This window comes from Ictalurus punctatus, chromosome 4 (genome assembly GCF_001660625.3).
Source record: "Ictalurus punctatus breed USDA103 chromosome 4, Coco_2.0, whole genome shotgun sequence".
NCBI classification, from domain to species: Eukaryota; Metazoa; Chordata; class Actinopteri; order Siluriformes; family Ictaluridae; genus Ictalurus; species Ictalurus punctatus.
In genome coordinates, this window is record NC_071284.1 from 22,926,204 (window position 1) to 22,998,292 (window position 72,089).

The following is a 72,089-nucleotide window of genomic DNA, read 5'->3' on the forward strand; positions in this document are numbered from 1 at the left end:
GTAAAGCTCAAGCTGTCCTCAAAAATTACCCCAAGGTTCCTGGCTGTCCTTGTTGGCTTGAGTGTGGTTGAGCTGAGCTGTACAGTGAGGTTGTGGTTGACCAAGAGGCAGGCTGGGATGAAGAGAAGCTCAGATTTTGCCAAGTTGAGCTTAAGGTGGTGTTCCCTCATCCAGTCCAAGATGTCAAACAGGCAAGCAGAGATTTGCGCAGAGACAGATGGAGCTTCAGGCTCGAAGGACAAATAGAGCTGGGTGTCATCAGCATAGCAATGATATGAGAAGCCATGAGACTCAATCACCAGCCCCAGAGATGTAGTGTAGATAGAAAGTAGCAGTGGACCCAGAACTGACCCCTCAGGAACGCCAGTTGTGAGTTGCAGAGATTCAGAAATACCTCACCTCCACAATACCTTGAAGGATCTGTCTGAGAGATAGGATTCAATCCAGCGCAGAGCCGTTCCGGTGACGCCTAGGCTGGAGAGAGAGTTGACAGGAGGATCTGATGATTCACAGTGTCGAAAGCAGCAGAGAGGTCGAGTAGGATTAGGACAGATAATCTTGAGGTTGCTTTTGATAATTGTTAGGCTTCAGTGACGGAAACCAGAGCAGTCTCCTTGGAGTGACTGCTTTTGAAGCCTGATTGCTTGGTGTCCAGGAGGTTGTTCTGTGTGAGAAAAATGGAGAGTTGATTAAAAACAGCTCTTTCAAGGATTTTGGAGAGAAAAGGGAGGAGGGAAACATATCTGTAGTTGTCAACTGCAGCAGGGTTAAGTGACGTTTTTTTAAGCAGTGGGGTAACCCAGGCCTGCTTAAATGTGGTAGGGTATGTGCCAGTAGAGAGGGATGTGTTAAAGATGTGTGTGAGTGCAGGTAATAGTGTAGACAGGTTGTAGGACGGCTAGAGAGGAGGAGTTTTTAGACATCAGTCTCTGAGAGAGGAGAGAAGTTGAGAGTTACATGGAGGAGGAGCCGGTCTATGCATGTCTGGGGTTGCAAACTGGTTCCTGATTGATGTAACCTTGTTGGAAAAGAAAGCATCAAAGTCATCTGCAGTGAGAGAGGTAGGGGAAAGGGAGTGAGACAGAGAAGAGAAGAAAAGATTTTGAAGAGAGTATGGGTGTTGGGAGAGCTGCCAATATTCTCTTGGTAGTATGTGGCTGTAGCAGTGGAGATGCTATTGGAAAAAGAGGAGAGAAGTGTTTGGTAATTGGTTAGGTCAGTCGGATTGTTATATTCCGCCATTTCCTTTCAGCTGCCCTTAGTTTGGCCCGGTTGTTACGCAGAGCTTCTGAGAGCCAAGGGCTAGAGGGTGATGTGCGAGCGAGTCTGGAGGTTAGGGGGCAGATGCTGTCAAGAGAAGATGTTAGAGTGGAACATAGCATGTCAGTTGCAGTGTTTAAGTCTAGTGAAGAGAGGTGGCTATCAGAGGGAAGTGAGGTTGTGACAATGGAGGCGAAGTGTGAGGGGGAAAGGGAGCGAAGATTGCGATGAAAGGAGATACAAGGTGGAGACAGTGAGGGGCATGAGGGGAGAGAAATAGAAAACTGGATAAAGGTCAGAGGTGTAGAGAGGAGTAATAAGATGTTGTGTGATGCAGTTACGTGTGAGGATGAGGTTGAGCTTTTTGCCGGCTTTGTGAGTTGCTGCTGTGGCGAATTGTTTGAGGTCAAACGTGGGGAGGAGTGCAAGAAAGTCAGCTGCATGTGGCTTTTCTAGATGAATGTTGAAGTCACCAAGGACCACAAGAGGAGTTCCGTCATCTGGGATGGTGGACAGTAGCATGTCAAACTCTTCGTTGAATTTCCCTAGTTGACCTGGCGGACAATAAAGAACAAGAAAGTGCATTTTGGCAGGGTTTGGAAGTTCCTGATCAACTAAAACAGGTGTGTTAGATTTTGGCTGGAGATGAAACCTGAAGGAAGATCTTCAAAAAGAGGGTTGGTGACCACCGATATAGAGTTTCCTGCTGATTCAGCCCATGAGCTCATTAACATACAGGTGAGGTCATAAATGCACATACCCCTTGAAAATCTGGAAAATGTTAATAAATTTAAAAAAAAAAAAAAAAAAAGATCATAAAAATTGCATTTTTAAAAAATGTATTTAGTACTGTCCTGAATAAGCAACTTCACATAACAGATGTTTACATATAATTCACAAGACGCAATAATAACTGACTTTAGACAAATGGACCAGTTCAAAAGTTTACATATGCTTGATTCTTGGATGATCCACAACTGTTTTCATGTTCAAAAAAGAGGAGAGAAGTGTTTGGTAATTGGTTAGGTCAGTCGGATTGTTATATTCCGCCATTTCCTTTCAGCTGCCCTTAGTTTGGCCCGGTTGTTACGCAGAGCTTCTGAGAGCCAAGGGCTAGAGGGTGATGTGCGAGCGAGTCTGGAGGTTAGGGGTCAGATGCTGTCAAGAGAAGATGTTAGAGTGGAACATAGCATGTCAGTTGCAGTGTTTAAGTCTAGTGAAGAGAGGTGGCTATCAGAGGGAAGTGAGGTTGTGGCAATGGAGGCGAAGTGTGAGGGGGAAAGGAAGCGAAGATTGCGATGAAAGGAGATACAAGGTGGAGACAGTGAGGGGCATGAGGGGAGAGAAATAGAAAACTGGATAAAGGTCAGAGGTGTAGAGAGGAGTAATAAGATGTTGTGTGATGCAGTTACGTGTGAGGATGAGGTTGAGCTTTTTGCCGGCTTTGTGAGTTGCTGCTGTGGCGAATTGTTTGAGGTCAAACGTGGGGAGGAGTGCAAGAAAGTCAGCTGCATGTGGCTTTTCTAGATGAATGTTGAAGTCACCAAGGACCACAAGAGGAGTTCCGTCATCCGGGATGGTGGACAGTAGCATGTCAAACTCTTCGTTGAATTTCCCTAGTTGACCTGGCGGACAATAAAGAACAAGAAAGTGCATTTTGGCAGGGTCAGTATATGTAACAGCATGAAATTCAAGGAAGTGTGGGAGCAAGGAGGAGAAAGATACACAAATTTCCATGTTTTGGAGAGAATCAAACCTGTACCACCCCCTCGTCTCTTGGGACGTGAGGTATGGGAGAAGTTGGAGTTGGAGTCAAGGGAAGCGGGTGTGGCAGTGTTCTCAGTATGGATCCAGGTCTCACTCAGAGCCAGACCACTGAGGTTGCAGTGGGTTGCAAAGGCAGGAATGAAATCTGCCGTGTTGATGGCAGATTGGCAGTTCCAGAGTCTGATTGAGAACGAGAGAGAATCTACAGAGGCCACATTCAGAGAGCGTAGGTTGTCCAGGTTGAATACTTTTCTGGTAGTGTGCGGTGGTCTGCGCCTGTGGTAAATAACAGGGATAAACTGATGACACATGTTAGTGTGTAAACAGGTAAACAGCGAGCGGAAGAGAGGAGAAAAAGTATACTTAGTAGCGTGAGTGTTGTCTTGTCGCCTTCCTTGCTCGGTGGACTCGGGCAGATAGACTCACAGGTCTTTACACGACAAGAGCTGACGCTTCTGCCTCAGTGTTTCCTACTTCTTAAGTACTGTGTTGGGGTGCTTCACAGCTGGGAACGCCTGTTTAATTAGCAAAACAAAGTGTAATCGTGTGAACGAGCGACTCCTGACTGAAACTGAATATGAATATCGGAATTAGCTTTAATTTAGCAATGTGTAAACAGCTCGTAGCAACAAGGAAGCGCAGTTACAGCTTCTATCTGACAACCGATGCTAAAATCACTTTTGCTGTAGTTACAACTGACAGGCACACTCATATAGTCCTCAACAAGTGCTGGGCACGCCTCTTTAATTAGTAAAACAAAGTGGGTGTGAATCACATCCCCTTTCCTAAGGCAGTCTCCTGTAAGAAGCCCATACCCTTTGAGAATCACACCCCCTTTTAGACGCCCATTTCCTTTGAGATTCTCATCACTTTTAAGAAGAACATCTACTATAAGAAGGCCAACCCCTGTGAGGAGGCTATCTCCTATAAGACCAACCCCTGTGAGGAGGCTATCTTCTATAAGACCAACCCCTTTGAGGAGGCTATCTCCTCTTATAAGAAGACCATCCACTGCGACGAGCCCACCTCCTTCTGTTACTCCTGTGTCTGGCCTTGCATCAGTATCAATATAACTGACTGTGTGGTTGGTCAGCCTTATGTTGTAGGCCACGTGTTGATTCCTTCCAAAAGCGGAGGAGGATGGATGAAGAGGACAGCGAAGAGCCACTCCTAGTAGAAGGCAGCGTGCGAATCCTGTTGAGTAGGAGGAATTTATCAGGAGGCCAGTCCGAACCCATCCTAGTCTAATTCCAATATATATGAAAGAGCTATAATCTTCAAAACCTCGTATTCATCACCTCACACTCACCATTTTTATTATTATTATTTGTGATGGGTATTTAACCCCTAGACTCCAGCATTAATCTTTTTTTTAATAATGTATAATTAATAATGGATACTAATTACATTTATGTGGCTCTAATTAGTGCAGATGTATGGTATATTCATGTAAATATGTATATATTAAGTGTTTAAGATTAAGGTATAACAGACAAATTGAATACATGCCCCCCTGGCCCCCCCATTGGTCTATAGTGTATTAATCCACTTATACCACAGCAATTTGCCAAACTGAACAATGTTTAATTTATCCATGAACAAAACCTAACACAGTTTAATGGTTTATAGTTCTGAAAGTGTATCTGAGTCTTCCATAAATGTTAATCAGATTTCAATCATATTCGAACAGTCAGTGTAGTAGGAACTGTACTAATATCTGTATATAATACCCTAACCTAATAAATGTATGTTAATATAGGTTTATAATAGCTGTATTGCATTTTTTTTGTTTGTTTTTTGCTTATAAATAATCAGTAAAGTATCGTTTTTTTGTTCAACACATGTTTCAAGTGTCTTTTCTTACAACACACTTTAAGCAGTTCTCATTGGTTTCATATATACTTACAATGTAGAAATTCTCCTTCAGTTGAAAGCTTGGTGTTCAGAAGTAATTACACTGTTCTCCTCACACAAACAAATACACTAACACTAACAGTCTGAACCTGTTAAATCTGTATAATTAATAATCTGGTGATATTGTAATGCAAAATAAACTGGTAATAGATGAAACTCAAGGTGCAATTTTGCTGTTAAAATTTTAAAATTAATTCTCACAAATGATTGCAGCAGGTACAGGTGAAACTTACAAACTGAGTTTTTTTTTTCTAAGCATTAATGAAATAAATAAAAAAATACATGCAAACTCGAATTTTATTTGTTCTGTGTAGTTGTCATAGCAAATACTGCTCTGAATATAACCAGATAGAGAGAAAAATTTAGAGTAACAATTAATGACAAGTTCAATATTCAATCAATATTAATAGTCATGAAAACATTGTTCCACTTGATTTATGCTACAAAAGTGTTGATTATGTTGATTCATTGCTTGTATCACACAAAAACAGAGGACGCTTTCATTGTTAAGTGATCTAGCACAGGTAAATTTCAAATATTACACAGATTTGTCATCAATATTGTATAAGGGAGTTATAGACCCCAGTTATGTACTGGGTCAATTTGACCATGTGAAGACCCCCAGTAGGAGCAAAAAATGAGGGCCACACGAGGGCATCAACATTGAATCAAAGAAAACATGTTTAACCATCTGAGGGATCTCTATAGAATTATCAAATGCACAATGATAATACATCCATGATAATGGTATAAAGACATTAAGGCCATGTTAAAGCCATACTTAAAATATACATTTTAAGTTAATAATTTACTTTCATTCTTTAATTTGGGTATCATGGTTGCTGTACACACTATAATTGTGTCTTAGCACATAAAAAATGTATAATAACATGAACAAGTGCATAACAAGGTGAAATACAATAACATTACATTTACAGTTTTAAATATAGATATAGGACAAGTTTCATTTTCACCTGGTTTTCATTTAGTATCTTCATCTCCCGAGTGTCACCAGCAGAGTTTATTTAAAGCACATGTGTAAGGAAGCAGTAAGGAGACACTGACCTAATAAACACACACACACTCTCATCTGAAGCTTGCAGGTTATGAGACTAGAGTTCTATCTTTGTTGTCTTTTAGCTCTACAACAGACCTCAGATTAAGGTATTTATATTTATGTCTACAGACAACTGACCAAAAAAAAAAAAGTGGGCATGAAAGTGGCTGTCTGTGATACCACACACTCTTCAGTCTGCTTCACCAATATATGGTATTTTGCATACATATATACACATATATATACACACATATATATATATATATATATATATATATATATATATATATATATATATATATATATATATATATATATAATTTATATATATTATATATACATACATATATATACATATATATATATATATATATATATATATATATATATATATATATATATATATATATATATTATTTATATATATTATATATATATTATATATATATATATATATATATATATATATATATATATATATATATATATATATATATATATAAATAAAAGAATGAAAAACTCTAAAGGCTAGTCATTTGAACCTTTAATAAGAATGTCTCGTCACTATAATGTGTTAATCGTCTTGTCTTACCTCTTTTGCTACCTCAGTCATGTGATAACTTTCTTAATGCACACAAACTGTTGTATGAGTTGTACAAGTTTTTACCTTTTAAAAAAGGTTTGTCTCTCTACTATTATATACACTGGGGGTTTATTTGTGTTGTTGTTTTTAAACCTCATTTGCTGTCTCCATTATGTTGTACCTGACTTGAGGCACACAAGCTCCTGTACAAGTTCAGGATTCTACCTCAGTGGTAAAGACTACAGCAAAACCAGCAGCACAACTAAAGGTTAGTCTCGCTGTTCAAGCACAAGGACATCTAAAGGCTAGTCACTACAAACTTTAATTAAAATGTCATGTTGTTCCACTCGGCTAAAGAGTTTTGTCTTGTATTACCTCTCTTGCTACCTCAATCACGGTGTACCTGTCATGAGGCACAGAAGCGCCTGTAGAAGTTCAGGTCTCTACTTTGTTTGTAAACTCTAAGGTAAAACCAGCTGAAAAACTAAAGGTTAGTCACTTTGGTAAATTACAAAGAAAACGAAAGGCCATGCACTTTATTTTTTTATAAAAGTCATGCCACTCCACTGTACTAAAAACCTGTGTCTATCCTTATCTCTTCTGCTATCTCCATTATGAGGTACCTGACTGGAGACAAACAAGCTCCTGTACAAGTTCAGGACTCAGTGATGAAGACTAGGGCAAAACCACCGGCATTAACTCTGTTAAAGTAAATCTAAAGAGCAGGCATTTATTGAACTTTTTTATTATTATTTTTTTAATGTAATGTTGTTCCCCTACATTAAACAGTTTGCTCTTGTTCTACCTCTCTTGCTACCTTAATCATGGTGAACCTGACTTGAGACACAGAAGCTCCTGTACAAGTTCAGGACAAGTAAAAACTATGGCAAAACTAAAGGTTAGACACTTTGGTAAATTACAAGAAAAATCTTTGAAAGAAAAGACAATGCACTAGAATTTTACATTATGCTGCTCCACTATGTTAAAATCTTGTGTCTTTTTATTCCTCCCTTGCCACCTCAGTCATGGGGTACCTGCCGAGGCAAATGAGTTCAAGTTCAGGTCACCAGTCAGGACTCTACCTCTGAGTGTCACGATCTCCCCTTCTGGCAGTGCACTCGGAGAGACAGAGGGTGCGCGCATGCACGAGCTTCGTGCACAAGTGCTCAACGAGTGCATGCTCTTCGGATGTTGATAACAGTGACATTGTTTACTGTGGACATGTGCGTTTGTTTTGTTTCTCTTCTGTCTCCTCCCTGTTTTGTCATTGGTTGTTGTTCGATGGTGTGGCTTTATTGTTGTCAGCTGCCAGCACTTAACGCTGATTATGTTTGGGATATATACCGCTCGCTTCCCATTACACCTCGCGGAGTATTATAGTTAAAATAGTTAGATAGTTAATGTCATGTACCTTGATAGATTTAGTTAGTTTAAACTTTAGAATAGTTCATTTAGTCCACACTGGTTTTTCCACTCCCAGTTCATAGTACTAGTTCATGTTTCTTGTTTTGTGTTTTGACCCTGTTTTCTGTGACCGCGACTTTGATTCCTGCTTTGCCCCATTTATGCCAGTTTGCCGATTGCCTGACCCTTTGCCTGTCTTGACTATGTTTTTTGGATTACGATTTGGATTTGTCTGCCTGCCCTTAAATAAATACGTCTTTACCTGCACCTGCTTCTGTATTCTACTCCCTTACATCTCGCGACGTGACAGAATACTCCGCCCAAACATGGAAGCAGCGGGAGAATGAGGAGAGCATCACTATCAGAGCATCGTTATCATCAGTAAATATACGGATGACTGGCCACGATTCTTATCAGTATAGTTTCCCCAGAGGACTGCTGCCGAACTCCCACCTGAGACGTATGGGTTAGAGAGCTACCCGATGATGTTCCTGTGCCACTGCCAAGTTTACTTCTGTAGCCTGGCATATCCCAAGCCTGACAAGAAACAGTGGCTTGGGTTCTTAGTGTCCCGGTTTTGCAGCCGGGCCCATGACTGGGCGGAGCAGCTGGTATGTACAGGGTCCACCGCTCTCAATGATGTCACTCAGTTTGTGGAACTTTTTCTGGAGGAGTTCACGCAGTCATGGCAGCTACACGGCCTGGATTTACTGGGATGGAGTGTCAATGGGATGCCCCAGGCTGACCTGCCATTCAAACATCTATTATGAGGGGATTGACAGGGCAGCCTCCACAGCTCCGCTTCAGGTTCCGGCCAATGTGGGGGAGGTTCCTCCGAGATGCATGACTGAGGGCTGTGGGAAAGAGTCTCAGCTACAATGTCCCACATGTAAGAAGCTAGGTCTCCAGGAAGCATTTTTCTGCTCTAAAGAATGCTTCAAAAGCAGCTGGTGTAAGCACAAGCATCTACACAAGAAAGCCCCTGAGGAACTACAGCCTGAGGTCAAGCGGCGACCTCAGAGCTCCAGCTTGAGACCCACGACAGGGTCTCAGCATCTGAGCTCCAGCCAGAGGTCAACGTGGCGACCTCACAACCAGAGCTCAAACCTGAGACCCATGAGGTGGTCTCACCCGCCGAGCTCCAGCCAGAGGTCAACGTGGCGACCTCAGCACTCCAGCTTGAGAACCTCAAGGAGGTCTTGCATGCTGAGCTCCAGCCAGAGGTCAATGTGACGATCTCAGAGCTCCAGCTTGAGACCCACGAGGAGGTCTCAGCACCTGAACTCCAACCAGAGGTAAACGTGGCAACCTCAGCCCCAGAGTTTCAGCCGGAGACCCATGTGGGGGTCTCAGTGCCAGAACTTCAATATAAGGCCACGTTCCTGCTAGAGGTCAACGAGGTGACACTCCAAGTCCTGTTCCTGTCCCAGGTCGAAGAGACGACCAACCCAAGCTCTGCTCATGCCAAGTTCCTGTCCCAGGTTGAAGAGACGGCCAACCCAAGTTCTGCTCTCGCCAAGTTCCTGACCCAGGTCAAAGAGACGACCAATCCAAGCTCTGCTCCTGCCAAGTTCCTGTCCCAGGCTGAGGCCGAAGTCATTAACTACGGAGTTCTGCTCACGTCCGCTGACACGGACGACCAAGTTCCGCTCATGACCAAGTCTGCTGACAAGGATATCCAAGTTCTGCTCATGACCGAGTCTGTTGACACAGACAACCAAGTTCTGCTCACGACCGAGTCTGCTGACACAGACAACCAAGTTCTGCTCAAGCTCGAGTCGGCTAACACGGACGACCAAGTTCTGCTCACGCCCGAGTCAGCTGACACGGACGACCGAGTTCTAATCGAGCTCAAGTCCACTGAGGACATCACTCTGCTCACCTGTCACACTGAGGATGTCACTCTGCGTTCCAGCTTCACGGAGGACGTTGCTTTGCGTTCCAGCTTCACAGAGGACGTTGCTCTGTGTTCCAGCTTCGTGGAGGACATCGCCCCACTTTTCTGTTCCGATGAGGATGTTGCCCCACTTTTCTGTTCTGATGAGGACGTCGCTTTGCTTTTCTGTTCTGCTGAGGACGTCGCTCTGCTTTTGTGTTACGCTGAGAACGCCGCACAATCTCCTGGTTCAGCTGGGGACATTTTGCCCAGGGGGCCAGGACCGCCAATGGAGAGGAGTGTTTTGTGGCGCTCCGAGAGGGGCGCCCTTGGGGGGGGGGGTTATGTCATGATCTCCCTTTCTGGCAGCGCACTCGGAGAGACAGAGGGCGTGCGCATGCATGAGCTACATGCACAAGTGCTCAGCAAGCACATGCTGTTCGGATGTTGATAACTGTGACATTGTTTACTGTGGACACGTGTGTTTGTTCTGTTTCTCTTCTGTCTCCTCCCTGTTTTGTCATTGGTTGCTGTTCGAGGGTGTGGCTTCATTGTTGTCAGCTGCCAGCACTTAATGCCGATTATGTTCGGGATATATACCGCTCGCTTCCCATTACACCTCGCGGCGTATTATAGTTAAAATAGTTAGATAGTTAATGTTATGTACCTTGATAGATTTAGTTAATTTAAACTTTAGATTACTTCATTTAGTCCACGCTGGTTTTTCCACTCCCAGTTCATAGTACTAGTTCACGTTTCTTGTTTTGTGTTTTGACCCTGTTTTCTGCAACCGCGACTTTGATTCCTGCTTTGCCCCATTTATGGAGACATTTTACCACTTTTAACACAAGAAAATACACTGTCATAGTCCAGGATTTGGTTCAAGCATACAATCACAATTACCATTACAGCATCAAAATGAAACCTGCCGAGCTCAATGAAGCCACTTCCTTCACACTATTTAAAACCCTCTACAGACTGTTCTCACCTAAGTTAAAGAAACTAAAATCCAAGTTTAAAGTCGGTGATATCGATAGAGTTTCCCGTTTAAAAAGACAATTCGGAAAAGCATATGAGCAAAACTTTACGGATGAATATTTTACGATTTCTGAACAGATACCCAGAGATCCCCTGGTATATAAATTACAAGACTATGATGGTGAAAAAATTGAGGGAACATTTTATGAACCTGAGTTATAAAACCTGTGTAAGAAAAAAAAAAACATCTTTGTTTAATTTTGAACAGTACATCTATTCTTTATAGATTTTATTTTAATAATATATTTTTAAAGAAATGTTTTCCTTGTTCAGAGTTCAGAATAGTGCTAGTGCTTTTCTTCCAGGAACTCTCTGGTTTCAAAAGTTTGAGAAAATGAGATATTACATTGCCTCTGGAGAGTCACCTAACATTGTAGAGAAGTGGCAAATCACTGGGAAGGTTTTCTTGCGCGCGCACCCATCACTGTTCCTCTGGCCCTATTCAATTCAATTCAATTTTATTTGTATAGCGCTTTTTACAACAGACATTGTCTCAAAGCAGCTTTACAGAAATATCAACATGGTATACAGATATTAAAGGTGCGAATTTATCCCAACTGAGCAAGCCACTGAGTGGCGACGGTGGCAAGGAAAAACTCCCTAAGATGTTTTAAGAGGAAGAAACCTTGAGAGGAACCCGACTCAGAAGGGAACCCATCCTCATCTGGGTAACAACAGTTAGTGTGAAAAAGTTCATTATGGATTTATATGAAGTCTGTATGGCGTTAGGAGCAGCCGTAGTCCCAGCAGTCTGGAATTAAAGAAGATTTTAGCTCCATCCAGAGGCAGAAAGGATCTGGATCTCTAGTATCTCCATAAATTCGTGTCGGGCTCGGTGAAAGGAGAGAGGGAGAAAAAAGATAATTATGACTGCGAAGTAGTAGAACAGAATCTAGTCAGGGTAGGCTTGAGTAAAGAAATACGTTTTAAGCTTAGACTTAAACACTGAGACTGTGTCTGAGTCCCGAACACTAATAGGAAGACTGTTCCATAACTGTGGGGCTCTATAAGAGAAAGCTCTTCCCCCTGCTGTAGCCTTCACTATTCGAGGTACCGTCAAATAGCCTGCATCTTTTGACCTAAGTAGGCGTGGCGGATCATATAAAACCAAAAGGTCGCTTAGATATTGTGGCGCGAGACCATTTAGTGCTTTATAGGTTAATAAAAGTATTTTATAATTAATGCGAGATTTTACTGGGAGCCAATGCAGTATTGATAATATCGGTGTGATATGGTCATATCTTCTAGTTCTAGTTAGGACTCTAGCAGCTGCATTCTGGACTAACTGGAGCTTATTTATATTCCTACTGGAACATCCAGACAGTATGGCATTACAGTAATCTAATCTAGAGGTGACGAATGCATGAACTAGTATTTCCGCATCATGTAGTGACAATATGTTTCTTATTTTAGAAATATTTCTGAGATGAAAGAAGGCTATCCTAGTAATATTATCTACATGAGCATCAAATGATAGGCTGGAGTCAATAATCACTCCAAGGTCTTTAACTGCTGTACATGATGAAAGAGAAAGACCATCCAGAGTAACAATGTGATCAGAAAGATTACTTCTAACTACACGTGGGCCTAATAAAAGTATTTCTGTTTTATCAGAATTAAGTAGAAGGAAGTTAATTAACATCCAATGTCTAATGTCCTTTACACAATCCTCAACTTTACTAAGCTTCTGTCTGTCCTCTGGCTTCGCTGAAACATACAACTGTGTATCATCAGCATAACAGTGGAAGCTAATTCCATGTTTACGAATAATTTGACCTAGGGGTAGCATATATAAAGTAAAGAGCAGTGGGCCTAAAACAGAACCCTGTGGAACTCCAAAAGTAACCTCAGTACGCATGGAGAAATCACCATTTACATCTATGAACTGATAACGATCGGTCAGATAAGACCTGAGCCAGGAGAGGACTGTTCCCTTAATACCAACAACATTTTCTAATCTATCAAGTAGAATAGTGTGATCTATAGCATCAAAAGCTGCACTAAGGTCGAGTAACAGAAGCAGCGAGACACAACCCTGATCGTAAGTCAGTAGAAGGTCATTTACTACTTTAACTAACGCTGTCTCTGTGCTATGATGAGGTCTAAATCCTGACTGATACATTTCATGAATGTTATTCCTATCTAAGTACGAGCATAACTGCTTTGCTACAACCTTTTCTAAAATCTTAAGAGATGAAGGGGAGATTTGATATTGGTCTATAGTTGGACAATTGAGACGGGTCAAGATCAGGTTTTTTAATCAAGGGTTTAATAACTGCTAATTTAAGTGATTTAGGTACATAGCCAGTGCTTAGGGAAGAATTGATTATATTTAGAAGTGGTTCAATTACTCCTGGACAAATCTGTTTAAACAAACATGTAGGCACGGGATCTAGTATGCAAGTTGATGAATTGGCTGAAGAGATTAATGTAGCTAGTTCGGTCTCTCTAAGCGGAGCAAAACACTCTAAACATTGATCTGATATTGCTACATTGTCATGTAATGGGTTTGTTACAGTACTGTCCGGTTTTAATTTAATGGCCTGTATTTCACGTCTAATATTTTCAACCTTATCAATGAAAAATTTCATGAAATCTTCACTGCTATGTAATGATTGAGTGTTTCTCTCTGTAGCGGTTTTATTCCTAGTTAATTTTGCTAGTGTGTTGAAAAGGAATCTAGAATTGTTTTTGTTGTCTCCTATTAAGGTGGAGAAATAGATTTTTCTAGCATCGCCAAGAGATTTCCTATATTTCAGTAGGCTCTCCTTCCATGCTGTTTGAAATATCACCAGTTTGGTTTGACGCCATTTACGTTCTAATTGTCGAGTTGTCTGTTTTAAGGTTCGCGTTTGATCGTTATACCAGGGTGCTAATTTTTTTTTCTCTAATTATTTTCCTTTTGAGTGGAGCCACTCTATCTAGAGTGTAGCGGAGTGTTGACTCCAAGCTTTCAGTCGCCTGATCGAGTTCTGTGTGATCTGATGGTGATCCAAATCTAATTGATGTTTCTGCGAGATTATTTATGAAGCTCGGTGCAGTAGCTGATGTGTAGGTACGTTTTATGCGGTAGCGAGGCGAGGTGGAAATATTATGATCAATACGTATTATGAACGAGATAAGATAATGGTCTGGGACAACTTCAGACTGCGGAAAAATTATAATATTTTCTATACTTTGTCCGTATGTTAGTATGAGGTCAAGAGTGTGACCACCATTATGAGTAGGCCCGATTACGTTCTGATTAATCCCTACTGAATCTAAGATGGACACAACCGCTAATCTTAGAGGGTCTTCCAGGTTATCAAAATGAATATTAAAGTCTCCGACGATTAATGCTTTATCTACAGTTACAACCAGGTTTGAGACAAAATCTGCAAATTCACTAAGAAATTCAGTATATGGCCCTGGGGGTCTGTAAATAATAATTAGAGGAATTGACTTATTTTTTGTGGCTACATAACTTATACTGGTATAAAGAATTTCAAAAGAATTAAATTTATGCTTAGGTTTTTGTGTGACGACTAGATTTTTACTATGGATGAGTCCAACACCTCCTCCTCTACCAGTTGAACGAGGCTGATGTACATAACTGTATCCAGGAGGACTGGCTGCATTTAATGCTATGTACTCGTTTGGTTTAATCCAAGTTTCTGTTAAACACATTAAATTACATTCCTGATCAGTAATGATGTCGTTAACAATAAGAGCCTTAGACGATCTAATGTTTAATAGTCCTAGCCTCAGATCAAAAGTTCTGGCTGTGCATTCAATATGATTTAATTTTATGTTAATTAGGTTACGAAGATAGACTTTCCGAGATTTTCTATATATTTGTATATCTCGGGGAACAGACACAGTCTCTATAGTATGTATTACCTTTGCCGGATTTTTAATTGAACATTGATTATACTGAATGTTGTTATTATTGGAAGATGTACTTACGGTAGGCAGTCACTTGGAGTGTAGCGCCTTGGAAATGTTGTCTGAAAGCAGTTCCGCTCCAAGGCTGCTGGGGTGCAGGCCATCAGGACGAAACAACCTAGGACGCTCCCAGAACAGATTCCAGTTATTGACAAACACCAGATTCTGCTCATTACACCAAGAGACTAACCAATCATTTAATGCTAGATGTCTACTGAACTTTTCTGCTCCATGTCTGTATGTGGGAAGAGGTCCAGAGACGATGATCTTCGCGGTGGGTGATCTGCCTCGTACCGTCTCGATCAGGCTGGAGAAGTCCCTCTTCAGAACCTCCGTCTGCCGCAGCCTGGTGTCGTTCGTCCCCGCGTGCAGCACAACCGTTCCAATGCGCTCATCCTTCTTCAGGATCCCGGATACCTGCGCAGCGACATCAAGGACACAAGCACCAGAAAAACAGTGTGTGCGCACCTTACCTTTAGATGAGGCTACACGGACGTTCCGCACAATGGAGTCCCCGACGATCACAGCGTTGGGTCTGGTCTGGTGGAGAGGGGCGAAGCGGTTCCTGGTTGGAATCTCGAACACCGGAGGTGGAGAGGGTCCAGCCCGCGCCTTTTGCCGCTGGTTCACCCAAGGCCCGAGGTGTGTTGGCGCCAGCGTGACGGAGACCACGGCTGGGAAAGTCCTAGGTGCACGGTCCCTGCACAGAGAAACACACGGCGTAGAGGGGCTGGGAGTGGAAATACCACGCTGTGTGCATACCTTGGATATGTGGGCAGAGGCACAAGATGTTTCCAGCGCAGTTTGTCGCTCCAGCAGCTGGGCCTGCTTGTCGAGTAGGCTGCCGATTTGCTTCTCCACATCCTCCAGTTCCAGCCGCACCATGTGAAGCTCGAGCGAGTCCTCATCTGCACTCAAAACCGGAGAGACAGCAGACATATTTGTTTTTTTTTAAACAGAACAGCGGTAAGTGAGAAATGTGAAACGTAAACAAGGCTAGCGGTAGGTGATACTAGCGGGCTACGGGCTACAAGCTAGTCGCGGATGTTTGTAAAAAAGAAAAAAAAAAACAGATCAAATTTAGCGACAGCGCAACGTTACGATTGTTTTATCTAAAGTAGTGTCAGTTATATTTGTATAACGTAAGGTAAATAATTTTAAAGTATAGACATTAGAAGAAATTAATGTAATAGCGTTAGGTCGAAGGGTGCTGCTTCCTCAGTGACACTTCAGGTTGCCCTATCCCTCCCATTTGATGAGGTATTCGAGCCTACCCCTCCTGCGCTGCGAGTTTAGGATGTTCTTTATGAGGTAGGCAGGTTGACCGTCGATCTCCAGTGGGACAGGAAGGGTGTTGAGGGGCACATCTATGGCTAGAAGTCCAGGGATAACAGGCTTGAGTCGTGAAACGTGGAACGATGGTGCTATGCGGCTGTGACGAGGTAACTCCAATTTGTAGGTCACTTTGTTAATTTGCTGGAGGCTGGTAGCAGACTTCATCACTGAGTCCTGAACTTGTACAGGAGCTTGTGTGCCTCTGTCACGTAATGAGGGTTAGGACAGATGCAAGTGTAGGTATGGCAGTTTAATAAAACAACAAGTCCAAAGGATAAGGCAGAAATCAATAATCATGAACAGACAGAGGTCAGGCAAACCTTACAGACAAGGCAGGGCAAAGAGACGAGGTCGTAAACGTAAGCAAAGTCAAAAACCAGAATAAACAATCAAGGTATCAAGGCTTGGTAACGACAGAGACAAAATGTAACTGTGCGTATACTTCACAATGGCTGTGTGTGTGAGAGTCTCTTAAGTAGTGTGACTGATATTGTAATTGTGTCTGATTAGTTCTCAAGAGAAGATGACGTGACAGTGTGTAGCTTTGGGAATTGTCATTGCCCATGTTTGTAGTTCGTAGTGCATTCTGGGAAATGGAGTCGCTGGTTTGCCATGACATGACAGCCTCAAGACAGGGACACCGTAATTGAGGTAGCAAGAGAAATAAGAAACGATGAAACTATTTAGTTGAGTGGAACAACATGACAATTTTATTAAATGTTCAAGTGACTAGCCTTTAGATTTACTGTAACAGCGAGACTAACACTTATTTTTGCCGCTGGTTTTGCTGTAGTCTTTAGCACTGAGGTAGACTCCTGAACTTTTACAGGAGCTTGTGTGCCTCAAGACAGGTACAACTTAATGGAGACAGCAAAACAACAACAACAACAACAACAAAACAAATAAACCCCCAGTGTATATAATAGTACAGACAAAACTTTTGTAAAAGGTAAAAAGTTGTAAAACTCATACAGCAGTTTGTGTGCATTAAGAAATTTATCACATGACTGAGGTACCAAAAGAGGTAAGACAAGACAATTTAACACAGTGTAATGACAAGACACAGATGCTGTGATACAGCCGTGATATACAGTATATGTTATGTCAAAGCATTGTGGTGTCTCTGGATTTCAAACAGTGCAGTGTCATGGACAGTTTAGACATGATCTTATTATCCACATGCTAATCAGATAATCAAGCTAATCTGTAAAATAATATAAGAAATGCCCTTAAACACAGGCGGGGAAAAAGAGATAAGAATATAGATGATGGAGGACAGTCTTGCATCTGTTTTCATATAATAAAACTCAGGTGCTATTTTTATAGTCAGAAACGACTGTAGCTGTGCTGACTGTAACTATGTTGATTGTGCCTGTGCTGACTGTAACTGTGCTGATTGTGCTGTCTGTGCCTGTGCTGACTGTATCTGCGCTGATTGTGCTGACTGTAACTGTGCTGACTGTAACTGTGCTGATTGTGCTGTCTGTGCCTGTGCTGACTGTATCTGCGCTGATTGTGCTGACTGTGCTGACTGTATCTGCGCTGATTGTGCTGACTGTAACTGTGCTGATTGTGCCTGTGCTGACTGTAGCTGTGCTGACTGTAACTGTGCTGATTGTGCTTACTGCAGCCGTGCTGACTGTAGCTGTGCTGACTGTAGCTGTGCTGATTGTGCTGACTGTAACTGTTCTGACTGTGCTAACTGTGCCTGTGCTGATCTGAAAGCCACCGACACAGTGAACTTCACTCACCTTACGACTTGCCGAGTCTCTGCCTCTTCGAGGAAATGCTATTTTAAATATTCCATTTCTTACAACCCAGTTTTGTAGATATTCACTAATTATATCACACGACTTATGCATTAGACTCGGCACTAGTAAACAGCTATAAACATCTGTCTAATATGTAATCAGCACTAATACTTAACATATGGTGAAAACTTAGTTTAAAAACTACAGCTACAATTCACCCAACTCATAATTACATACAACTGACTGAATTATTTTATACATTTATATTTGATATGAGCCTACTAATAAAATTCCACAAATTAGAAGTCAACCACTCGAGTACTTCAGGAAGAAGATCAGTGATCAGAGCCTGTCCAATAAAATCATCACACACATGAAGTCTTCCAGAAGCCTCTACATCATGTGTCACATCCCAGTCTTCTGCTGGATCTGAGCCACTGTTCTTGTAAAAGGTAAAAGGTTGTAAAACTCATACAACAGTTTGTGTGCATTAAGAAAGTTATCACATGACTGAGGTAGCAAAAGAGGTAAGACAAGATGATTTAACACAGTGTAATAACAAGACACAGATGCTGTGATAGAGCCGTGATATACAGTATATGTTATGTCAAAGCATTGTGGTGTCTCTGGATTTCAAACAGTGCCGTGTCACGGACAGTTTAGAAATGATCTTATTAGCCACATGCTAATCAGATAATCAAGCTAATCTGTAAAATAATATAAGACATGCCCCTAAACACGGGCGGGGAAAAAAGAGATAAGAATATAGATGATGGAGGACAGTCTTGCAGCTGTTTTCATATAATCATTCCTGTGCACGTCTGCAACATTTATGGAAGGAGTCTCCAGTGTCAGTAACTTTAAGTTTTCGGACACTGTAAAGTCTTCACAACAACACAACAGTATAAGCATTTTTTAATACGCAGTGTATATTAAGTATTAATAAAGCAGATTGAATTTGAGGGGGCATGTCAGACAGAATGGAGAAATATATCATTTGGAAAATACTGGTTTATGACTTTATAATGTCTGTTTCCTAGTTCAGAAAATTTCAGTCATTACAAATTGACACGTGTTTGCAGAGAGGACAAAACCAGTAAAAATAGTTCAGTTCTACAATGAAAGTTGCCACTTTTTTTTACTCCCATTTATTTTGAGAAGTCTTACAAAGCTTTCCTTCATAAAAAATAAGACAACTGTTTGCATTTTTGTGTAGACTTTCAGACTGCAGTATAACAGAGGAAGGATACGCTGCTCTGGCTGAAGCTCTGAGACTGAACTCCTCATCACACCTGAAAGAGCTGGATCTCAGACGGAACAACCCTGGAGGATCAGGAGTGAAACTACTTACTGATTACAAACTGACACTGAGGTGATTATTCTATAAGCAAACATCATCATATTATACATAAAGAAAAATATATAAATAAATACTGTTTAAATAACCTTTGTCTTCAAACCTCTACAGGTTGTTAAAAAGTGCTGATGCAGAGGACGCCCATAGGTGTCTTAATAAAATTGTAGGTAAAAACTACTTACTGCACATGGAGCTGGATCTGATCAACAAAAAACCAAAAGACATCAAAGTGAAGCATCTCAGCTCTGCTGCAGGATCCACATTACAGGCTGCAGAAACTTACGTAAGGAACAGCTATAAACATATAGATCTCTATTTTCTCTGTTTTCACTCAGGTGCTATTTTTATAGTCAGAAACGACTGTAACTGTGCTAACTGTGCTGATTTGAAAGCCACCGACACAGTGAACTGCACTCACCTTACGACCTGCCGAGTCGCTGCCTCTTCGAGGAAACGCTATTTTAAATATTCCATTTCTTACAACCCAGTTTTGTAGATATTCACATATTCATTGTGCAATCCTGCACAATCCTGTAATAATAACTTACAGTAATTCACATTCAGAACTGGTGAGTTACAACTGGCAGGAGATTTTGAACAGAAACGTTATATAACACCTCACATACAGTATGTCCAATGTCATCGCGTATGAAAGTAGTACAGACAAAGATCTGTCCTCAAAATTTATGGTCAAATACTACCACAGAAATGACACCTTGTTTAGTTTGAAGAATCTGGTTTGGGACACACATGGGGTTTAAACATAATCTTTTGTTTAGCAAAAGTCATTAAGGAGTAGGGGTTTCTTCTTTTTCTGGTGGTTGAATTTATTGGTCCATCAAACAACTGATTAAAAAATTACAGCTCTGATACGAAATCTCTTTGCCCCATTTGTCCAAGCTACTGATTTATCCACCCCTGGACAGGAAGTGGAACACTGGGTGTATGGTGAGAGACTAACCTGATCTCCTTCTCTCTGTCTCTCTCGCTCTCTCTCCCCCCTGGTCTGGTTGTATAAAGACGGCAGTATTACAGAGAATGACTGGTCACATTTGACTTCTGCTCTGGTTTTAAATCCTTCACACCTGAAAGAGTTGGATCTAAACAGGATTAAACCAGGAGAGTCTGGACTGAGAAATCTGTGTGATTTCCTGAAGAATCCTAAATGTAACCTGCAGAAACTAAAGTAAGTAATAATGTCTTCATAATTTAACTAAATTAAAGTTCTTTATAATTGTGCTATATTAATACATTTGACTTGACTTGACTACACCACAGCACTATTGAATTCTTGAATCTGATTGGTGAGAAGGTGTTGATTAATTTCCTATAACAGCAGCTCTGACAGTAGTGCAGCTGCAGATCACATGTTTATATTAGGCTGGTGAGGGAATGTTTATAGCTGCTATAACGTAAGTGAGAATGGGAATTAACTTGTTTTGCCAGTGTTCCGCAACATTAAATGTAACTATAAACAGATAAAAAGTATGATTTCTTTATTGTTGGCAAATTGCTGCGGTATAAGAAGGATAACACTCCAAGATGTGTTGTTATTGGAAAATAATCAACTTCAGGGTGGTAGCAGTAACTCCACTTCATCACACCACCTTGTCAGTATTTTACTCTATAAGCAACACACACACACACACACACACACACACACACACACACATACACACTGGTTTATTTATGACTTATTTACCTTAATATTATAGCAATGTTCATTCCACTCTAATAAAGGACTACACATATTTTCTCTCTCTCGCTCTCTCTCTCTCTCTCTGCAGTCTATGTAACAGTGTAAGTGGAAAATCCTGCACTGATTTGGTTTCAGCTCTCTGTACGAATCCATCACACATCAGAGAGCTGGATCTGAGTGCGTGTGAACTAGGAGACTCAGGAGTGGAGAAGCTCTGTGATCTACTGAAGAAACACGAGTGGAAACTGGAGAAACTGCGGTGAGTAACTCAGTGATGAAACACACTGAATTGAGATCACAATCTTTACAGTTATGTTTCCTGATGTTCACTAATAAAACTGGCAAGATCTTCATCTGTATATTACTTTAACAGCTGTGTTTGTGTTTACATTCACTCATTAAACATTAATCTACATCATTACCTCCCTCTCTTCAGGTTAAAGAAGTGCAGTATAACAGATAGCGGCTGTGCTTCTCTGACTGCAGCTCTGAGGTCAAACTCCTCACATCTGAAAGAGCTGGATCTGAAAGAGAATACTAACTAACTAAAAGATTCAGACACAAAGCAGCTCTCTGAGATACTGAAGAGTTCAGGAGGAAAGCTGAAGTAAGTAAACGCACACAGTACTGAATGTGTATTTTCTGTAGAAGAATGTCATGTAAGAGTAAGGTAATTAGTCAAATCAACCGCATGTAACAGTAACAATCTTACTGTCAGAAGCACAGAGAATAAACTTTCATAATTCAGTATCAGAACTAAACCAAAACAACAACTCATCACTGCTTGCTAATAACTAGCTCTGATTTAATAGAAGTACACTTTGATCTGATCTGTTACTGTTCTACACAGAAATACCACTGCAGTTTTCTTTTCATTTTAGCTGGACTAACAGGATTCACTAGTCCATCATGCTCTTAACTATCTCACTCTCACATACAGAAAGGGATCAATTTGTTTATTCCTGTTTATTCTACTTTTCTACCATATTTACTGTTGTGTTTATGTAGTTAAACTAAATGTGGTATATTTAAAATATTTTATTGTACTGATAATTGCAAGAGAAACAGATGCAGCTTCAGGGTAGGAGCAATAAAATATATTACAGTATTGTAACTTTTGATTATTTACATTTACTTAATCTTTATATCTTTTACATGGTAGAAAAGTCACAGCAGCTTACCACAAATGTGGTCAATTATCAGTAAGTGAGAAATTTGTGATAAACATCTGTAAATGATAAACATCTGTATTTTTTCTGTTTTGATCTTACAGATACGACAAGCCCACAGTGACAGCATGGAATTTATTTTCTGGTAGTAAGTCTGATGAACAGCCAATTTCAGATCCTGACTCCTCTACAGTAAAGAAAAAACAAAGAGATGGAAAAACGCAAGACACACAACAGGAAGAAAGCAGTGTGGACAGTTTAGAAAGCAGTGTGGACTAGAGTAGTTGTTGGACACATCACGGACAGAAGCCCAGAGACTTCAGGCAGTTTGCATAACGTTGGAGAACAGTATAGTAGTATGCTTGTCACAAACACAAGTAATAATATAAGTTCTTTAGCTCATGAGTTTGTGAGTTCTCTCTCTCTTTCACCTTTTCTTGTCTGCTCAACAATCCATATCACAGGACTGTGTCGTTCTCTACTAGTTTCTCTTATCTTGCACGTGGTATGGAATGTACTAATGATCCACCATTTTTCCATCAACAATGACCACATTGACACATCTGATTATATATATATATATATATATATATATATATATATATATATATATATAAAAAATCAGACAATCATGTGCCTCAGCAATGTGTGTGTGTTATGGCAGCTCTCCCGAGCGCTTGAAACAGGACATAGCTGTGGCAGTGTGACGCGCCTTTTATTCTCATCCTCATTGATTTCATATTTTATATTTTCTACATCCTTCTAAATCCCAAAGATTTTCTAACAGCACCAAAGCAACAATAAAAGTGACACAACAAAAAAGCACTTACATCTCCAAACCATATAAAAAAGGTATGTCTCAATTATAGTGAAGTCTGAATTATGAGTGTTACTGTCATGTAATGGATTTGGAGACGGATGCATATGCAGTTAATTCAATTCAATTCAATTCAATTTTATTTGTATAGCGCTTTTTACAATAGACATTGTCTCAAAGCAGCTTTACAGAAATATCAACACGGTATACAGATATTAAAGGTGTGAATTTATCCCAACTGAGCAAGCCACTGAGTGGCGACGGTGGCAAGGAAAAACTCCCTAAGATGTTTTAAGAGGAAGAAACCTTGAGAGGAACCCGACTCAGAAGGGAACCCATCCTCATCTGGGTAACAACAGATATTGTGAAAAAGTTCATTATGGATTTATATGAAGTCTGTATGGCGTTAAGAGCAGCCGTAGTCCCAGCAGTCTGGAATTAAAGAAGATTTGAGCTCCATCCAGAGGCAGAAAGGATCTGGATCTCTAGTATCTCCATAAATTCGTGTGGGGCTCGGCGAAAGGAGAGAGGGAGAAAGTAGAACAGAATCTAGTCAGGGTAGGCTTGAGTAAACAAATACGTTTTAAGCTTAGACTTAAACACTGAGACTGTGTCTGAGTCCCGAACACTAATAGGAAGACTGTTCCATAACTGTGGGGCCCTATAAGAGAAAGCTCTTCCCCCTGCTGTAGCCTTCACTATTCGAGGTACCGTCAGATAGCCTGCATCTTTTGATCTAAGTAGGCGTGGCGGATCATATAAAACCAAAAGGTCGCTTAGATATTGTGGCGCGAGACCATTTAGTGCTTTATAGGTTAATAAGAGTATTTTATAATTAATGCGAGATTTTACTGGGAGCCAATGCAGTATTGATAATATCGGTGTGATATGGTCGTATCTTCTAGTTCTAGTTAGGACTCTAGCAGCTGCATTCTGGACTAATTGGAGCTTATTTATATTCCTACTGGAACATCCAGACAGTATGGCATTACAATAATCTAAACTAGAGGTGACGAATGCATGAACTAGTATTTCCGCATCATGTAGTGACAATATGTTTCTTATTTTAGAAATATTTCTGAGATGAAAGAAGGCTATCCTAGTAATATTATCTACATGAGCATCAAATGATAGGCTGGAGTCAATAATCACTCCAAGGTCTTTAACTGCTGCACATGATGAAACAGAAAGACCATCCAGAGTAACCATGTGATCAGAAAGAATACTTCTAGCTACACGTGGGCCTAATAAAAGTTAAGAGCTTTATTGAAGAGAGGCAGGAAGACAAATCTAAATTGTAAGGCAAAACTGTGGTCAAAAAGCAAGTGAGGGGTCAGGTGAACGGCAAACGGGCATAAACTGGGTGAAAAAAAGAATCCGAAAACACGTGGACAAAACAAAATCAAAACGATGAAATGTAGAACACAATGAACAAGGCTTGGAATCGCACTGGCGGCAAAACACAGAAACGGTACTTCAGGTGTAATAAAAAAGCCTCTACCCTCATCCAAAAACAAACTCGAGCTCTTCAGTTTGTCAGACACTACTGGAACTTCAAATGGGATCGGGTTCTATGGTCAGATGAAACCAAAATTGAGCTTTTAGGTATTAACCAGAGGTGATTTTGGTGCACACAGAGAGGTAGCCATATGGAAAAGTACCTCATGCCCACGGTTATATATGGTGGTGGCTCTTTAATGTTTTGGGTCTGTTTTTCTACAAGAGGACACAAACGCACAAGTTGTTTTCGTTGCAGAGGTTCCAGGTTGGGAAGCTGCGTGTCCTTACAGATGTTGAATTTGTCTCGAGAACCTTGGCCTTCAGCTGCTGAGACCATAGTTGCAAGAAAGAGCGCAGATATCAAGACTTCCGAGAGCATCCCAGCACTGAAACTCTGTGGTTTTGTGAAACAGAACCCCCATGAAGAAGAACAAACAGGTGCTAAAAAGCACAGAAGGTGCCACATTTACCCATCATCACTTGATCCAAAACAGTGGACAGTTGCTGTGGGTGTGGCCAGCCATGCTGCAATGACCACCAGAGAGTCAGTGTCCTTTATGACTATTGTTCTCATTGAAAAAATGAGCCTACTAATAAAATTCCACAAATTAGAAGTCAATTTACAAAGAGTACCCAAAAAATGTTAACGTGCAATAGTTTAATTTATTGCGAATGTTTTTCATTCATTGTGTAAATGAAAATGTTTTATATTTAAATGTGTTTTTGTTTTCTTATTGTTGATGAATATATTTGATGACAAATAAAATGTCAATATATAACGAAATGTGCTTTATTTTATTATTTTGCAATGTTAATAAAATATTAGGGCAGTTTTATACTATTAGGGCAGTTTAGAGATCCATCCGTGTTAGATATATATTCCGGCTCGCTAAAGATCTGAATATTTAATATTGGCAAAACATTTATACATTTAAGGGTTAATATGTATTCAATATGAAGGTTTGTTTATGTAACCAGATGAAAGACTGAACAATGTGGGTTTAATAAAATAAATAGTGACAGCTGGATTGTGAGAATGTAATGTAACCCCAGCAATATGCTGATTTAATGACTGATCTGTTTTTAATAGCGGCTATTTGGTAAGTTTGAGAAGCATTACTTGCTTTTCTCATTTTAAAATAAAATTTTGTACTGAAATTAGGGGTACAACTAGCAATTATTTTGATAATCGATTAATCGGACGGATATCTTTTCCAATAATCGATTAATCAGATAAAAAGCTACACTTTTAATTTCATATAGATTTTGTTTATTATGACAAAATAAACCCCCAAATCAGGGTATTTGTGCGTGTACTTTTAAAAAATGCAAAAGGCACACACAGTTTTACTAATATAATCTTTCATTTTTACATTTAAACCTTAAATAAAATTTGTCATTTGTCTACAGTTTGTCCAATTTTAAGCAGCAAACCTTTAAATCATATCCAAAATATAAATCATCAAAAACAAAAATTGAGTTTTGTGCAGAAGCACAAAACAAAAAACAAGCAATGACTGCTTGTTGAGGAATGCATGGGGGATTTCTCCTCTGAACAAATTCACTCATGGAGAGCTGTTCTTTTCTGAAATAATAATTTAAAAAAAAACAGCAATTGAGTATGCAGGAAGCAATTTATATGTAAATTAATATTTGCATTGTCTGTAATGATAATTGCTGATGACAAGTTGACAACCCTGATTAATATAAGAAATCTAAATAATATATTATTAATACATTTTAACCTTTTTTGTTAAATTTCTTTTACAAAGACATGCTGTATTTCAGATGACAATATAAACCAAAAATATCTCAAATATATAAATCATTCATTTAATGTATATAACATGGTAGAGCCACAGTAGATGGCATTTGAAAAACAGATCAAATTTAACTGTAGCAGACACACAGAGAAATGCAGCAAGCTAACAGGCTTGTTTAAAAGGACAGGAACAATTATACACTAATGCATAAGCATTCGATGAAAACCACTACAGTGACTAAAAAATCTTTTACTGCTGCTGTTATCGACTGCCTTTAGATTTAGTGCTTGACTTTGTTCACACCGTTTTAATTTAACCTGTTTCTGTGGTAGCGCTATTTTAATCCATCAATATGCTGCGCAACCTGACGCTCCAGACAAAATACGTCTAGTGTGACTGTCCCGAAGTTAGTAAACAAAGCTGTTTACACAATAGCATGGAATTAAACTAGACTATACCATTTCACATGTTCATATAATGTGGATATACCCAGGTTTTTGTTTTCCGTGCTGTTTCACTTTCGTCCGTGACACCAACGTGTTTTTGTTTCATGTGCTCGTGCATCACTGTGGTACTCCCGTGCCACACAAGCTCAGCTTTGAAGAACATGCAAGTTACCATCTTCTTTGCTGCATTTAATGTAAAATGCTCCCATGCCTTAGATGACTTGGGACACACTTTTTTTTTGCCGCCGGGTTATCTGTTTTCTCTGCCATTTCACACGTGTTTGCGCCCGTGTTTTCATCAAAGCGACGTCATACATAAACGCCCCCCTGTGACGTCAGCAGACCAACTAATCAATAACGATATTCGTTGCCGACGATTTTCATAATCGATTATTATCGATTAGTTGTTGCAGCCCTAACTGAAGTAAATTTGTATTGAACTGAAAGAGATTGTAATGTTGTACCTGAATAAAGTAGTAAATATCCAGATTAGGGGGAAAATATATTAACATAACGGTTTAGTCAGTTATCTTAACTAGATTAAATACAGTAGCATTAACATTTAGTCATCTAGCAGCTACAGGCTAACTTTACTGTACTCAATATACTCATACTGACATCAAGTACCTTATTACACACATTATGTAGTGATTTAACTCTGTGTATTAGTCATTCTAACAGATTATACATTTTATTTACTTGATTTATAGTTAGAGCTGAGGGAAAAACTCCAAACTTCACTGTCACAATACATTCAAAATGAATTAAAATACTATAACCTCTTAGTTCTTTTCACAATTGAGCTAAAAACCTGAGAAATGTTTTTATCAGAAAATAAACAGACAGATAAAAGCTACATTAACTAACTTCTCTGTACTTTAACTGTATCTTACCTGTTCAACTGCAGCAATATTCACAGTTTTTTCTTAGTACAGCTCGAATTTACTGACTTTATCACTATTTCTCAATATTAAATCTGATTAAAAACGCTACAACAGCGGGTGAGATCAGGATCTGTGGAAGATGCTAACGATGCTAAAGTCTGAGGTGAATAAACACCGGGCGCGTGCGCAAAAGGCGGGAAAGCCTGGTGACGTCATCACACGCTAACCAGTGCGTGTCAATAAGCTGTAGAAACACTTCATGTAGGGTCTCACTGCTGCCTGTGTGGAGGGGGGAGGGGGTAGGGCACAGTGCGGATTGGGACGAAGCCGTTAAAACAGCATTAATAAATGCAGTGCCCAAAAATGCTCATAAATGCTGCGATATATATATATATATTTTTTAAACATAAACAAACAAATTAATAAATGATTACTTCTGAACATTTTGATTATCCTCAGAATCGTAACATTATTTTGTATGCATCAATTTCATTCACTTTTTTTTTTGTTTGTTTCACAAAATGGCTGCCAATCATCAAAACTTTCTGCTGTGAGTGATGCGCGTGAAAAATCTGATTGGCTCCGATTCGTGGGCTTTTTACTCTGTTGCTGAGGCAAATTTAAGTAGATCAGAGATATATTGGCTCCAATTCGCAGTCTTTTTACGATCCGGTGTTGACTGCTGAGGCAAGACAAGAAACAAGAAAGCTGCTCCCACCATGTATGTAGTAATTAAATGTTTAAAAGAAAAACGAGTGTGGGCTTGGAGAGATGTGTAAAGGAGAAAAAATGCTGAGTGATCCAAAGAGGATTGGATTGGTGGAGCACGGAGCGGTTGTAGTAAAGACACCTGAAGGCGGCTGGAAAGCTTTTCCAGCCCATTTTACATGTAAATATAGCCGAAATCACAGCACAGCCGCTGTCCTTAACTGATGTGTATGATGATTTTGTCAGACAACAGAATTTGAGCAGAGCAGCAACTTGTACGTGACTGCTGGTTAACATGAGTTCTGAAGTCAAACACCAAACAAATCGGAGAAGTAATAATCAATTCAAATATAATAGATCTACAAACCATCGCCTTTTCTATTTTATTTTTGTATGTGTACAACTTGAAATATTTTTGGGTGGTGCACATGTTACTATTCAGTCTTGCTCATACACATCATAACTGGTGACCTTTTACACCTTTCCCCCATACACGTGTTTTTCAGATAGACGATGATCCATACAGGACTCAGACAAAGGTACTTAGTTCAAATTAATAAAAGTACAACCAAGATCATTGTTATTGTTGCTTAATAAAAATACAATTGTTGATTGTTCATGTTAGTTCATAGTGCATTAACTAATGTTAGCAGATACTTTTGATTTTAAGAATGTATTAGTAAATATGGAAATGAACGAACTAAGATTAATAAATGTCGTAGAAGTATTGTTCATTGTTAGTTTGTTAACTATTGTTAACAAATGAAACCTCATTGTAAAGTGTTACCATTCATTACCTTCCTCAATGCAAAGTCAGGTCAAAAGCCATTGTAAATAAAATAATGCACTCATGGATCAACCATTGACACCTGTATTACACAATATGAATTAATTAGGCCTCTTTGGTGTCTGAATCCAAACTTGTCTGAAAAATGAAAAGACACCAGGAGACGAGCAGAAAGGTACAGTAAATATCAGTACCTATAGATACTGTGTATGCCAAGATACTGATGACTGCATAATTCATAGAATCCAGTTTTGGATGTCTTATAGGGCCGGCTGTGTTTATATATTTGACTCTGAATGCATAGACCAGTCATCATTTGAAAATAACAGAACCAAATCTGAAATACAGATAGAAAAGAAATGAACCTTTACTTTGACAGAACAGACTGGTGTTCGTACTGCGCTAATCTTTCATTTTGTCTTTCAAACCCAAAACAGGGAGCCTGATGGAGGAGACGCAGCCGAGGACTGAGAAAACACACACACAAACACACACAAATGAACAAATAAACTCAACTACAGTAAAAATAAAAGCTCAATTTGACTCAATTTGTTTTAATGTCTTTATTGCAGGAAATATGAGCATAGACCTTACAGAAGAACATGGTGCTGTTTGGCATGGTACATTACTGCTTACTCAATGTGTAGTTGTTATTTAAAATGTTTTATAAAAAATGTAAGTAAAAAGACTATTTTGTATTGTACACACCCACTTGTGTCTCACATGTAATCACACGGGTATCATGTGGGAATTTACATGGGATTCACACATTAAACCATGAAAATGTTCCAAAAATACACGTTTCCCATGTGCAAAGGGCATGTTTCACGTGTTCCACATACTGCACATGTCATTTTAACAAGTTTACACACATTAAATGTGATTATGAACATGTGACCACATGATTTTTGCACATGTGAAATTCATGTGATTTTTCTGTAAGGGCAGAAGTAAACAAAGCAGCACTTCTTACTTTTAAATGCGTTACACTGTATACACACATCATTAACATACAGACATTCATGTGTTAAATCTCTAACAATAAGTTAGCAATAAGTTTCCTCTGTTTTTAGAACCGAAAGTTGAGGTTCTCCATTAACTCTGAGTAAACTTACCCAGTCGCATAACCTGCTTTCTGGAATACCCCCGGGTGTTATTGACTTGCCTCCTATTCTGTTCTGTGATGTTATATAAACTGCCTGAACGCTGACTTTCTGGGCTTGTGGAGTCAGTGACTGTCCCACTGCTGCCCTGGTTCTGCTGAGTGTAATCATCATCCACACTGTTTCCTAAATTACTGTACACACTGCTTCTTACATTACTCTACACGCTGCTTCCTACATTACTGTACACGCTGCTTCCTACATTACTGTACACACTGTTTCCTACACTCTGAAGAAATTTCTTCTTTTTATTTTATGAGAGAGAATGAACTTCTTGTTGTTTATTAAAGGCAGTTTAGTTGTAGCGCTGTGTAACAACTAACCCCGCAGTATGGAGGTTGTACTTAAGCCTACCTAACACGTGCTGTGAGTTGGTCACATGTTACAAAATGCTGCTACGTTGTAGGCAAGAAGATGGGGATTAAAGTAATATAAGGTTGGAGTCTGTAATTTACACACATCTCAGAAACCAAAATAAAACCCTTTTTGACACAGATTTGATGAGAACAAGGAGAGAATTTGCTGCAGATTGTCACTCGTAAATGTGGTAATGTGGTCAGAAGTACACGCTGCTTGACCTTGTGTAATAACACAGGTTAAACAGTTTTAACACAGGTAAAAAGTCCATGTTACATTTTGCCCTGCGTTACGTCGTTCCCCGCTCTCCCCTACAATAATTACACCTTAATGCTGGTGTTTACGTGATCAGTTCAGACTCTTAGAAACGTAAAAACAAAACATTAAATATAATGGAAGAAAATGAAACATGGTTAAGCTGTTACTGGTGTGACTCACAAGGGGGCGTGTCTAAAGCAAAAGGGGGCATGTCTAAAGCACAAGGGGGCGTGTCTGAAGCACAAGGGGGCGTATCTGAAGCATGGGGCTTTTCTTATGTTCTGTCAGAGTCACGCAGCTCTCTGTAGCACTACATGCGTTTCTGAGTCCTGCATTCTCCACTACTGAATATGAACTTCACAATCACTGCACTAATTCCTGTGTGTGTATGTGTGTGTGTGTGTGTGTGTGTGTGTGTGTGTGTGTGTGTGTGTGTGTGATATTAACTCCAGTGTATTTTACATGTATTTGACAGAATTTTCCAGCTTCTATGTGCACATGAATGTAGGATCTAGTGCGCTAGTGTATTTTCTTCTGGAAAAACATCATACTCAGGAGAAATGTTTTTATTATATCTCAGTACCGTTTAAATGTTTATAGTATTTGTGGTTAGCTGCTGTGATTTTATTTGTAAGATGTAAGTATGAAGGCTATAAGGCTGAAGTAAATATAAATAAAAATTAATTTGGGTAATATTAGTCTAATTTAAATGTACAAGATGTTTTCATTCCCAAAAAGAGTGATTAGTGTCTGTCAGGGGTTAGTGCTGATTACGTGCTTAGTTCTGGTTAGTGCTTTTTATTATAAAGCTGTTTCATCACATCACTGAGTTACTCACTGCAGTTTCTCCAGTTTACAGTCATGTTTCTTCAGTAGATCACAGAGCTTCTCCACTCCTGAGTCTCCTAGTTCACTCTCACTTAGATCCAGCTCTCTGATGTGTGATGGATTTGTACAGAGAGCTGAAGCCAAATCAGTGCAGGATTTCTCATTTATACTGTTACATAGACTACAGAGAGAGAGAAGAAAAGATAATTAGTGCCTTATTAAAACATGAAATATCTCACAAAAGTGAGTACACCCCTCACATTTTTGTAAATACTTGATTATATCTTTTCATGTGACAACGCTGAAGAAATGACACTTTGCTACAATTTAAAGTAGTGAGTGTACAGCTTTTGCTGCCCCTCAAAACAACTCAACACACAGCCATTAATGTCTAAACCACTGGTAACAAAAGTGAGTACACCCCACAAAAGTGAGTACACCCCACACAGTATCTCACTTTTGTGAGATACTGTTCATGTATAATGTGTGTGTTCTGTGGGGTTCAATTCTGAGTTAGTCATTATGGGTTACTGGGTTATTATCAATCCATTTAGAATGAAACCTATAATTCAATAAAATGTAGATATTTTCTGAATACTTTCTGAACCCACTGTATATACCTAATACACTGTAGTTTTATAATAATATTTAAAATCATTTAAATATATTAATAAATATTCAGAAAGTCTTTCTAAATAAATTATAAATGACTGAAGAATATTAAACTGCTAAAAGATTATTAGTGTTATAATAAATTTGGACTATTTAAAATATACAGGTTAATTACTCACTTTAGTTTCTGCAGGTTACATTTAGGATTTTTCAGGAAATCACACAGATTTCTCACTCCAGACTCTCCTGGTTCATTCCAGTTTAGATCCAACTCTCTCAGGTGTGAAGGATTTAAAACCAGAGCAGAAGTCAAATGTGACCAGTCATCCTCTGTAATACTGCCATAACTATACAACCTGGAGAGAGAGAGAGAGAGAGAGAGAGAGAGAGAGAGAGAGCGAGAGAGAGAGGGACAGAGAGAGAGAGAGGGAGAGGGAGAAGGAGAAAAGAGAGAGAGAGAGGCAGAGAGAGAGAGAGAGGGAGAGGGAGAAAGAGAAAGAGAGAGAGAGAGGGAGAGAGAAAAACACTGACATGGCCGATCCGGACGGAAATAAAGTCACAGAGGAGTTCCTGTAAAAGAGGAAATTACCCCAGGACCTCATGTACATCTAATCCCATCCAAATAGGGCTATACTTACATCCTATCATACTCCAACGCCCCGGCCACACATACAGTATATAGATGTTTAAGAAAATGTATTTTTTCTCTGCACATTCGCCTCCCGTCCACAAAAAAAGCTTCTTCAAAGAAATGTATTTCAAAATGGAGAAAGAAAAACTATGTTAACTCTCATCTTCAGTGAGTAGTTTATGGAGCGAGTGAAAGTGAAGTGTGATCCTGTGATCCTGCTGAGAGTGCACAGACAGAAGGACACTCGCACATGGAAGCTTCAATTCACAGCAGCTCACACTCTCTTAATAATCATATTGCTAATAATGTTTCACACGCTGAGGCTTGCCATTGTGCTCTCTGTTAATAACACACTCCACACACCAGCTACAATAATACAATAATGCATGTAGAGATCTATATGTTTATAGTTGTTCCTTACGTAAGTTTCTGCAGTCTGTAATGTGGATCCTGCAGCATAGCCGAGAGATGCTTCACTTTGACATCTTTAGGTGTCTTGTTGCTCAGATCCAGCTCCGTGTGCAGTAAGGGGTTTCTTCTGAAAATGTTAGTAAGACACTTGTAGGCTTCCGCTGCATCAGCACTTTTCAACAACCTGTAGAGAAAAATGATATCAGCAGGTTAATAACTGTGTAATGAGAGCAATAAGGAACTGATTGTTATGTGCTTTAGCTGTGCTTCAGTTTCTGTTTTCAGTGTGTACCCTTATCCAGCTATATCTGTTACAGAATCAGTGCACACTAATCCTCATTTCTTAATAAAATATTCATTATCAGTCTTTGCCTGTTACTGTTTATAACTGGTCAAGCACAAAACTCTATCCAGCGCTGTTTCCTGGATAATCAGTAAACCCACTTACCATTACAGTGTGATATAGTGACATCAAATCATTCAAATTAAATCATTCAGCAGAATTAAATCATTTTCAAAATGCTAAATGCTAAACTGATAGAAATATAGCTGTTTATGGTTATCTAGATCTTTTTTCTCACCTCAGTGTCTCCAGTGTACAGTGTGGATCCTGTAGTACATCAGTGAGCAGCTTCACTCCTGATGCTCCAGGGTCGTTCCCTCTGAGATCCAGCTCTATCAGGTGTGATGATTTCAGAGCTTCAGCCAGAGCAGCGTATCCTTCCTCTGTTATACTGCAGTATGAAAGTCTAAACAAAGGACAAAATAAATCCTTGCTTACTTCAGCTTACTCTCCGAGTTGTTTTCACATTGTGGTCAACTTTTGGTTATTGTGGGAAACACTACTGTCTATTTTGTGTTATGGAGACTTTGTGTGTGTGTGTGTTTGGGGGATTGTTGGGGGGAGGGGGAGAGGGAGGAGGAGCCACTTCGGCTCCAATTGGCTATTTATATCCCTATAGTATTGCATATTTTATGGAGTTATGTTTTCGGTGTTTGTACTTTTTAATTTTGTTTCCCTTTGTTTCCCTTTGTTAGTATAAAAAGAAAAAACTGTGAATTAATTTATTACAATGCTCATCTAAAATATAATAATTACAAGACAGCATAGGATGAGGTAAAACTCAAGAATTGGCTAAAATACAGTAGTGGCAATTGTGAAAGTAAACAAAACATGCCAATGCTTTGAAGGATGTGAATTGGAACAGAGTAATGTTATTCAATTGTGAATCTGTTTTTTAGAGGATTTAAACTTAACATGGTGAACAAATTATATTATAGAATTTAGGCAATTTTATTGGGGTTATCTCATACAGTGTGGCAGGTAATAATCTGGAAAGACCTTTGTAATATCACAGTCTAAAACTGGATTTAAAGAGAAGCAAATCAGTTAATGAATCACATGTAAATGAATCACATGTAAATAATTCACATGTGAATGAATCACATGAATATGAATCACATGTAAATGAATCACATGTAAATAAATTTAAAAAATAACAAATAATAAAAAAAAATAAATCCTTGCTTATTATTCCATTTCTGCAGATACATTTTTATAGTTCATGCACTTAGCACCGACCCCCATCATATTCTGTTTTTCCTGCTGTGATTTTCTTGTTAGTAATGTTGGCAGCTCTTCAACAAGTAAAGCTAGAAATGTTGTATAATGTACAAACATTCTCTCTCACAATAGGAGAGATGAACTGACCTCAGTTTCTCCAGGTTACAGTTTGGACTCTTCAGTCCAGCACAAAGCAGCTTCACTACTGAGTCCTCCAGAGGATTACTGCTCAGATCCACCTCAGTCAGCTTGGAGGATTCTGAGCTGAGAACTGTGTGTAAAGCCAAGCAGCTTCTCTCTGTCAGGTTACACTCACTGAGTCTGAAAGGAGAAAATGTCAGAGGAACTCAGAAAACATTGAGCCTAGAACATTATTTTATAAACAGTATATTCACGGTATTACAACAACTACCACAGTGTCATGACTGTGAAAAGAGGTTGGGTTGGTATTAGGGATGCACTGACACAGTTTTTTCAGACTGAGTAATACAACCCCAATTCCAAAAAAGTTGGGATGCTGTGTAAAATGTAAATAAAAACAGAATGCAATGATTTGCAAATCTGATAAACCTACATGTTATTCACAATAGAACATAGAAAACATATCAAATGTTTAAACTGAGAAAATGTACCATTTTAAGGAATAAATAAATTAATTTTGAATTTGATGGCAGCAGCTAAGATAGTCTTTTTATACCCAATCATGCTACTGACCTATTGCCAATTAACCTCCAGCTGTTTCTTTTTACTAACACTTAATTTTCCAGCCTTTTGTTGCCCCTGTCCACACATGATAAGATGTGTTGCCGTCATCAAATTCAAAATTACCTTTTTTTTTCCCCTCTTAAAATGGTACATTGACCCAGTGTAAACATTTGATATGTTTTCTATGTTCTATGGAACAGGTGTAAGATGCAATGGAATCGAAATGTTTAAATTAAAGGTACTAAAGGTAATTAAAGGTACTAAAGCCCCCCCCCCAAATAGGCCTAGCGACATCCCTGTTGATGAGATTTGCAAATTACTATATTCTGTTTTTATTTACATTTTACACAGCGTCCCACCTTTTTTTGGAATTCGGGTTGTAGTGCATATTTTGCGGTACTCGTCTATACCAATACTGATACTGAAATGAGTATCCTACTTTATCAGTATTTATTATTAATCAATCAGGGAACATTTTGTTTCACTCTCTATGTTGGTTGCTGCCATGTGCTGTTAATAATAAACTCCTGATGAGTTTTGATAATTAAACAGTATATTTAATAGACAGGGTGAGGGAGACCTGAACCATGACTCACTAGCAAGGTATCGAACTGGCAAAAGGAAGTGTGTGTCTCAGTACTCAGTGCTCTCTCTCTGTGCGCATGTGCTAGTGGTGCAAGCGAGTGGAGCGTGATGTGAGTGTGAGTGATGTGTGCCTGCTGTGGCTTCTTTTTTCAAACTTTCCTTTACTATGTTGTATGAGATGATTGATTTTTGTCTAAATTTTGTGTATTGTGGTCAGATAGTATGTCCAGCTCACTGCCATTTCCTGTTCATCTGTTCACAAAATACACTATATCACATGGTATCACATGTTGGTACAATTTTTTATGAGTACATTAAATGAGCACAGCATCAGACTGATATCCGATTCCAGTATCAGTAACAACACATCCCTATATAGGATGAATAAATTATAAAGAGCAGTTAGGCGTATTGTTGTGAAATCCACTCAGAACAGCTCCTCTCATTCCTAAACACTGAGTTTAACAGAGAAAAAGGTTACTTACAAAACTCTTGTGGCTTCCTGGACGACTGGTAGGAGTCTCTTAAAGCATTCATCTGAATTTATGAACTTCTGTAGCTCAAACACTTCCAGATCCTCCTCTGATGTCAGCAACACAAAGACCAGAGCAGACCATTGAGCAGGTGAGAGTTCAGCTTCAGAGAGACGTCCTGAGCTCATGTAGCTTTGGATCTCTTTCACTAGTGAATCATCATGTAACTCGTTCAGACAGTAGAACAGATTGATGGCTCTCTCTGGAGATGGTTTTTGTTCAATCTTGAAGTTGATGTACTCAACTATGTTCTTTTGGCAGTAAGAGATGTTTCCTTTGTGTGTCAGCAGACCTCGAATGAGTTTCTGATTAGACTCCACTGAGAGGCCCAGAAGGAAGCGGAGGAAAAGATCCAAGTGTCCATTGCCATTCTGTAAGGCCAGATCTACTGCACTCTTGAGGAACTCAGACATTTCTGATATGCTGAAAAGACCAGAAAGATCAGTGGTTTGTTCTTTTGTTGGGTTTTTGTCAAGGAAGCAGAGAAATGCATATAATGCAGCCAAAAACTCCTGAACACTCAGATGCACAAAGCTGAACATCTTCCCCAGGTGGAGTCCAGACTCTGTTCTGAAGATTTGGGTACACACTCCTGAGTACACTGCCACTTCTCTGACATCAATGCCACACACTCTCAGGTCTTCCTCATAGAACATCAGGTTTCCTTTCTCCAGCTGTTGGAAAGCCAGTTTTCCCAGTGCCAGGATACTCTCTCTGGTTTGGGGAAGATCAAGGTCACATTTCTGATGGTACTTTTGGTCCTTGTGTTTGATCTGAAAGATCAGGAAGTGTGTGAACATTTGAGTTAGAGTATATTATGGGGATCTCTCCAATCTTTGCTTCACCCAACATCCTCTCCAGAACAGTGGCTGAGATCCAGCAGAAGACAGGGAGGTGACACATGATGTAGAGGCTTCTGGAAGACTTCATGTGTGTGAGGATTTTATTGGACAGGCTCTGATCACTGATCCTCTTCCTGAAGTACTCCTCTTTCTGAGGATCACTGAACCCTCGTACCTCTGTCACCTGGGCGACACACTCAGGAGGGATCTGATTAGCTGCTGCTGGTCGAGTGGTTATCCAGAGGTGAGCAGAGGGAAGCAGATTCCCCTTGATGAGGTTTGTCAGCAGCACATCCACTGAGACTGATTCTGTCACATCACACAACATCTCATTCTTCTGGAAATTTAGAGGAAGTCGACACTCATCCAGACCATCAAAGATGAACAGGACTTTGTAGGTATCACTGTCTATTACTTCCAAGTTCTTAATTTCAGGGAAAAACTGATAAAGAAGTCTCATCAGACTGAAGGTCCCCTGCTTCACCAAATTCAGTTCTCTAAAGGGAAGTGGAAACAGGAAGAGAATGTCCTGATTTGATTTCCCTTCAGCCCAGTCCAGAATGATCTTCTGTACAGAGACTGTTTTTCCAATTCCAGCTACTCCTTTAGTCAGCACACTTCTGATGGACTTGTCTTTAAAGAGATCATTACATTTGATGGGTGTCTCCTCTGCTGCTGGTCTCCTGGACACTGTCTCAATCTGTCTCACCTCATGTTCTTTATTGACGTCTCCACTCCCACCCTCTGTGACGTAGAGCTCTGTGTAGATCTGATTCAGAAGTGTTGATGTCCCATGCTGTGAGATTCCCTCATTAATTCTTTTAAATTTTTCTAGAAGTCTGGATTTGAGCTTTCGCTGATAAACAGAGGCCAGCTCTAACAAACAGGAAAAATGTGATGGTCATTATTTTCATTTATGAACAATATATTACAAAACTAGAGTACATGCCTAATAAATACATCAATATGAACAGACATTTAAAGAACCAAAACTCTATAACTGTCTTTAAAACATTTAAAACATAATTATGTGTTCAAAAAACTATTCATTAGGACCATGCATGAAGTACGCCCAGTTTGTTTCCTTTAAAGTTAAAATACTAGAATATTGTAATAATCTAAAGCTCTTACTGGTCTGCAGTGTGTGAGCGAGATCTTTCTGCTTCATGTTCTGCAGAATGTTCAGCGTGATCTTCAGCACACCCTGTCTGAAAGACTGCAGATTCTCCTCCTCCTCATCAGAGCATGCTGGGGAATCAGCACCAAGTATCAATGTAGATTATTCTCTTGATTTTATATTAATATTGCTGTTGAATTCTGATTGGTCAGAAGGAGTTGATTAATTTTCTATAACAGCAGCTCTGACAGTAGAGCAGCTGCAAATCTGTACTTGTTCTAATACGTTATTGTATCTGTAGTCACAGCTCATTCACAGGGGCTCATTTGCTACATATTAATAGATTTTTTTTTTTTTTAACGTGTGTAATCATTGGTAAGTTTTCTGTAAGGAGACATTAATTTAACATTTATGGAAAGAGTCTCCAGTGTCTGTATCTAAGTTTCCATTCAAAGGGAACTTCGACGTTCCATTTTGCATAACAGTATGGGAGCGCCTTGTGCGCGTGACCGGTATCTGAAGCTTGTGTAAAATCATGCCTCTACTTATAGGCCTGCCATGATCAGGTGAGGTGGCAATTAAGCACGTCGCATGATATATATATGGCACCTGTGAACCACGCCGCCAGCCTTATTATCTTCAGCGAGACTGCATGTCTGTTTGCGTGACAAAAAACGCTTCATTTCTACTCTATATTTTCTCAAAATCTCTAAACATTTCTATTCCTTTTTTTAGAAAAAAGAAAAGAAAATAGAGGGAAATAATCAGTGAGAAAGATTTCAGAAAGTGTGTTACGCCTTGCTCCCGTTTCATCATGGGAGGAGACAGACACGCTTTCTGTGTGAAGTGTTTGGGCGTACAGCATGCTACAGCAGCCCACGAGGGGTCTGACTGTCAGCATTGTGGACATTTCACAATTAAGCAACTACGCTCTCGGCTCGCTCTCTTCTCGTCCGAAGGGAGTTGGGTTTCAGAGCCTCGCGGATCTGGGTCGTGGGGTTCTCGTATGGATTTGGAAGAGGAGCCGGAGACAAACGCTGCTCTATCTCTTGCTCTGTCTTCCGGGTCCGGCTCTCCGCCTGACTTTGGAGCTCACGTCGCGACTCCTCCTTCCCCTACGGAAAGCCAAAACACCCTCGCTGACTCCGAGGAGTCGGTAGAGGGTGCCATTGCACCAAAAACCGACAGCAGCTCTCAAGCGTATAAAGAGCTGCTTGAGGTGATCACTAGGGCAGTTGAAAAGTTGAATATAGACTGGCCCGGGGAAGAGGAACTGGCTCATAGCAGGCTGGATGAGCACTTCCTCTCCAGTGAAAATAAATATAAATCTCCTTCGCACCGTAGAAAACTCCCCTTTTTTCCGGAAGTGCGGGATGAGTTATCACGCTTCTGGAGAACACCATACACTAGCCGTGTTTATAACCCTGCGACATCTGATTACTCAGCCGTCATGGGGAGTGAGCAGCACGGCTATGTAGCGATGCCAAAAGGTGGAGGAAGCGCTTGCGAGCCACCTCTCTCCGTCAACGGCAGGTAATTTAGGGAGGCCAATTTTAACTTCTAAGCCATGTAAGGCCACCTCGGCGTTGGTGGGTAAAGCCTATGCGACAGCAGGTCTTGCTTGTGGGTCACTGCATACAATTTCAGTGTTGCAGGCCTACCAAGCAGACCTGCTGAGGGAGCACGATACTGGGGAGGGAACTGGACCCGAGGCAGTGGCAGACCTGCACCACACCACAGATTTATCTCTCCGGGAGACCAAACAAACAGCCCATCATATCGGCCGTTCAATGGGTAGCCTGGTTGTGGCGGAGAGGCACCTATGGCTCAACCTCTCAGGGATAGGGGACAAAGATAAGGTCTCCTTGCTGAACGCCCCTGTTACACCTTCCGGCCTGTTTGGCGGCATGGTTAATGCCATCGCCGACAGGTTTTGCGAGGCAAAACAGCAAACGGCGGCGTTCAGCCAGTTCCTGCCCCGTCGTGTCGAGTTCGCCCAGGCCTCCATGAGTGGAGCCCAGGCCAGCGCTAGTGCGAGGGAGGCGCAGAAGGCGAGTGTGGTGGCCCGCCTCCCCCCGCAGAAAGCCAGGGGGACTGGGTGGCCACGGCCACAGCCTGCTAAGAGGCCTGATCTAAGAATGATCATAAAAGCAAAGCAGGTTAGGAAGCACGTTTTCAGCCTTCTCTGGTCAGCAGGCTGTCACAAATCTGATGCTTTTCCTCCAACGAAATGTGGAAAAGCTAACATCACTGAAAGACCATTTGGCAGTGTGGAAACTACTGCCAAATGTGTCTCCATGGGTTCTGTCTACCATAGAAAAGGGTTACCGGGTCCAGTTCAGAGCTCGACACCCCCCCCCCCCGGTTCAGAGGTGTGCTCACCACAGTTGTCAGCACAGAGCAGAGCCCAATGTTATCGCAGGAAGTAAGTTCCCTTTAGGACAAAGGGGCCATAGAACTTGTACCCCGTTCCCTAAGGGAGGGAGGTTTTTACAGCCATTATTTCCTGGTCCGCAAAAAAGATGGGAGTATGCCGCCAATTTTAGATCTGTTCAGTAACTTATCATGCCACAGAGTCAGTCCGAGGACTGGTTTGTGACGATACATCTGAAAGATGCATATTTCCACATGGGAATATCGCCCAGTCACAGGAAGTTCCTGAGGTTTGCATTTGGAGAAAACGCATACCAATTTCGGGTTCTTCTCTTCGGGCTAGCTTTATCCCCTCACACCTTCACAAAGTGCATGGATGCTGCTCTGGCTCCCTTGCAACTCCAGGGCATCCATGTACTGAACTACCTGGATGACTGGTTAATTCTAGCACGATCCAGGGAACAGGCAGTTCAACATCGAGATGTTGTTCTCGCCCACATGAGGAGCTTGGGGCTCAGGTTGAACCTCAAGATAAGTATGCTTTCTCCAGTGCAGAGGACAACTTTTCTAGGTGTTATATGAGATTCTACTACGATGAGGGCGTTTCTATCCCCAACACGCGTAGGATCGATCCTATCAACTTTGAGCAAGATAAAGCTAGGTCTGGGCATCCCCTCCAGTCTCTACGAGAGACTGTTGGGCCTTATGGCAGCAGCAGCCAACGTCATACCGTTGGGCCTATTGCATGAGACCGTTTCAGTGGTGGCTGAAAAGTCAGGGGTTTCATCCCAGGATTTCATCCGGGGATGAAACCTCTGAGAGTAATCAGTGTCACGCGGCGACGCCTACGTGCTCTGAGTATTTGGAGGTTTCTAGCCTCGGGTCACACTCTAGGGGTCACACTCTTACCGCAAGACGGTAATGACAGACGCATCCCTCATGGGCTGGGGTGCGGTCTTAAATGGCTGTCCAGCTCATGGTCTTTGGAGTGGCCCTCATCTGGAGTGGCATATAAATCGCCTAGAGATGCGGGCCGTATTCCTAGCACTGAAATTCTTCCTTCCTCAGTTGAGAGGTCACCATGTGCGAGTTGTGTCAGACAACACAGCGGTGGTCTCATATATCAACCACCAGGGAGGGTTACGTTCACGCCCCCTGTTCAGGTAGGCGCAGCTAATCCTTGGGCAGAGGGAAAGTTCTTGTCAGTGAGTGCAATGTACATTCCGGGCAGCCGGAATGTAGGAGCAGACATCCTGTCGAGGCAGGGGCTGAGGCCCGGGGGTGGAGGCTCCATCCACAAGTGGTGGAGTCCATATGGCGGAGGTTTGGACAAGCGGAAGTGGATGTGTTCGCCTCCGAGGAGACAACACACTGCCCGCTGTGGTTCGCCCTCACTCCTCTCGCACCATTGGAGCTGGACGCCATGGTGCACACGTGGCCGAGATCACGGCTATATGCGTTCCTTCCTTTTTTTTTTTTTTTCAGCTCAAACAATCAATCTCCAGTTTCATTTCTATTGAACATTCCTGCTGTACATTCCTGCTGAACATGTCTGTTGAACATGTCTGCTGAACATTACTTTTTTCTCCCTTCCCCTTCCCAAATATTTCATTGAGAAGAAAAAACAAACCGAGCAACACACAGCAGAAATCATTCAGTTTTTTTTTCTTTTTATACTAACAAAGGAAAACAAAATTAAAAGTACAAACACCAAAAGCAAACCCGCCCCCTGCCCCCCCAGCTCATCATGGCTACCCAATAACTGTCACTGGTTATATAGATATTGTAAAACCCAACAACAGGCACAAAAATTTAAGTGGGAAGTGTCTGTAACTCCATAAAGTATACAATAAAGGGATGCCATTTATATATATATATATATATATATATATATATATATATATATATATATATATATATATATATATATATATAAAACTTGTCCGTACAACCCCTCATCGTATACCTTATTTTCTCGAGTTTTAGAAAAACATCACGTCCTTTAGCCACTGGGAGATAGATGGATATTTAGCAGACTTCCAATACAACAGTAGGGAACGTCCTGCTATAAGGGATGTGAAAGCGATAACATCCTTTTGTATCGAGCTCAATGGAACTGAGGCATCAGGAATCCCAAATACAGCAATCAATGGGCAAGGCTTTAAATCTACCCACAGAATAGTGGACATGATGGTAAAAAAAACCAAACCAGACCAAAAACCATGGAGATCAGGGCAGAAGAAAAACATACGGCCAAGATGGCAGGGAGAGCCATGGCATTTATCACAATTTTCCTCTACGTCCGGATATATTACAGAAAGTCTCAACTTGGACAGATGGACTCTGTGTAAAACCTTGAACTGGATAAGTCCAAGACGAGCACAAGAAGTGGTAGACTGTACCCTCCATATAGCATGTTCCCAACACTCCTCACTTATCTGTACTCCTAACTCCGTTTCTCACGCATTCCTAATTTTGGTACTCGACTCACTACCTTACGCCAGAATAAAATCATATATCCTAGAAATCATTCCTCTCTGATGTGGATTGTTTGAAAACAAGCTTTCCCAAGCCTGCTCAGGAGGCGCAGAGGGGAAATTAGGAAAACATCTAGAAACGAAATTCCGAATTTGAAAATACCGAAAGAAATGCATCACAGGGAGGTCATAAGTAGATGACAGATTGGCAAAGCTATCAAAGACACCAATGGCATACAGATTTCTAACTTGTTTAATACCCTTGTCATACCACACTGAGAATGTGGAGTCCAAACACGATGGAGGAAATAGATGGTTGTTGACAAAAGGACCCAAAGAGGATGCACCTACAAATTTAAAGAACGTTTCTCAGCAGGGTTGGCTACTTCTACAATCAGGGTTTACGTGGCTGCCGTTTCGGCCAGCCATGCCCCTGTTGATGGAGCCTCTGTGGGGCAACATCCTCTAACTTCAAGGTTCATGCGTGTTGTCAGACGGTTGAAGGCCCATCTGCAGGCTGCGCATACCTTCCTGGGACCTTTCTGTGGTCTTGGAAGGTCTGTCAGAGGCCCCATTTGAGCCCTTAGAGTCAGCCTCTGAGAAGCTTCTGACTCTAAAGGTAGCTCTCCTACTGGCCCTGACATCTCTCAAGCGAGTCGGAGATGTACAAGCTCTCTCTGTTGCCCCTTCCTGCCTTGACTTTGCCCCTGGATTAGCCAAGGCCTTCCTGTATCCTAGGCCGGATTATATTCCTAAAGTGCCTAGATTGGCTGCCCACCCTGTGGTGTTGCAGGCTTTCTGCCCTCCTCCGTTCCTCACACCGGAACAAGAGAGGATGCACCTGCTGTGTCCAGTAAGGGCTCTCTGTACTTACGTCCACCGCTCCGGCCAATGGCGTAAGTCAGAGTAGCTGCTGGTCTGCTTTGGCGGCGACAGTAAAGGTGATGTGTCAAAGCAGGGCATCTTGAATTGGATAGTGGAAGCGGTCTCGCCACGCCTCTGGGCATAAGAGCTCATTCCACTAGGGAGGTCGCCTCCTCAAAGGCTTTGTCCAAAGGGGTATCCTTGCAGGATGTGTGTGCGGCTGCAGGGTGGTCTATGCCACACACATTCATTTGTTATTACAACCTGGATATTCATTCCACCCTGGGCTCGAGTGTCTTGCAGTGACCCTCGGGCTTGGGTATTTTTGAACAGGCCGTACCCTCGGTATGACGGAGTGGGTATTCCCATTCCAATACTGTTATGCTAAATGCAACGTCGACATTCCCTTTGAAAGGGAACGTTGGGATTACACATATTCCCTCCTCAGGGAACAGGGTTACGAGACGTTGCATATCATACCAGGGCAGGCCTGTGAATTGCGTCTTCAGAAAATAGAGGCTGGCGCTTGGTTCACAGGTGCCATATATATAAATATCATGCGACATGCTTAATTGCCACCTGATCATGGCAGGCCTATAAGTAGAGGCATGATTTTACACAAGCTTCAGATACCAGTCATGCGCGCAAGGCGTTCCCATACTGTTATGCTAAATGCAACGTCTCGTTCCCTTCTCAGGGAACAGGGGTACATGCGTACCCTGACGTTTTCCTACATGTGAAAGTCTTCAGCACATACAGTGAGGGAAAAAAGTATTTGATCCCCTGCTGATTTTGTACGTTTGCCCACTGACAAAGAAATGATCAGTCTATAATTTTAATGGTAGATTTATTTGAACAGTGAGAGACAGAATAACAACAAGAAAATCCAGAAAAACGCATGTCAAAAATGTTATAAATTGATTTGCATTTTAATGAGGGAAATAAGTATTTGACACCTCTGCAAAACATGACTTAGTACTTGGTGGCAAAACCCTTGTTGGCAATCACAGAGGTCAGACGTTTCTTGTAGTGGCCACCAGGTTTGAACACATCTCAGGAGGGATTTTGTCCCACTCCTCTTTGCAGATCTTCTCCAAGTCATTAAGGTTTCGAGGCTGACGTTTGGCAACTCGAACCGTCAGCTCCCTCCACAGATTTTCTATGGGATTAAGGTCTGGAGACTGGCTAGGCCACTCCAGGATCTTAATGTGCTTCTTGTTGAGCCACTCCTTTGTTGCCTTGGCCGTGTGTTTTGGGTCATTGTCATGCTGGAATACCCATCCACGACCCATTTTCAATGCCCTGGCTGAGGGAAGGAGGTTCTCACCCAAGATTTGACGGTACATGGCCCCGTCCATCGTCCCTTTGATGCGGTGAAGTTGTCCTGTCCCCTTAGCAGAAAAACACCCCCAAAGCATAATGTTTCCACCTCCATGTTTGACGGTGGGGATGGTGTTCTTGGGGTCATAGGCAGCATTCCTCCTCCTCCAAACACGGCGAGTTGAGTTGACGGCAAAGAGCTCCATTTTGGTCTCATCTGACCACAACACTTTCACCCAGTTGTCCTCTGAATCATTCAGATGTTCACTGGAAAAATTCAGATGGGCATGTATATGTGCTTTCTTGAGCAGCAGACCTTGCGGGCGCTGCAGGATTTCAGTCCTTCACGGCGTAGTGTGTTACCAATTGTTTTCTTGGTGACTATGGTCCCAGCTGTCTTGAGATCATTGACAAGATCCTCCTGTGTAGTTCTGGGCTGATTCCTCACTGTTCTCATGATCGTTGCAACTCCATGAGGTGAGATCTTGCATGGAGTCCCAGGCCGAGGGAGATTGACAGTTCTTTTGTGTTTCTTCCATTTGCGAATAATCGCACCAACTGTTGTCACCTTCTCACCAAGCTGCTTGGCAATGGTCCAAGCCCATTCCAGACTTGTGTAGGTCTACAATCTTGTCCCTGACATCCTTGGAGAGCTCTTTGGTCTTGGTCATGGTGGAGAGTTTGGAATTTGACTGATTGATTGCTTCTGTGGACAGGTGTCTTTTATACAGGTAACAAACTGAGATTAGGAGCACTTCCTTTAAGAGTGTGCTCCTAATCTCAGCTCGTTACCTGTATAAAAGACACCTGGGAGCCAGAAATCTCATTAAAATGCAAATCAATTTATAACATTTTTGACATGCGTTTTTCTGGATTTTCTTGTTGTTATTCTGTTTCTCACTGTTCAAATAAATCTACCATTAAAATTATAGACTGATCATTTCTTTGTCAGTGGGCAAACGTACAAAATCAGCAGGGGATCAAATACTTTTTTCCCTCACTGTAGGAGTTTATGCCATAAATTAGAGCAGATCAGTTGCAGTTTTGTCTGTTTATCCTACCCATAATGCTGCTCCTAGTGTGGAGAACTATAAATTACTGTAATTTTTTTTTTAACTGTAAATTATGACATGATATATATTTTTAATAAAATATTGTACCATAACTAAATATCAAGGAAGATAAACATGCTGCCTTATGTGTTGTTTAAACTCTTTCATGCTCACTCGCTCGCTCTCTCTCACACACACCTTGAATATGGACTTCAAAGAATTTCCACAGACTTTGGATTTCTGCTTTTCGGTTCTGTGGATAAACAAACATTGTAAATTACTTTTTGTTTGCATTTATAACAGCACACACTGTACCAGCTCTTCTACACTCAGTTGTCATTGTTACTGTTCTACGTCTGTCAGATTTCTTTGCTTGTTCTTCTTGATGGTGTACATACCTGTTTCAGATCAGTTCTGCAGAGGATCATGGTAAAACTGTGACTTAAAAAACAATTACTTAATAAAAATACACAGCTAAAGAAATTGTAATATTCCATCCATTATCTGTTTCACTTATCCTACACAGGGTCGTGGGGGAGAATGCGAGCCTAACCCAGGGAACTCAGGACACAAGGCAGGGTACACCCTGGTCAGGGTCCCAATCTATCACAGGGCACAATCACACACACACACAAACACACACACGCACAATCTGGAAACGCCAATCAGCCTACAATACATGTCTTTGGCCTGGGGAAACCGGAATACATGAAGGAAAACTTTTGCAATATTCCAATCCATAAAAAAGATATGTTCAATAAAGTGGAATGACACCGGGAGAAGAGTGTGGAACACGCTGACTGAAATGTATTTAATACACCTTTGTATGCAATAACAGCTTCCAGACGCATCCTGTATGAAGAAACTAATCTCTCACAGTTTTCAGGTGGGATTTTGGCCCATTCTTCTACACAAACAGTCTTTAAACCTTGAAGATTCCTCGGGCTGCTGGTAAAGCTTGATCTTCAGTTAATTTTACAAATTTTCTATTGGGTTAAAGTCTGGTGACGATTTCTACACCTTTATTTTCTTCCTATGGGACCATTTAGAGATGCCAATGATATAGGAATCATACCGGCAGATAACCGCTTGTTTTTAAATCGTTAATCGTGTAACTGCTTTTTCTTAGTCAGATTGGTGATGGATCCAGAGTCTATCCCAGGAACAGTAGCTGCGGGACAGGAATACTTTGGATATCCTGAATGTGATAGCTGCCTGTCACAGGGCACCATTCAGACACTGGGGCAATTAGCATAGCCAAGCCACTTGTTTGTGAGAAGTCGCAGGAAACCCCCATGGACATGGGGAGAACATGTGAAACTCCAAAAAAAAGAAACCGAAGCTCAGGATTGAACCAGAGACCCAGCAGCTGTAACACTACACTGTAACACTACTAACACACACTAGTAACACACAGTAACTTGGGTTGGACCAAACCACCAAATCACTCTCTACCCCCAGGCAGTCCTTTCATCTTATTGTGCACAGATATGTATTTTTATTTTAATAAATGACTTTGTCCTAACCACAACCTAAAAACACACGTGAGTCAAATCCACACATTTTACCATGTTCTACTTGAAGTCTGAGGATGATAACTCTTCTGCTCTGACTTTTCTGAATCGTTTTCTTAGATAAGTGAATTTACGGAAAGCCTACCAGTAAAGCCAGGTCACCACCTTCATTACATTCCTTCACAATATGCACACATTTATTCTCCATCTTCTGCCTAATATACTGAAAATGGCTCTGCTAATGTTTCTCATTCCGTCACATTGACAACAACTCCCCAGCCGTGGGAAGCCCCAGATGTTCCGGCCGCTTTGCTGGCTGCATTGCACGGCGTGGTTCTCCGGTGGCGGGGACGGGGTAAAGGGCACGGGGGTTGGCATGGCGCGTAGCACAGCTTGCAGCTGTCTCTGTTCAGCCATCATGCGCTTGAGCCGAGCAAATTCCTCACTGAGCTGTTGGTTGCGCTTCCCGAACGACGCGGTTGGTGGCGTGGCGCATGGACCGGCTCGCTGCAGCAGTTTTGGTTGCGCGATCTGGTGAGTGAGCCGCGCCAGTGCTTCGTCCAGTGTCCTTTGCTTCTCCCAGAACACTCGGTCGCTGTGCTCAGTAACCAAGGCATTTAAATCCCCAAACATAATCAAACTCAAAACATAGACACCTGTGGCAGATGAAAGTCACTTCAATAACTGCTCAGCAGGAAGCGAGCGAACCAAAACAAAGTCATGTGACTCATCCGAAGACGAGCCACAGTGCCATCTGCTGGCCGTATCGTCACACAAAGGACTTTGTGAGTGAAGCATTAACTCCAAAGAAATCCATTGAAATCACAAATGCACTCTTTATATACATTATGCACTTCATTCAAAAATATTATCTACAAAGACGTCATGATTTTGTAACCTGTAGCTGCACAGCAAATTGTTCATATGATACTAGCATTACACCAACACAGGGAAGCAAAACAAACCACACATATTTACTACATTCCACCTGCGTTGCAAAAACCACAGATAATACCTGAATCTAGCCCAAAAGGCACTGGGAAAAGGAGACATATCTAGACACACTGTCTGCACTTACACTCTGTATGAAAAAGATTATTACATTTCATTCAGATTATTTGCTATAAAACAAAAATTTAGACATCCGTAACTCAAAAGAGATAATTAGTATTCAACATGTACTGCCTGGCCAAAAAATAGTCACACATGCATTCATCGTGGCATTGTTTCAACAACCTTGTGCAACGTGACATTTATTTCCATCCAGAGTTGTTAATTTTTGGGAGAGATCTTGTATTGAGAATTGAACAGTTCATGTGTGAAAATGAGTCCTCGTGCTCCCTGAACCACTCTTTCACAATTTGAGCCTGATCAATCTTGGCATTGTCATCCTGGAATACAGTCATGTGAAAAAATAAGTACACCCCATGGAAATTGTTGACTTTTTTGACAAGCAAACATTTGATCATCTTTGAAACAGTGCCTATTAATGATGTTGATATACTTGAACAAAACCAAAAGGAAAATTAGCTTTTTCAATTATTTATTCAATAGAAATATCAATAGATGTGATATTCTCTGTGGAAAAAGTAAGTACACCCTTGGTCATAGAAGCTAGCATCGCCCCCTTTAGCAGAAGTTGTAATTAATTAATTATGAATATTGGTAGGGTGAATTATAAGGTGACTTATGATATATTCATATGTTTATAGTCGTTCTTTACGAAAGGAGAAAAGATTCAAATGTCTAAGCTTGACATTTCCATCACAGAAATGAAATAACCTGAAGTTGATATTAACATATATGGGACTGAAATCAACAATGCCAATTTTCATGTGCCAGATATTGACATCTCACTGCCAAAAAGAAAAGTTAAAGTGGATGTTGAGCTTAAAGGTGAGGACAGTAAAGGGGGGAAGTATAAAATTCCTAAGACTGATCTTTCCTTACCAACAATGAAGTTACCCACGGAGAATATTAAAGTGCAAGGCCCTGATGTGAAAACAGGTGATTTCATGGACATTTCATTACCAAAAGGGATGGCTAAGGGAGAAATTGACTTTGAAGGACATTCTGGAAACACAGGAAAAAGTGACTTCTCAAAGCTTGACATTTCCTTACCAAAAGGAACATCACCCAAGGTTGACATCAATGCTTGAGATCAAGGGCAGAAAGTATCAAATGCCAGATGTTGACATCTCACTGCCAAAAGGAAATATAAATGGGGGTGTTGATCTCAAAGGTAAGGCAGATAAAGGAGGGAGTTTTCAACTGCCAAAGTTGATCTTTCACTACCAAGAATGAAGTTACCAGTGGGTAAGATTAATGTGGGAGGCCCTGAGATCAAAGTCAGGAAAATTGACATGCCATTGATTGACATTTCATTACCAAAAGGGAAAGTTGACATGATTCAGTTGGCAAGGGAAAGTTGACAAGATTCAGAAATGCCATTTGACTGTCAATTCTAGAGGCCTACTGCTGTTTCAAAAGTGAACATCCAGATTCTATAATTGGAAAGTCTAAATTTGCTGAACTCCGACCGTCTCGTGTGTTCTGGTATTCAGACACTCTAAGAAATGTTTGCTTTTCCCGATACCATGAAAATATAAAGTTAGCTCTTGACTGTGTGCAACATGTTATCCCAAGGCAAGCATTTCAGAACACACATGATTTTATTGAAGCTGTGGTCTGCAGTCCAGATACTCCCCACTGAATGTTAAGTCTGTGTGATGAATGCAGAAATGCAGGCTGTTGGAGATGCGTATCGTTAGTCACATCCCAGAGGAAGACAAGCAAATTAAGGTGAACTGGTACACATGGGAAGGAACAGAAGGGCTGCCAAATAAGGTCCAGAAGAGTGGCACACTGGGGAATGTACTTCAAGTTCTCAAGACAGCTGCTACAAAATTTTTGCATCAGTTTTGTGAAGTGACCAAAAGTGCATTTTTCCAGGCCAAAAAAATGTCAGCGAAGACAGACGAGGAAATTGTGGGGCTGCAGGTAGATTTTGCTGAAAACTACACCGCTGCCTAACAAGATCAGATACAGTCAGCACACTGGCATCAGAGACAGGTCACAGTGTTTCCATCTGTTTTGTGGTCTGATGGAGATCCAGAGTCATATGCCATTGTGAGTGACAGCTTGGAACATTACAAGAGGTCTGAGGCAATCTTCCTCAGCAAGATTGTGGAGCATATTCAAGAGAAGCATCCTGAGATGAGGAAGATCCATATATTGAGTGATGGAGCTGCTTCTCAATTTAAAAACAAGTTCATCTGGCATTTCATATCAACCACATTTAAGGAGCTGTTCCCAAATATAAGGGTGCAGTGGACTTCTTTGCCACAAACCATGGCAAAGGTGCTGTAGATGGTGTGAGAGCAACATTAAAGCGTGCTCTTAATACAGACGTCCTCAGCAGACAGGCAATCCTTGTAACAGATGCTGCCTCATTTGTAGATTCTGCAAGGAAGACCTTCCCAAACACTGAAATAAAACTGATTTCAGTGCTACAAGTGCTGCAAGCTGGATGATAGGTGGGCAATTACCACAGCTGTTCCAGGCACTCAGTCCATCCATCACATTGAGCCAGTCTCCTGGGGAAAAATTCATCATAAAATCTACTCTGAGGCAGAACAGAATTTCTGCACTCAGAAACCACATCTACTGAAAATCCTGAATCCTCTGAGTCCCAGTTAACTGCTGCAAAGCACATTAAAACTGGAGATCGTGTCTTGATCCGGTTCAAGGCAAACAAATCGTTTAGACAATTTGTCGCACTTGTGAATAACCAAGACCAAGAGGCACTTGAAATACGGTTCCTGAGAAGGAATGACAGTGCTGGATTTGTGTAGTGTACATCTTACCTATGGTGGAAGATGAAGCTTAGCTGACACCTGATCAGGTTGTTCAGATTTTCAGTCCATAAGTAGACAACAGTGGGAGGTATAACTTTGCGGAGATAGTCTTTGCAGAATAGAGAAAGGAAAATAATGTGAAAGGAATCTAGATGTCATCTAATTAATCATATTTGTTCATATTTATTTGGTGCTGATTATAAACTACTGATTTATAATAAGAACAACAATCAGCACTTGATGTTTTAATTTCTTAGTAATACAGTCCATCATTTCAAAGTTTTTACGATATTCAAAGATATAGAAGTGTATGTAAAGAAGTTAATTTTGCGAACAATTAATTTACATATTCATTTTTAAATGATTTCTTACATTTACGTTTATTCACTTAGCAGACGCTTTTATCTAAAGCGACTAACAAATGAGAAAAGTACAAGCAAAGCGATATATCTAGCAGAGAACAATACAAGTAGTGCTACCATACAAAATACAAAAAGTACAAATATATATAATGGTGGTTTTTTTATTTATTTATTTTTTTTATGAGTTGGTTAGGTGTTCACGGAAGAGGTGGGTCTTTAGCTGTTTTTTGAAGATGGTGAGAGATTCTGCGGTCCGGATTGAGATTGGAAGTTCATTCCACCACTGAGGAACAGTTAGTGTGAAGGCTCTGGAAAGAGACCTTGCGCCACGCTGAGTGGGAACTACTAAGCGTCGGTTGCTAATCGATCGCAGATTCCGTGAGGGAACGTAGGCCTTCAGGAGAGTGCTGAGAGTGCTGAGGTAGGAGGGTGCTGTTCCTGACAAGGTCTTGTAGGTGAGCATCAAGGCCTTGAATTTGATGCGGGCAGCTACAGGAAGCCAGTGGAGGGAGATGAAGAGGAGTGTGACATGGGTTCTCTTGGGCTGGTTGAAGACGAGGCGCGCTGCAGCATTCTGAATCATCTGAAGGGGTTTGATGGAGCTGGCTGGGAGGCCTGAAAGCAGTGAGTTGCAGTAGTCCAGTTTAGAGATAAGAAGAGCCTGGACTAGTATCTGTGTAGCCTGTTTGGTGAGGTAGGGTCGGATTTTCTTGATGTTGTACAGGATGAACCTACAGGACCTTGCAGTTGTTGAGATGTGGATTGAGATGTGTTGAGATTTCTTAGATATGATAATCTAAGAAAAAGAATTGTGTTGGACTTACGTAAAATATACATGGACCGTTTTTGCATCACAGTTTTTAAGTAAATTCAGCTTAAAATAAACTGACAGTTAAAACCTACATTAACTAACTTCTCTGTACTTTAACTGTATCTTACCTGTTCAACTGCAGCAATAATCACTGAGGGAGGAGGATGGAGGAGGTAGGGCACATTGTGGATTGGGACGAAGACGTTAAAACAGCATTAATAAATGCAGTCTAAAAAAATGCTCATAAATGCTGCAATGTAAAAATAATAATAATGATAATAATAATAATAATATTAATAATAAATCATAAAAACAAGCAAACAAACAAATAAATAAATAAATACTTCTGAAGATTTTGATTATCCTTAGAATCTCAACGTTATTTTGTATGAATCCATTTCATTCACAATTTTTTTTTTGCTTTCACAAAATGGCTGCCAACCATCAAAACTTCTCCATATGGAAGCGATGAGTGATGCGCGTGAAAAATCTGATTGGCTCCGATTCGCGGGTTTTTTACTCTGTTGCTGAGGCAAATCTAAGTAGATCTGAGATATATTGGCTCTAATTCACTGTCTTTTTCCTATCCGGTGCTGACTGCTGAGGCAAGACAAGAAACAAGAAAGCTGCTCCCCACCATGTATGTACTAATTAAATGTTTAAAAGAAAACAAGTGAGTGTGGGCTTGGAGAGATGTGTAAAGGAGAAGAAATGCTGAGTGATCCAAAGAGGACTGGCCTGGTGGAGCACGGAGCGGTTGGAGTAAAGACACCTAAAGGTGGCTGGAAAGCTTTTCAGGCCCATTTTACATGTAAATATAGCCGAAATCACAGCACAGCCGCTGTCTTTAACTTGAGATTTGAGCAGAGCAGCAGCTTGGGCGTGACTGCTGGTTAATATGACTTCTGAAGTCAAACATCAAACAAATTGAAGAAGTAAGAATCAATTAAAATATAATGGATCTACAAACCATTGCCTTTTCTATTTTATTTTATTGCTGAGGTGCATATGTAAATTATAATATATACACACACTCTCACACACATTAGCACAAACAGATCTTTGTTGTCAGTGCTGCCTGGATACTTCATTAATCCAGTAGTTTTGCTTCTAAAAAGCTACATTGTGTTTATCGATTAGAAACGGAGTAGAACGACTGAAAAATGTATTAAGGTGTGGTAACTATAGTATAAGTGAATAATCGATTATGGTCTGTTGAATTATTAGAAAAAAATGCACACCGAGGTGTAACGGCCACATTACCACCTTATTATTTTTCTAATAATTCCACGACCTGTCGTCAATTGTTCCTTACATAATTTGTTGTCTGTCAGACATTTATCATGATGTTTTTATACACCTGAGTGTATGTATACAACTTGAAACATTTTTGGGTGGTGCACATGTTACTACTCAGTCTTACTCATACTCATCATAACTGCTGACCTTTTACACCTTTCCCCCATACATGTGTTTTTCAGATAGAGAATGATCCATACAGGACTCCAAAACAGACAAAGGTACTTAGTTCAAATTATTAAAAGTACAACTAAGATTCTTTTGTTGTTGTCTTGACTCTCATCTTTCTGTCTTTAGTAATGTTTGCCAAAGTTCAGGTACCCCAACCCCAAGTATAGCTTTGAAGATTTAAGTTCCTCTGGCAGTATCTTGGGTTGTGTAGCTTTCTCCATAATAAAACCCCAATATCTCTAAACCCTGTTCACACAGCGAGTGAAATCCAGCAAAACCATCAAATTCATTTTCAATGAGAGCTCGGCGACATGGGCGACAGCACAGATTTTGGGCTTATGTCACATCCAGGACAACCGAGGATACCACCAAAGTTCTAAAGATCTTTAGGCATCAGCTCTTTAAGCATCGCGCTGTCAGCATGAGCCTTTATGTAAAATGGAAATACTGGTGTGAATTTCTAACATTTACAGATAAGGATATAAAGGTACAAATGTCATTTCTGCGCTGAAGAAAACACGTCTGTAACACATTAAACAGCACACGCATCTGTCACAGCATCTGACACAACAAGCCTCGTTAATACACTTACCAGTTTGTTTGAAGCGCTTAATATAAAACATTCTCATGTTTTGGACAATCTGGATCGTGCACTTTTCCCGCTCACTCTGTGACCTCCACTGTTTTTCAGATGGGGTGTATTCATAGAAATGCGTTTTTCACTGTTGTGAAGTGACAGTGACATCACAGACCCAACTAATCCATAATGAAATTCACTGTTCATTATTTTAATAAATGATTATTATCGATTTTAGTGACTAGTCGTTGCAGCTCCAGTCACAGCTCATCTGGCAATTTTGAATAATTAAATATTCCTTCCTTTGATTTGATTGTAGGGATTGCAGATATAATCAGAACAACTATTAAAGATGTCATACAGGCAGATCAGTCTGCCCCCAATCACCAAGTGTTGACTTCTAGCCACCCAGCCCCTCTTCTTGACCAAACACGAGAGATAAAGGTATCATTTACATTTTTGCATTTATCCAAGTAAAAATAGAACGACCTGATATCAAAATGTATTGACTTTAGAATTTATTTGACTTCAAGCTCACTGGGACTAACTTGAGACTTGCCTATTAATGCTTGAGACCTAACTGATACTTGAGGTTTAAAAGCTTGGACTTCCATGTAATAAAATGATAACTTGTTGACACCACAGCTGTTTCTTGCTACCCATTGCCACACCTCTGAACTTTTTTGGCATTCTAGGAGTAAATGCATGTATTCTAATATTTTTTCATCTTTGCAGAAAAAGTCACTAACTTCATGAATCCAGTCGCCTTGGATTATGCCCAAAGGTGTGAGGGCTAAAGGAAACTCACCAGGACTTTGATGGACTCCATCTTCACTGTGGAGGAGATGGCGACATCTCAGGAAAAAAAGGGGGATTGTCATGGAGAAAAGATAGAGCCTTGACAAAGGCAAAGTGAATCTAGTAATTGGTATGCATGCCAGAATCTTGTTTGGGATGGGCATAATGCTGTTGTATCAGCTTGTTAACACAGACAAAATGTCACTCTTTTTCAATTATTTCATTGGTAACACTACAATAAGGTCCCATTCGTTAACATTAGTTAATGCATTAGCTAACATGAGCTATATAGTCTTTACAGCATTTATTAATCTTTGTTATTGTTACTTAATAAAAATACAATTGTTGATTGTTCGTTAGTTCATAGTGCATTAACTAATGTTAGCAGATACAACTTTTGATTTTAAGAATGTATTAGTAAATATAGAAATGAACGAACTAAGATGAATAAATTTTGTAGAAGTATTGTTCATTGTTAATTTGTTAAGTAATGTTAACAAATGAAACCTTATTGTAAAGTGTTACCATTTCATTACCTTCCTCAATGCAAAGTTAGGTCATAAGCCATTTTAAATAAAATAACACTCATGGATCAACCATTGACACCTGTATTACACAATATGAATTAATTAAGCCTCTTTGGCATCTGAATCCAAACTTGTTTGTAAATTTAGTAGAAGTTCATTTCATTTCTTACAGACCATGTCAAAAAAGTTCTCAGAGTTATCGGAGACACTGAGATCAAGGCCTGCATGGCACGAAAATGAAAAGACACCAGGAGATGAGCAGAAAGGTACAATAAGTATCAGAACCTATAGATACCGTGTATGCCAAGATACTGATGATTGCATAATTCATAGAATACAGTTTTGGATGTCTTCTAGGGCTGGCTGTGGGTTTGCACAGGATCTGTGTTGTTTATATATTTGACTCTGAATGCATAGACCAGTCATCATTTGAAAATAACAGAACCAAATCTGAAATACAGATAGAAAAGAAATGACCTTTACTTTGACAGAATAGACTGGTGTTCATACTGCGCTTATCACGGTTTCCCCTTTAAGTAGCGTGCTGGAGAGCATGTGGGCGCGCGTGCACGAGCAAGGTGTACATTGGACACGTGCTTTTGTTATGTTTCTGTTATGTCACCTCCCTGTCCTGTCATTGGCTATTGTTTAGCGTGTGTCTAGATTGGTGTCAGCCGTCAGCAATTAAGGATGATTAGGTTTGTATATATACACCACGTATCTCCCAGCACACGGCGCGGAATATTAGATAAGATACTTACGTAAGATATGGTAGATTAGATAAGTTTAGTTTAGATTAGATTCGTTACCATAGATAGTTATAGTCATAGTTATAATCCATGTTAGGTTCCTTGTTAGATTTATTTAGGTTAAACATTAGATTTATTCCACGATGGTTTCTCTGTTCCCAGTCCCTTGCTATTGTTTGTTTCTTGTTTTGTATCTTGACCCTGTTTTCCGTGACCACGACATAGTTTCCTGCCTTGCCCCGTTTATGCCTGTTTGCCGAGCGCCTGACCTTTTGCATGTTTTTGGATTACGTTTTTGGATTTGCCTGCCTGTGACTCTCATTAATAAAACTGTAAACTGCACTTGCATCAGTCCTATCTTCCTTATGTCTCGAGACGTGACGGCGGTAATCTTTCATTTTGTCTTTCAAACCCAAAACAGGGAGCCTGCTGGAGGAGACGCAGCACAGGACTGAGACGACGCACACACAAACACACACAAATAAACTCAATTACAATAAAAAATAAAAGCTCAATTTGAATCAATTTGTTTTAGTGTCTTTATTGCAGGAAATATGAGCATAGACCTTACAGAAGAACATGGTGCTGTTTGGCATGGTAAATTACTGCTTACTCAATGTGTAGCTGTTATTTAAAATGTTTTATAAAAAATGTAAGTACAAAGACTATTTTGTATTGTACAAAAAAAGACACGTTTCCCATGTTCAAAGGGCATGTTTCACACGTTCCACATACTGCACGTGTCATTTTTACAAGTTTACACACAGTAAATGTGATTATGAACATGTGACCACGTGTTTTTGCACATCTGAAGTTCATGTGATTTTTCTGTAAGGGCAGAAGTAAACAAAGCAGCACTTCTTACTTTTAAATGCGTTACACTATATACACAAATCATTAACATGCAGATATATTCATGTGTTAAATCTCTAACAATAACTGTATATTTTACTGTTGTGAGGAGGAAAATAAACATCTCAATGTACACTCCTCTCTCCTTTTTGTATGTTGTGTACTGTATAGAAAGTGTGATCTAGTACTATTTGTTTTTGGAGGTGGGAGTGCTTGTGTAGCCCCTGTTTTGTTGCCTCTGTGTATTACTGGTGTTATTGACTTGCCCACTCTTTCCTGTTTATTTGTTAAATAAATTAATGATTCATGTGAATGATGGTAACGCTCCTGAAATATTCATCCAGATATGAAAACACATCTATACGTGGTCTTATTTTCCTCTCACAGTGACAAAGATTTCATATAATCCGTGCTTCCTCGTCCACAGGACATTCTTCAAAGGGGCACGCTATGCTCCGTCAGCTCTCTAAACAAACTCATCCTGGAATATAACCTTCTTCAGACCAGGTGATGTTCAGAGAATAAGTAGATATGGCTACAGTACATACCCTGAAAGTTTCCTCTGTTTTTAGAACCGAAAGTTGAGGTTCTCCATTAACTCTGAGTAAGCTTACCCAGTCGCATAACCTGCTTTCTGGAATACCCCCAGGTGTTATTGACTTGCCTCCTATTCTGTTCTGTGATGTTATATAAACTGCCTGAAGGCTGACTTCCTGGGCTTGTGGAGTCAGTGACTATCCCACTGCTGCCTTGTTTCTGCTGAGTGTAATCATCATCCACAATGCTTCCTGTCTTTTGTGTGTATCTTTGTTCTTTCTGCAGTATAGCGAACTCAGCTTCCAAAGATAGCTTTATATCAGGTCAATTACCACCAGTGAAGAAACGGTAGTGTTACTGTACACACTGCTTCCTACAATACTGTACATGCTGTTTCCTATATTACAGTACACGTGGTTTCCTCTCTGTTGTGTCTAGTACTACGGTCATATCTGTAAAATCAAAACAGAAAAATAGTTTCAGCACTATATACTGTGTCATTTCTCTTAGCCAGAAGATATGTTTGTAATTATTATTAAAATCATACATCACATTTGATCACATTACACACAGTTTAATTACATAAACACAAGCAATATGGCATAAAAGTAGAATAAACATGAAGGATGAGATTAGAAGTGCAGTGGTATTTCTGTGCAGAACAGAATCAGATCAGGTCAAAGTGCACTTCTATTAAATCAGATCCTCAGAAATCTATTAGCATGCAGTGCCAAGTTACTGTTGGGTTTTAATTCTGATCCTAAATAATGAAGGCATATTCTGTTTTCTTCTGTCAGTATGATTACCAACATGCTGCTGATTTGACCATTTACATTACTCTTACACAACACTCTTAAACTTACATTATATTCTACAGAAACTACACATTATGTACTGTGTGTTAAGTTTACTTACTGTATCTGTCCTCCTGAACACTTCAGTAACTTCTCGAGTTGTGTGACTGAATTTCCCAGTTCATTACCTCTCAGATCCAGATATTTGAGATGTGAGTTTAACTTCAGAGCTGCAGTCAGAGTAGCACAGCATCTATCTGTTATTCTGCAGTAATATAACCTGCAAAGAGAAAGTTTTTAGATTCTTTACCTCACAGGATTAAATAATGATGATGTAGGCATGTATGTAACAATGAGATGCAGAAATATAATAGTAAAGTACTTGTCTACATTGTAATTGTGTATTAGTAAAGATCTGTGTACGGTCTGTGAAAGACAACTCTAAAGTGTAATCCTGCATCATTATAAAGCTTCATTCAGTGTGTTTCATCACTGAGTTACTCACTCCAGTTTCTCCAGTTTACACTCTTGTTTCTTCATTAGATCACAGAGCTTCTCCACTCCTGAGTCTCCTAGTTCACACCGACTCAGATCCAGGTCTCTGATGTGTGATGGATTTGTACAGAGAGCTGAAACCAAATCAGTGCAGGATTTCCCACTTACACTCTTCCATACTCTGCAGAAAAGGAAACAGTGTTTATTCCAACATTAGAGAAAGAAAGGATATAGAAATGACTGAAGTAAGAACACTAACACATTTCTAAATCTCTGGTTTCTGTTCTTCTATCTTATATCCTTTCTTCTGGTTTTTACCAGACTCATAGGGCTGGGTGATAACTAAAATAATAATTATAACCATTAGGGGTTTAACCTCTTTTACTGGTAGCCAAAAAATGGCATTTTTGTCTGTTTTGGGGGTACCTGTGTTCAGTATTGATTTGTTTTGTGATATCACACACCACAGTAGTGGTTAATGGCTCATATGAAAGTTACACTTAATACTTTAAGAATGAGCAGTTATTTCAAGTATTTCTTCTTTTACCTAGCCTACCTGGGGCAATATATTCAGAACTCTTTTTTTTTTAAATTAAAAAAAAAAAATTATTTACGTTTGCCACAAATGTTATATCTTCACAGCAAATGTTGATATCAACCCCATTCCTGATCTCAAAGATGCCCCAAGTACTTGTCCATGAACACCCAAAATACGAGGAAGTTATCTCTAACCACTAAAATTGTGTGTAAGGTTATCCAAACACAGGTTAAAACCTCTCCAAAATGGCACAAAACCTCTCCAAATGGCACCAAACGTCTCCAAATGACATAAAACCTCTCTAAATAGCACAGAGCTTATAAAAATGGCACAAAGCCTTTAAAAATTGCAGACTTTTTTTAAAAAAGGCACAAAATAACCTCTCCAAAAGGCGCCAAACGTCTCAAAAAGACACCAAACCCCTCCAAATGGCAGAAAATGAAAACAAATGGCAGTAGCATGAACATACTTATGAAACATACTTATAAAATATAATGTTTATTAAAAATAGTGCCAGAGCCCCAGGTGAATGAGCACTTGCTCTCCGAATGCCTCAAATGATAGACACACGAGTGACCCCTCTCCTCTGACTTCTTTTGGGGGTAGATAGAGCCCCTCAACTCAATCCACATAGTCTTCCTCCTAAATAAATAAATAGATAGATAGATAGATAGATAGATAGATAGATAGATAGATAGATAGATAGATAAATGAATAAATAAATAAATAAAAAGAAAGCCACTCGGAAATAACTGCTGTGACGCATTCAGGCTTTTTCGGGAGCACGCCGCCTCTATAAGACGCCGATAAATCGCACGCTGAGCGAAAACCAGTAGAAAACTAGCGATCAGAAAAAACTACCAAACATGCAAAAACCTGCTGTATAAAGTTTTGCAGGAAGACCGCTAGAGCGGAGCTGGCATTTACTGAAAGTTTCTCTGCATGGCCCTGTAGCGCTGTGCTGATTGGCCTGTACCCACTGACAAACAACTCAAGACGCACGCCTAAAACGTTTGGTTGTGCTGATTACGCGTTTGATTTTCTCAGCCTCTGAGTGGTCAATCATGTCGAGTTTGGGCTTGTTTGAAAGCTAGAAGTATCTACAATTGGTCCATGTGGGTGTCAATCAAGTTAGACTGCCCGATTAAAATTTAGGAGGCGGGATGTTCAGCATAGCCAAAGCAGAGTAGCGTTTTTTTTTAGATGGTGTCTCAGTTCAGTTTATGGCTAATTACTAATTTCCAGAGGGGTGGGATACCAAAACATTTTGAAGAGGACATTTGTGACTAAATATGGAACTTTGTATTTGTTTTCTTTAATAAAGCTGATTGACTTTATACTGATGGAAATGTGCATGATTTATAAAACCGCAAGCGAACTGGATTTTCGTCTATGTTGGTAATGTAGTAAATGTTTATATAAGTCCGATCTTTGGTTTAAATGTTATAATTTTATTGCGGCAGTTGTATACGGTGTTTTACTATCAAAAAAAGCTATAGTCGTGCTCTCCGATTTATCTCTGTCTCAATGTTTTCGTGGAGAGGTGTAAGTTGTTTGCCCAGCAGGGAGCTCAAACACCGCCCATTTCCCATCCTCCTGCTTACCAGGAGTTAAGCACATAGTCATGAAACTGTACATACAGAAAGCCAACAGTGTCCTGACTAATCTCTTACCAGAACTGCGGTGATAAAATAATTCATTTGTTTATACTAATTGAAAATGTCCGATACGTCGTTTTCCATTCCGCCGGCGGAATGAACGGAAGTGTCGGGACGAAAGGGGTTAACAATATACAACATTTAAATACGATACGATTTCAATACAGAAAAATCCACCGACTGAATATGTGCCTTAGGCTTCCATTTTTAATTGATGAAAATATTTGAGATTATAAAAGTAGGGAAGAGCGGGACACAACCTAACACATTCTGGTTTTCACTAAAGAAATGAACAAATATTTAAGTTAGAACAATAATGTTTTTATAAGCAACATCTCTGCTGCAAAAGAACACTAGAGCTTTGTTTCTAGCTCCTACTGTTCATGTACAATTCCACTGAAAGTGACGGGATGTACAGTGTTATAACTTACCCCACGGGTGGGTTCATTGGAACAGACAGAGGGTGAGATGGAACACTTGCTAGAAAAGTCTGATAAATTACTTCCAACAAAGTTAATTCTATACAATTCTATATTATATAAAACAAATAGATTTTCTAACCCAACTGATAAAATCAATTTGGCAGTTTGGTTAGAAAATATGTAAATATGTGTGTGTATGTATCAGAATTTCCATTAGCTGGAAAGTACTGTTTTTTGAGTGTTAAAAATTCAAAATGTCAGATAAAATAAAAAAATTGTCGGACACAATGTCCGGTAAAAATATTAACACGAAGCAGACGTTAGATAAAGTACACTGCAGACCTACATAAGATCTCTGTCTGCGCAAAATATCTTTTTTAAAGTTTCTCTCCATTTTCTGCTTTTCAGCAGACCCATTTCACACACACACACACACACACAGACACACACATACATACATACATACATACACATACACACATACATACTCACACATATACATACACACACACAAGTAGACTTGTGCTAACAGCTGACGCTTGACCACGCCCCTGTCCCCACAATCACATATACTATGCACAGTTCAAAACGTTAGAGTGTAAAATAAATAGCAAAATGAGATGACCAGATTTTTCTAGTTTGTCCGGTAAACTTTATCATTCCCGGACACGTTGGCCAGCACCAACATTTCTTAGTGGAAACTTTGATATGACAAAGCGATCAGTTGACAGATATTACACGTCAAACTGTATATGAATACTGACATGAGGCTGTGGGTCAAACATTTTTAGTAAACAAGGAAGGACAGCAGATAAACACTTTTTAAAACCTTTCTCTTTTCCTTTTGAAATTTTTACAAACAGATGGAAATAAATTCCCTGAGCACTGGCAACAGTGTAAAATTTCCTGCCCAGTGTTTTTAACAACACAATGAACAGGTCAACACAGTTCTACTGTTCATCACAAACATGATAAACATCGCGTTTATACACTTCAGTGCACAGTTTATGCTCCCACCCCTTACAGAAGGGTTTTATTACTCACTGTCTCATTCTGTCAATAAAACCTCTCAAGAAATCTATTCTTTTTATTTTATATGAGAGAGAATTAACTTCTTGTTGTTTATTAAAGGCAGTTTAGTTGTAGCGCTGTGTAACAACTAACCCCACAGTATGGAGGTTGTACTTAAGCCTATCTAACACGTGCTGTCAGTTGGTCACATGTTACAAAATGCTGCTACGTTGTAGGCAAGAAGATGGGGATTAAAGTAATATAAGGTTGGAGTCTGAAATTTACACACAGCTCAGAAACCAAAATAAAACCCTTTTTGACACAGATTTGATGAGAACAAGGAGAAACTTTGATGCAGATCGTCACTCGTAAATGTGGTAATGTGGTCAGAAGTACACGCTGCTTGACCTTGTGTAATAACATAAAAAGTCCATGTTACATTTTACCCTGCGTTACGTCGTTCCCTGCTCTCCCCGACAATATTTACACCTTAATGCTGGTGTTTACGTGATCAGTTCAGACTCTCACACACATAAAAACAAAACATTAAATATAATGTAAGAAAATGAAACATGGTTAAGCTGTTACTGGCGTGACTCTCAAGGGGGCGTGTCTGAAGCACAAGGGGGCGTGTCTGAAGCGTGGGCCTTTTCTTATTCTGTTGTTATTTAGTCGTTCTGTCAGTGTCACCTAGCTCTCTGTAGCACTACATGTGTTTCTGAGTCCTGCATTCTCCAGTACTGAACATGAACTTCACAATCACTGCACTGATTTCTCTGTGTGTGTGTGCGTGTGTGTGTGTGCGTGTGTGAATGTGTGTGTGTGTGTGTGTGTGTGTGTGTGTGTGTGTGTGTGTGTGTGTGTGTGTGTGTGTGTGTGTCTGTGTGTGATATTAACTCCAGTGTATTTTATACGTATTTGACAGAATTTTCCAGCTTCTATGTGCAGATGACTGTAGGATCTAGTGTGCTAGTGTATTTTCTTCTGGAAAAACATCATACTCAGGAGAAATGTTTTTTTGTTTTTTTATATCCCAGTACCGTCTCCTGATTCGAGATAAAAAGAAAGTTACTTACTCAGAGGAGGAAGTGTAGGTCTGATTAAGTTTAAATGTTTACAGTATTTTTGGTTAGATGCTGTGTTTTTATTTGTAAGATGTAAGTATGAAGGCTATAACGCTGTAGTGAATATAGATAAAATGTAAAAAATAATTTGGGTAATATTAGACTAATTTAAATTTACCAGATGTTTTCCTTCTCAAAAAGAGTGATTAGTGTCTGTCAGGGATTAGTGCTGTTACGTGTCAGTCACTGCAGATCAGATATTATCACTTTAGTAGTGCAGAGACAATGTATGTCACTGTTAGAAGATTTGTTGTCTTGTGGTTTGTTTTCTGGTTTAAACTCCAATATAAAGCACTGAGAATGAAAAGAAACTCAGATCAGGAGTCGGGAAAAGCAGATTTTGTGTTTTTCTATATTTTAATCTTTATTACTGATAATAAATCTAATCTAGAGAGCAAGTTAGACACATTAGTTAGACATTACTAGCTAGGACTGGTAAGAGCTTTGTTCTGGTTAGTGCTTTTTATTATAAAGCTGTTTCATCACATCACTGAGTTACTCACATCAGTTTCTCCAGTTTACACTCATGTTTCTTCAGTAGATCACAGAGCTTCTCCACTCCTGAGTCTCCTAGTTTACACCAACTCAGATTCAGCTCTCTGATGTGTGATGGATTTGTACAGAGAGCTGAAACCAAATCAGTGCAGGATTTCTCATTTACACTGGTCCATAGTCTGCAGAAGGATTGAAGAAAAGATAATTAGTGCCTTATTAAAAAATGAAATCTACATGTATAATGTGTGTTCTATGTCGTTCAAGTTATTCATTATGGGTTATTGGGTTATTATTAATCCATTTAGAATGAAATCTATAATTCAATAAAATGTAGATATTTTCTGAATACTTTCTGAACCCACTGTATATACCTAATACACTGTAGTTTTATAAAATTATTTATAATCATTTAAATATATTAATACATATTCAGAAAGTATTTCTAAATGAATTATAAATGACTGAATAATATTAAACTGCTAAAAGATTATTAGTGTTATAATAAATTTGGTCTATTTAAGGTGTACAGGTTAATTACTCACTTTAGTTTCTGCAGGTTACATTTAGGATTTTTCAGGAAATCAGACAGATTTCTCACTCCAGACTCTCCTGGTTTATTCCAGTTTAGATTCAATTCTCTCAGGTGTGAAGGATTTAAAACCAGAGCAGAAGTCAAATGTGAACAGTCATTCTCTGCAATACTGCCTTCTTTATACAACCTGGAGAAAGAGAGAGAGAGAGAGAGAGAGAGAGAGAGAGAGAGAGAGAGAGAGAGAGAGAGAGAGCGAGACAGAGAGAGAGAGGAGAGAGAGAGAGCGAGAGAGAGGGAGAGACAGAAGGAGAGAGAGGGAAAGAGAGAGAGTGAGAGAGAGAGAGATCCTGATCTCTGATTACTGTCTGTGTAGTGTTTCACCAGTTCTCCTGTTTTCTTCCACCATCCAAAAACATACAGAAAGGTGGACTGACTACACTAAATTGCCCCCTAGGTGCTCACCCTGAGCAGGATAAAGCACTTGAATGAAGGAATGAGTACACACACTCACAGCCTCACCAAAACTGGGCAGAAGATTGGAAAAAACACCAGGTGATGGTTTCCCAATCCTCATCTGTCCAGTTTGGGTGAGTCTGTGTCCACTGTAGCCTCAGATGTGGTCTTCTGCTGTTGTAGCCCATCCTCAAGGTTTGATGTGTTGTGTGTTCTGAGATGCTTTTCTGCTCAGCATGTTTGTAGAGAGTGGTTATTTGTTATTTGGTTAAACTGGTTACGTTCCTGTGTGGAGCAATTCTCTGTCCACTATACAGTACATATAACACAAGTTAAGAATTTTCCAGCAAAGATATACTCACGCTAATTCAGTTGACTCTTCATTCAGGTTTTGAAAAATACCACACGGTATCAGTGAGTGAGGAAAAGCAAAGGTCCAATTTTATTTAGCCCAAGCACATGAGATCCAAACCGTTTGAGACATCCCAAAGAGTGATCTGACTAGCCTGGAGCGGGGCTCCCCTTTTATACAATTGTCCTATGAGCCTCCGCCCCTTGATCTATTTTTAAATACCAATATGTTTAGCTATTCTTGCCTCCCATTCCCCTCATGTCCATATTTGTACAGATTCTGACAACCCTTATATTACATCATTACTCTTTTTCAGCAACCCTTATAATCGTGTTTTATTCATTTCATTTAAAGCTGCTTTGAGACAATGTCTATTGTAAAAAGCGCTATACAAATAAAATTGAATTGAATTGAATTTCCCTAACCCCTTAGGTTCCTATTTCAGTCTTTTCCCAATCCCCTTAAATTCGACCTAGCCCAGTTTGGGTTTTTTAAAACCGTACTTCCCGTTTTGTTCAACACTTGGCTTCCGGTCGTTGGACAAAGAGGATCTCTGTTGCTGCACCTTGGATATTTTTCCGTTTATTTGAATATGGGTGAGTGTTTTAGATTATCTACTTTTAACTGTGACTTGTTCATTTTTACATATTCTTTGTCCCTGTGTTGCTTCCATACATCTTTTGTCCCTTGCCTTCTATGTGTGTGTGTGTTTCCATAGACCTATAGATAGCTCTCTGCTTTTACCTCATTCCCTTCCTTTTTTGGTGGTCCATTCGCTGCTTAATGCTGCCTGTTATTTTGGCTACTAGTGACCAGGTGCACATGGTGAATGCCCTTCTTTACATGCCTCTCTGTGTCTCTTGGTATGCAGCTCACAACGTGGGACTTGGTTTCCTATTCGCTGCTCTAGAGGGACTGGAGGGCTTTGATCTCAACACTAGATACAAGCTGTCCCACCTATTTGCGGACCTCGCTCTTTTGGTTGACGTCTTGCGCACTCCCTCTACAACGTCCACTTTCCCTCCTCCTCTACGATATCGGTTGAGCCCAGCTGCTACCCTTGTTCACGCCTCTACTCAGATGGGTCCTGTTGTCAGTACGCCTTCTCTGCTTTCTGCTGATGACTACGAGGCAATGGATTCCCCCAGTACTGACTATTCCTACGACCCGCTGAGCCCAATTTCCTCCCCAGGGCATACTCCTTACCATCCGTCCTTTTCTCCCTCCTACTCTCCTACCAGTCCCTCTTATTCTCCTACTAGTCCTCCTTATTCCCAATAAATGTGGTGACAGCTTACTACTCTTCGTGTCCTGTGGTTTATTTTCTTTATCCGATATACTAAATTATTTACAACATTCCCTCCTCTGAGGCTTTTGGGAAAGCCTCACCTCTTAATTTAAAGGGTACCTATGTATGAATTGGTTCTGGCGCACCTTACGCCCATCTTGGGTTAATTGTCGGAGGGTCAGTCTTACAAAGCCGTACTGCCTCTGTCCATACACCTCCTCTTCTCCTGAATCACTATCCTCACTATCTGAGTCTCTTGCGTTTATAACTTCCACACTACATTTATCGGGATGGGCTGTCAAAAGATCTTGATGTACCTGAGGAAGACTCCCTAGAGCGATGTGGCATGGGGCTTCATAGTAAATTGGTGTTGAGTCAAATTTAGCCTATTACCCAAAAACACTTAAAATTCAACATAGAAGCCAATACTCACATCTACCTCTGAGCCCAGTTGGAGATAGAAAAAAATACACCAGCCATGAGTGAGAAGAAGCAAGGGTCCAGCTTTATTGTTCCATTCCACCACACGAGATCCATACCGATGAGAATTCTCAGAAGTGATCTGATACCCTGAGCTTAAGCTCCAGTATTTATACTGTACTTACACAGTAAATAACCCATATGTTTCAAGAAGACTAGGATTTCACTACCAATAGGGTTAAAAAGAGCTTATCTACCTTACTCTTATGTTCCAGAAAAGGGCTATTCCACTTACACATAGAATCAAAACCAGGGGTTTCAAATTACACATAAAATCAGAACCAAGGGATTTCTAATAACCCAGAAAGTCAAAACCACGGGATTTCAATAACCCAGAGACTCAAAACTAAGGGATTTCAGTAACCCAGAGAATCAAAACCAGAGGATTTCAGTAACACAGAGAATCAAAACCAGAGGATTTCAGTAACCCAGAGAATCGAAATCAGAGGATTTGAATTACCCGTAAAATCCAAAGTGGAGAGACTAAACAATCTAGAGTGACCTTGGTCTTACTATTATCTCGTGGAGGGGGCAGCTTGACTTAGCCACCCTTATAAATGGCTCCTCATGGTTCTCTCTTAAAATTAAGGCCTTCCTTGCGAGACGAGAATCTTCACCATCTGAATTATGAGTAAGTTACATCTCTCTGTATTTCTAGCTTATAATTTATTTTCATGTTTGCTCTATATTTCTTATATATATTTATACTACTTGAAAAGCGGTTTACTGTACTTCCAACTTAATATCATTACAGTTCTACTGTCCTGCATATCCTACTATTCTGTTTTTTAATAAAGAGTATATATATTATTATTATAAGGTATTACCCTTATAATATCTTAATATTCCTTTTTATTATTCTTATAGAGTTATTGTAGTATGTGTGTGAGAGTGTGTGTGTGTGTGTGTGTGTGTGTGTGTGTGTGCGTTATCACTCCTCAGCTCGGCTCGTATACCTCTTTTTGACTTTTTTGACTACTACTGCTCTTAAAGATCTTTAACGTGTAATTCCAATTTGTCAATGTCTGCCTAATCCCGCTTCTATGTGTCTAGGTGCCCGTCGTCAGTCCTTCCTCTCCCCGTTACTGGATCTGGATCTGGATCTGGATCTGGACACTCTTTATCAGCTTATGCATCTCACTGCTGATATCATGGTGCTACTTAACTATCTTTGCAGCACTCCCTCCAGAAATGGAAATGGAAATGCAGGGTTCCCCCCCCCCCCCGATACAGAATCTGCCCCGTGAACGTGTGTGTTGATGCCTCTACACAGCCAGAACCCCCCTTCGGCTTTCAGTCTGAGGGAGATGTCCTCTTCTCTGATCCCGGCCCCGACCCTTCGTCCCTCTTCTCACCTACCAGTCCGCCCCACTCTCAGTGGTCCTCTCACTTCACCTTTGCCGACTTTCCCATGTCCCCAGGATGCACCCCATCCCCCCCCCCCCCCCCGCTCTCCTCCAGACTACGCACCCACCAATCCTGTGAATTACCAATAAAATTACAGTTTACTCATACTAAGTCTCCCTCATGTTTATTTCATGTCATTTTTATCCACAACATTGGCAACTGGAGAATTGGCGATAAGATGCCCCTTCTTCGTTGCCCTGTCCTTAGATATACATAACTCGTCATGTTTTTTCCTCGTTTTATTATGCTTGATAAGCGCTACTCAATACTGATTGTTCTACTGATTACATAAGGTTGCTGAAGCTACCACTACCATCACATAGGTTATACAATATAAGAAACGTATTCCCCTAGGTTTTCTCGGCCAGGTTCTTACAACCTGCAACCTTGTATCCTTCGGGTCTCGCTTTTAGTGTCTCACTAGTGTCTCATGCGCTATTTTGTATTTCATGTATTCAGGGGTGGGCGAAAAAACCTTACATAAGGAAAAATTCCCACCCTGCCAGCCCTTATTAGTGCTCGACAGCGTTCATGACCAAGCCATTGCCTGAATACACTGGTTACTGTAATTGTTTGACATTCAGAACAATTTGTAATTTTAAACAAAGATCGGAAGGTTGACAACAGTCTTTTTCTGTCCTTTTTTTTTTTTCCATGCGGATGGTCTGATGGTCTTCAACCCAGGTGCTTTACGCACCGTTGAGGGCCACCCATAGGGAGAGGTTAGGCTAGCACTTTCACCTAGGGCATGGCTCATCTCATCTTCTTCTAATTCTTTCTGTAGTGTTGGATACTTTATGGAAGGGTCTGGCAGATTTTGCAACGGTCCTTTTTCTCAATCAGGTTCCTTACAGTTGATCAAGTCTTTGGATATTTATGTACAAACACAGCCTTTTGTACTCTTTGATGTTGCACTGACCATTGTCATACTGTCACTGTTATGTATCCCCACAGGTGTTGGTCCTCTTCATCTACACCCAATCCCTCCTCTGTGGATTCAATTTGTACGATAGCTTGTTCCGGGGTGGCTTTCAATAAGTCCAGGACTGTTCTGTGTTCCCGCACAGTATTGCCAGAGCTATGCAGGTAAAACGTGCAGGGTAACCGTAGAACCGATTGTAGTGCACCAGAGTCTGGTTGTCCTGGACTAGTATACCAGAATACGGTCATGTTGGAAAGATCCGCTTTTTCTCGGATAGGCCTTTTTCCGGCCTCTACCTTGTATTAGCAGGTACTGTGTGTAATCTCTGTCTTTTTGTGTGTGATGGGCTTGCAAATGTAACGTACACTTCTACACATCGTCTTCCGCCTCTTGTGTCTCGCTGTTATTTGCATTAGTGGGTTCTGTGTTTGAAGTAACAGGCACTGTCAGGTCAGCAGCGGGGTCAGCAGCAGGAACATATGGGCGCATATCGAAGTACACAGCCTCTGTTTCATTGCCCTGGCTCCGTCGTCTGCACACAACCACCCCCCGTTGAGGCGGAAACACCTCACCCAAAATGACGTACTGGCCAGAAATGTTATTTGTAGTAACAGTGGACACGCCCAATTTGCGAGTGCAAGGTATAATGCAACAGGTAATGAAGGCGAGTAGCAGAAACAATGCCAGCAGCGCAGTGCCAATACGAGCAATCGTTGCCATCCAGCTGCCCGACATCATCCAGGAGAGCCAGGACGGTAGGTGTAGCGCATCACCTTGACCCGAGTTGGCCACATGCTCCCTCTGTAAGGCTTGCAGGCGGTGGAGTACCTTGGACAGGGCCCCCCGTTCACCCGTGTGGAGAGGAATAGCTTCACAGCACTCGGGGCCAATCATTGTGCAGACCCCCTCCTTAGGAGCCCTCATTTGGTCAAGGGCAAAGCAATTCTGGGCCGCCATTAGAGATGTTGCATGAAGTTGGTCCCAGATAAGGCCCAGAGCGCCCAAAGTGTAGTTAATGAATCTCTGCTGGTTGTACCACAAATAGTTAATCCAGGCGATGTTACGAACAACCTGTACTGCAGGGAGCAGGGTGGCGGCAAACCCACTTCCCACCGACCCCATGGCCTTGTATTTCTACGGGACATTCACAGGGGCGCCTGCCCAGTTCAAGGTGACCACCGCGTCGGCTGTCCAGTCCATGTAATTCATGGTATCCGCATCTTTAAGGTATTGACTCCAAAGCGCAGCATCACAGCGTGAGCGGGAGCGCAGAGGAGGAGGCCCAGGGGGGTCAGGCAGTACGATGACACGTGTCTTTCTGTCAAGTCGGACA

At 40.5% G+C, this 72,089-nt stretch overlaps 1 protein-coding gene and 1 pseudogene across 4 annotated transcripts; both read right to left on the bottom strand.

Annotated features, from left to right (window-relative positions):
* Positions 1-29,583: 29,583 nt before the first annotated feature.
* On the bottom strand, positions 29,584-48,942 carry LOC108264343 (NACHT, LRR and PYD domains-containing protein 3-like; annotated as a pseudogene).
* Positions 48,943-57,921: 8,979 nt separating this feature from the next.
* LOC108264344 (NACHT, LRR and PYD domains-containing protein 8) lies at positions 57,922-62,141 on the bottom strand. 4 transcript variants are annotated; one of them, XR_008393908.1, is made up of 4 exons: positions 61,489-62,139; positions 60,085-60,255; positions 59,701-59,859; positions 57,922-59,237 (listed from the first exon to the last, which is right to left on the bottom strand). XR_008393908.1 is itself a non-coding variant. In XM_053678068.1 (4 exons), exons 1-4 carry the CDS (start codon positions 61,554-61,556, stop codon positions 59,183-59,185), a joined length of 402 nt encoding a protein of 133 aa, XP_053534043.1. In that variant the 5' UTR covers positions 61,557-62,141; the 3' UTR covers positions 57,922-59,182. The 4 variants fall into 4 exon arrangements, 1 of the variants encoding a protein (XP_053534043.1); XR_008393907.1 differs by having other exon boundaries at positions 61,095-62,138; XR_008393906.1 differs by having other exon boundaries at positions 60,689-62,138.
* Between the last annotated feature and the right edge of the window lie 9,948 nt (positions 62,142-72,089).

What these genes read in the sequence shown, in the direction of transcription:
- LOC108264344 (XM_053678068.1), bottom strand. An exon ending in TGTAAACTGGAGAAACTGGA is followed by an intron (nt 59,860 to 60,084) that starts GTGAGTAACTCA and finishes TTCTCTTTGCAG; the next exon opens with GTTATATTACTGCAGAATAA. An exon ending in TGTTCAGGAGGACAGATACA is followed by an intron (nt 59,238 to 59,700) that starts GTAAGTAAACTT and finishes TTGATTTTACAG; the next exon opens with ATATGACCGTAGTACTAGAC.